Genomic DNA, 64,463 nt, shown 5'->3' with positions numbered 1-64,463 from the left:
TTTGCAAGGATCAGATGTACATTCTTGGGAAGCTATTCTTTAATTGGAAATCCTCATCATGATTCCTGGAAAAGAATATTTAAATGTTGATCTGATTTCAAGGAGGATACATTTGACATTTATTTATGCCCATAATCACATTGTAGTAATAAACATAAATTGCCACTAGTCTTCCCAATGGTCTTCACAATAATCCATGTAGGTCCTTCCATGTCTTTTCCTAAATGGATAAAGGCACCATTAATTGGATTTTTTTCCTTTTTTAGAAAAACAGGACACAACATTTATGTCACATCTTTGTTTATTATTTTTGTAAATGGTTTGAGCTGGTGTACAGGGTAAGATGATCTATACATATCTTCATGTCAGAATGATTCTGATTGAAAGGCTTGTATACATATTCATGTTTGTTTATCCTCTCTCCAGGACAATACAAAAGAAAAGAAGTGGTCATAGCTACGAAGCCTCTACATTCCCCTTAGTATGGGTGTTGGCCTAGTCTAGATAATGCTTAAAGAACATCCATAACAACTTTATGAGGGTGCATAGCATTCTAATGAAATAAATTTTGTCATATATTTATACATATATTTTCATAAAAACATCTTTTTTTTGTGCATGTGCGCAGTTGCATTCCTTAGGATAGAGTAATATGATATTGCGTTTACATCGTCATGTATCCATTCTAAAGGAGTATAGGTGAGCTCTATTCTTTGCAACAGTTAAAATTTTACAATATTCTTTTCCTTTTTTTTTTTTAATACAATGCTGTAGATTACACGTCCTCTCAAGTAACATGCCCGGTAAGAACTCTATTCTGTTTCCTCATCCAACTACAGAACAAAGTACAATCTCACACACACACACACACACACACATGCACGCACACACTTCCATATTTTCCATAAAAAAGAAAGAAAGTGGAATTAAATTTATCATCGTGCAGAGAATCACTGACTAGTTTAATTCATTCTCGTAGTCCAAATCATATTCTTAAAAATCCACCTTTGAGTAGAAACAAATGTACAGAAAATGGCGAGAACTTGATTGGGCAATGATATAAATAGCTTCTGAATTGCTGATCTAAAACAAGAATATGCTAAGTCAAAGTTATCCTTCAGATTTGGGCCTTGAGGACTTTGGTATTTTTAGACAGGGATACTGTGGACAGCTTTGAGTGTCCATCAGAGCTGTGACTATATGTTAATACTCCAAACTCCTGCAACAAGATTAAAAAACTCAGCTACATTCTTCGATTTGTGTAATAGTTTTCTCAATTAAACATTTTTTTTTTCTACATCATGGGAAATGTTCTCCATCTATTTTTACTCTCTACTTTTTGGCTACTTTGAGGGAAATAACAAAGGAGAGGAAATTATTTATCTGATTCAAACACAATCAAACAAACAACAACAAAATGTTAAAAACTGAAATGAGTCCCAAGTCTGTTGGCAAATAACAGTGAAAAATATTACTGTATGTACACTATGCAGAAGCAATTTCACTTACAACAATAAGAACCATATGTCAAAACAAATCTTAAGGATTATGATTGATTAAAGGTTAAGCAGTTTATTTTCTTTCAAATGTTTGAATGCAGCCTCTTTGCTGCTGTGATTCTTTACAGGATGTTAAATAGACACTAACTCATAGGATGAGGCGAGTGCGTCACTGTAGTGATAGAAGGAATCACCGCATCGTCTGAAAGCTATAAACTGCATCAATAATGCCAGTTAAAGGATGAGACACACTGTAAATAAGGACAGGCTGTCTGTCATCTTTCTCCCATGGTGACTGTGAATAAAAAAAAAAGACTTAGATAAAACCTCAAATGAGCTGTTTTTCAAGCAGCCCACAGAAAACTGCAAACAATTAAAAATAATTAGTTTGACACAAATTAAATTAAGTTGTCTTGTACATATAACCCTTTGTGCTTCTTTGCAAAAGAAAAAAAGAGTAATGCTTTGTTTGCGTTTAAATCGATTAAGCCAACAGCCCAAGAGCTGAGCAGTAAAGAAAAGGGTTCTCTACCCAACCTCACAACTCTCCAATCTTTTCAGTCTTATTTGAATCAAAGAACTCCTCACCAAACAAATCCATACATACGCACAAGCACACACACAAATACACTTGCTCACAAACCATCCGTCTTCATAAATCCACCAGAATCCTGCATGCATCCCTGTCTCATCCTGGACAGCCCCATCATCAAAGTCTTATTCTGAAGCACTGACTTCGTCCCGCATTCGTTTTTGAGAGGACTAAGAACTTAAAAAGAAAAACATCTTGATTCTGACTGAGCAGAACTGAAAACCTGAGTGGAGTAACAGTGGAAAACACATGATATGTCATAAACATGTGCTATATCAGATGAGGCTTTAATGTGCACAGACCGGGCATGGAAAACAAGTGCGTTAATGTAACTGTCTAACTAATGTGTTCATTCATTCGTTTGGTGTCTCTCTCACACATTCAGGCTACAGTAGCATTTACAGTACTTATGGGATAAATATCGTGTTCTGACTTTCAGGAAATGTGTGCTACTATGATATGACCCCTTCATAGTGCTGCCACTGGGCTTCTGCATAAAGTGTTTTAGCGATGAAGAGAACAGGAGGCGGTTTACAGTGATGCCAATGTAGTTTTGAAATGCATGAAACACTCAATAACCACAACTTAAATTACTCAGGAAAAGAAAAACACTTTTTTTTTTTTGTTTTTTTGTTTTTTTTAAGTTAAGTGGTTTCCACCTTAACGGCAGCAGCAGACTGCTTAATAGGTAAGGTAACAATGTTTTAAGTTATCATATCCTGGTTTATATTTTGCTACTTTAAGTGCTGAAAAACGAACAGGCCTCCACATTCCCACACTGCTACAGCTGAGTCATCTGATCTCACATCAGCGCATCCTCTCTCACCCATTCACTTCAAGGTCGATGGAACCAGTCAGGTAGAGCACAGCTGTCCAAACCCAAACTCGAATGCTCTTGGTCCAGGTGGAGTTTCTGTTTTCACGAAGTTCAGCCATTTTAACTCTTTCAGTGTCAAATACACAACTCTGGCTTCCACCTTCTGTGTTCCTGTTTGGTATTATTGCTGTGGCATACTCCATAAACTATCTGGCAATCTAACCAGGCAATAATTATTTAATTATGTAAATTCTTTTCCATTATGTGTGTATATGCCTATATTTTTGGCTGTGCTTTTCAGTATGAATGTTTTTGTGTGTCTTCACAGTTCACGAGTCTGGGGTCAGTGTTAAAGTACAATCACAGTGCTACCTGTCTGACCTTGTTGCACAGTTCCTTTCACAATCCAAGTTGTAGCACAATGCTATTTTACCCTTGCTAGAAATCTTCCAAATGCCTATGCCCTCACATGAATCAGAGCCTACTTGTTTTCATCACTTTCATTCACTTAGTTCCAAATGAATGAACCAAAATTTGTGAGTGAGGCGCTACAGCCATTGCAAGCAGATAAAAGAAGGCGCACACACAAGTTTCAAAAGTTAGATGGAGGAGCTATAGATGATGATGGAGAGGCCTGTGATTTTACTGCATATTGTCAGAGGCTACTGATAAAGATTGTGGATCAAGATGACGGGTGCTACTGGAGGACCTGACAGAAGAAAGTAGAAAAGGTCACAAGGGAGGAAAAAGTCGATCTTTGTGTTGCAGAGCTACTGCACAATGCAATCAAGCAACCAACCCTTTTCAAAAGAAAACATTCCTGTTGTCTGAAAGACACGTTTCCCCTAACAACACGATGGGGCGAAAGAGATTCACTTTTGTATCAGCTCCGAAAGTCAAACAATGCTTAAATCTGAGGTGGACAGGTGTCAAAGAAACAAATAACAAGAAGCGAGCTTCTTCCACAAAGAAAAGACATCAGCACAGACAAACAGGAACACTTACAAGCAGGGGAACACAGTGGCTTTCTCATTCCAGCACTGAGCACGCCTTGACATCACAGGGGCAAGAAGCCAATGGGGCACGGCTCAGCGCCAAGCCTGAAGCAAGAAACACATGCGGAAGAGAAGAATACACGCATACATACGCACACATACACACACCAACACATGTCCACGTAGCATAGAGTGCATATATCACATTGAGAATAATAGGGGAAGGGGTCCAGTGAAAGAAGCATTGGTAGGCTCAGTAGATGCTAGGCTGTATACAGAACCATCTATTGAGAAACAATTTTTTTTTGGCTGTATTGTTATTGTACTCAACTTGCTGACACAAACCGTTTCTGTCGGGGTAATAAGATCCTTAAAGTGGCCCTGTGAGCCACATGTGGGGCAGCCGTACCTTGTACCCCTTCAGTTTGCAGATGATGACAGTTCAAAAGGTCAGAGTGCATGCACCAGCAGTCATCATGCGATTACAGTTCACAGGAAGCACTTTTTGTCGCTTTTTTTTTTTCTTGGTTATTTTACTGACATTTATGGTTTTTGTAGAAAAGAAATGAATCATCATGCCTTAGTCTAGTTGATATTTTTCTTTACAAATATTATAAAACTACAAGTTGAACTCCACTTTTTTTCTTCCTCTTCTTTTCTTTTTTTGGTTCTCCATGGTCACACATTGAGGATGATTTTGTGTTTGTCATTTTGTCATTTGCGTGTCTTAGTCTCAGTCTTCCTCCCCGCCTTCAATTATTTTCTTCTGTGCTCTGGTTGTGTTTTTGTGGAGGATGTTTTGGCAGTGGCTTTCCGGTCCTAAAAAGGAAAGAGATGGCATCAACACAAAAAAACACAGACTAAATTATTTTGGTCGTCCAAAAAAAATATAATGACAGCATGCTGAATGCCAAATTTAGGACCCAATTTTGAATATTAATGGAACAGAACAGCATGTGAGAGACTGTGAAGCTCTAGCAGAGCTATAGCTATAGAGGCTTCTACCCAAGCACTGGGATGCACAAGAGCTTGTTGTGTGTCCCATACCTGGTGGACTGGGTAGTATGTGTATTTCAGTGTTTAACTCTCCGCAGACTGGTACGCTCCACTGACTGAGCGCCCTTTCTCACATCCACCCCCACCTGGAGCAAGGAGGGAGGGAGGAGAGAAGGACACAACACTTTGACCAATTAACTGCTGAAGCCTCCAAAATTCACCAGTGGTCACGTTTTAGCATCTCACCATTCCTCAGCATTATAATTTTTACTCCCAAAGCATGATGTATAATAGATGTAATAAGTCTGCACATGCTCAAGAGTTCTGCACCTCATTGCAAAAGCTGATTTACAGAAGCAAATAAATATTGTATGCAATTGATATGTCCATTATTTAGACCTATTAGCCATTATGAAGTCCTTTCTAAATTATACCCTGGATTTGTCTCTGAATCACAGCTGGTTTGTTTCATACATGCTGATGGAGCCAAAATATTTCCAACCAATGTTTGGCTGGTGACTGTGTTAATTTCCCACCCTTGCACCAGGCTATGTGAATGATTCACAGTGAAGTGCTATCTGCTTTTGAGTTTACAGTGACTATGACTCAGTGGAAATGATGGAAACACAACTGACTGACCCGTCTTGTGAGCATGTGTCCGTGTTCATCAACAAACTGCGCCTCAGCAGCATAGTCCTCTTTTTCTTCTCTCTGTGGAGAAATAACACAAATGAAAACTATTTTAGATTCATATTTGTACAATGATTAATTGTATGCAATCATAATGTAAAACAAAACTGAAAATTATTTCATGGCAGATATTTCTCATGTGTTGCACCACACAACACATCAATTGTGGTCCAGTTCTGTGGCTTCATCAAAATGATCCATTTTGATGACTTTTGTTTAAGTGAGGCTAAAACTGTTGATGGTTATGAGCAAGAAAAATCAAATTGAGTGATTGTCTTCCCATCTGATCATTCAAAAAAGATAAAGGGATGGACAAAAATGTTCCCTCTCCAGGTGCAGGAAGCGGCGGGTGGTCGGCGTAGCAACCTGACCTGGACCCGCCTCTGCTCCTGTTCCCAAGCATGTTGGCTCGCCTCCTGATGAGAGAAGCCTAGCCCTTTCTCAAAGGGCTGCGTGCCCTGCAGGAGGCGCCCACGCAGCACCTGAGAGTAACCCGTGTCACACACCGGAGTCAGCAGAGCCTCTTGGGCCACGCGCAAGCCTTGCACGATGCCGTCACGCCCCGATGACACTGAACCAACCCAGCCCTGCATGGAGTCCTTGTCTGGCAGATAGGGCTGAAAGGCTCCACCTCCCACCATCCTGGAAAGCAAAACACAAATAAAGCAGAAAGTAAAGAGATGAACAACACAGACATATGGTGGATGTTGGTGGCCATTTTAACTACAGACAGTGTGAAGAGATCCACAAAGGCAGTTAAAGCCGACATACCGGTTGTCTCCATTGTGCTCTGAAGCCCGACTCAGTCCTGTCATCTCATACTGCTGGGCATACATCTGCTGGCCTGCAACAACAGAAACCCCTTCCACTGAACCCAGCCCTGCACCTCCTCCTTTTGCTCCTCCTCCTGCCACAAGGGGCTCCACTCTCCTCCCATCCGACCTCTGACCTCCAAGCTGGCCGTTTAGGTTGACCTTGGGAACTGCACCACTGGCCCTCACCCTGTCTCTTTCTGCCAGCACACTTACTGGCTCCAGTGGCGCCTCCTCCTCCTCAACCTCCCCTTCCTCCTCCTCCTCCTCCTCCTCCTCCTCCAGCTCCATGATGGAGCCACTGGCCCCACTGGCTCCGCTGCTCGGGCGACCCAAGCTGCAGGGAAGGGAGAGCGTGGCACCCTCTGAGTCATCCGCCCGACTGCTGCCCTCTAGTGATGAGTCCTCCACTGTAACCAGCGAGGGGCTGACCCCTGCCGGCCACACCTGAACGTCCGACATCTCCATTAACGTGTCTTCCTCTGTGGTGGCAATTGGGGCGCATTCAAGGCTGGACACTTCTTGCCAGTACGGCTCCACACCCAGTGGAGAGGGCAAGCTGTACTGCATGGAGGCCGGGGACAGAAGCTCCTCCTGCACCAGCCCATAACCTGGAGGGAAGACAGAGGCGAGACAAGAGAAAGACTAACACCACGCAGGCACAGCCAGGGGGAGGATGGGAAGGCGGCGGGTCAGCTGTTTCTCCAAACTAAAAGGGAAACAGTGGGGTGCAGCCCTGTCCCAATTTGCCAGGATAGAATTGGCTTTTCTGTAGTTTGGACCTCTAATTTAGGATGGCAACATCCTTCAGTTCGTTTCTTTCATTGTGATGAGAAAGACAAATGAATCCTTAAGACACTGAATAAATCCGAGATGTTTTCAACTACATTCACTTTAAGGCACAATGGCATGATAAACAGCTGAATTAGATTTCTTCATCTTTCCACTGTTAGGTTGCCTCACTGATGTACAAAATATTTGGATTGATTCTCTTAGTTATTTGGGTTAAATGCAAATGAAGCACAGGTTATTGGTATTGGGACACAGCAGTAAGAGTGAGGTGAGGGGTAAAAGGGCTTTGGCGTGTCAGGTGAATGGTGCAGGACCATAGTTTGCCTCTGTGTATCAAAGGGAATATGCAGAACATACATTGTGTGTCCTTGATAAGAGACAAAAAAGAATCTAACATTGTGTTTTAATTGCAGGGTTGGCACGATAGAGATTCCACATACAAGCTGTATTACAGGTTTAGCAATCTTCCCCTCTTTCTGAAAGAAAAATTTCAGTGTCCTGATCACAAATGATAATAAAATGTCCCCGTAGGATCAGTATGCGTTCCACTTTACTCTGTGATCATCAATAATAAAACTGCAGCATTAAGAGGGTATACTGTATATTTGTAACTAATCAGTCTGGGTTGTTAAGACTAGAAATTTAGATGAGCCGTGTTTCAAATACCAAAGCTTTATGTAATTATCTGTTATCGTTCCAACCCTGTTACAGGCCCCTGGGTGGGAGTTAGCAGCATCTTGCAGCTTCTACAGCGGAAAATGCAAGTTCCGTTCTCCTGTAGCTGCATATCAGAGACATGCTTTTATGTCTGCATCCCAAACATCCAGATTGAAATCACTGCGTACATACAGTCATACACATACAGACACTACATCACACAAACTGTAATAGTGAAATATTATTTTGTCCTTGATTTAATTAAACTGCTCTCCATTTTTGCTGACATATGAATTATTTTCTATTACTCAATTATTCATCTCTTCACCAGGCTGTGGAGGGCTAGACTGTTAATGGAAAGAATTTAAAATTGACAAATTACAACAGGGTGTGCTGACAAATTATTCGACACACACTTTTTATCATTTAATTCCGTACAAATCGTATAGGATTACGTAATAACAGACAGGAATAATACTAGAAAATACAGGCGGACGCACACAACACTGTCAAATACAGACACACAAACTATCGGATATTATTTTCCTGTTCCTCATAAATATTAATTTCAGCACAAAAAATTCAAGTACTCAATACTGTTCAACGAAAATTAATTTGTTTACTGCTGGAGTATTTCAGATACAGTATGTTTTGTGTGCCTCTTAAATGTTTTGTCATAGTTGGTGTTTTTACTTTTGACTTTTATTATGCTCATCTAAAAAAAATTATATTTTGATGTCATGATGTCGTATTTTGACATTAACTTATTTTCAACTGACAGTTAAATATGCTTTTTAACTAAATATTAGCAAGTATTCAGCATTTCAACTAATTTTAGTTTATCTGAATAATAGCCCACATGTTATTTTTGGTGATATTTGTCAAGAATAGTTTTCGTGTGACAAATATGGATCAGAGATTGCCTGAATGATCTCCCATAATTAGTTAATAAGTTGTCACATCATGAATTCAAATGAATGAAATTCGGTGGAATTGAGGAGTAAAGGAGTACTTCACCCAAAATTTTAGTAAACATGCATTGTTCGCATCTGTGGTGCAGTCTTGCAGAAAATGTTTCAGGTTAGCATCATGAACAACAAAAACATGAAAACAAAGTAGATGCTGTGGGGTTTAAGGGGGCTTTAAAGAACAACCCCAGGTATAGCATGACTTTTCCCTTCAATTTTGACTTTCTAATAATATTTGCAAAAGTAATAAGAAAAAAAAGGCGAAGGGGATTTTCATGCAAGAGTCACTGACTTCTAAGGAATGGTTCACCTTCAGGCAATATAATATAAATGTCTATAATTTATGAACACATTCATTTCAAAAGGAACGCTTTCTGATTAACTTAAACTTTGATGAATGGATTTGGGTATTACTGGGATTAAAACTGTTAAGATAAATTCTCAGGAAAAAAGTTAATCTTTTAATCTTATATTACACTGAATGAAAAATGTCGTGAAGTGGAAACAAAACATAGTACAAAGTAAAAATCATATCTAAGAAGATTCTGCCCTTGGCTATTATGGTCTAGCAACAGAAATATGAGAAAGTTGACCACTCCTGTGTTTAGTTTTGTTAGATTTGAAATACTTCAAGGTCAGAATAATCTGTGAGGATAATTAACATTTTACCAGCAAACTGAGCTCCCAAAAAATAGACTCTCTCAGGATCTAAAACTGTGAAGGAAAAAAAAAAAAAACGTAATCTAATGTGATTTATAATAGTGTGCAATAATGGGTGAAATACCCCTTTACTATATAAACAACTTTTTTCCTCAAAGTTTATGCACGAATGAACCATAATGTTTGCAAGTGTGGGTGTGTGTGTGTGTGTGTGTGTGTGTGTGTGTGTGTTTCTGGGATGGTGCAGGGCCAGGATGATGAGAAATGGCATCAGAATGAGGTGAACAGGGAGGAATGAGTCAGAATTAGAATGAAGGTTAGAATGAGTTAGAGGGATCTGGGTTAGCCTTTCCCTTCACTCCTGCTATTTAAACACAGACACACACAAAGTGTCAAAGGCACAGTATGTGGTGAAGCACAAATAAACTCCACAGATATTATCATGGCACAGGAAACAAATGAAAGACAACACATTGCACAGCACACCACTTTTCCACTGCACACATACGCACTCACACACACACACACACACACACACACATACACAGACGCACAATACTGTGCTCATTGAAATACAGATGAGGACACACACTTGGCTTGCAATTAAGGCATAAATGTAGAGAAATAATCACACACCCAAACTAATACACAGACACATCAGAGCATAATTACTGCTGGGAAATAATGTTCAGACAATGTTGACAATGAGTTTTTCATTGAACTTGGGCAAAACCTGCTCTATGAAAAATCCCTCAAAACTCTAAAGGAAAGTATCCTGGTGAAAAATTTTCTTTTGCTTTTATGCAAATTTTCACTGAGAGATCAACAGTTCTAGAAAGTTTTACAAAAGTAAAACATGTTCAAAATACAAAATGTGCAAAACCATAGTTAATTTACAGATACTTCATTTACCCATGAATGAAAAACATTATACCACAGCAACATTGTGCATTGAACATTATGTGCTACGTAGCTGACTCTGTGCTACAGGGTAGTATTAAACAAAACACACTATTTATTATACAAGAAAAGAAAAAGAAAACATTTGTTTGTTAATATAGCATTTAAAACAAGACTGAAATACACCCATTGAACAGAGAAAACATTTTACACTGTGAAGAAAAATTCGTACATCGAAAGCATGCCATGCACATTAAGGTGTAATAATTAAAAACAACACACTTTATTTCTTTCAAGAAACTGCATACACACACATCCTTTTCACTAAAGACACAAACATTTTCTTTGTCTGAATGTATTTATTTATTTATTTATTTTTTTAATGTAACTTGAGAATAACACTGAGCTCCTTTTAACTTGTAGGGCCCTGAGCTGAATAGAGTGACTTGACTTTCTGCGAGTACTTAGAATAATGATCTATTACAGCACAGTACCTGAAACATGCCCACGCACAACCACAAACTCACGCACACACAGGCAGATACTACAACAGCAAAGCATGCAGCATGCACATGCACAAACTGTAGTACACACACAGAGCTGGATTTAGAGAGGAGGAGAGGGTCCCCGCTCGACTGAACGAGGGAGGAGCGTGGGAAAATAAGATGACAAGAGAAGAGGAGGCCCAGAGGTCAACATGAGGTCATATGAGGTCAGAGGTCGGACAGGAAGAGCTGTGCGGAAGAAGAGCAGGAGAAGGGAGGAAGAGGAGGAGGAGCAGGGCGGCTGGGCAGCAGATATGACATGTTATAGGTTCAGAGAAAGACTGAAAGTAGGATAGTGAAAGAGAGAAAGAACGCCCTGAGAAAGAAGACAAAATTTCAAGGCCGCTAGAACATTGCAGTTATGTAACAATGTCAGCTGGATGATCCTAATCAGACAGGGGGAAATTTTATCTTGTTCTCAGGAAGAGGAGAAAGAAGGAAGGACGAATTGAAACAAGGTATGAAGGCCCAGAGCAAACTAACATCTGTGTACTTGTGCAACTTTTGAGTAGTGTATCCATCCCAGACACGCACACGCCCGTATACACAACACACAAACACACACACACACATTCATGTACGTATTTGTGTGTGTGTGTGTGTGTGTGTGTGCGTGTGTGCACGTCTGTGTGTGGACATCCTCACACAGTGACACGTACACTCAAATGAAATCTCAACAATCCCAACCATCCATGATTAAAAATCAGGAATCATCAGGAAGAATTTTAGCCTCGTTTCTACTTTCAAATCAGAAGAATAAAAACCATCATGTTCAGGGCTCAAATATGAGGTGTGAAAAACTTTAACTGAAACAACAACAACAACAACAAAAAAAAAAAAGGAAAAAAAAAAAAGACTTGTGCCCCTGTGCCCTTCCTGCATGCTGCAAAAGGCTGGGTTCATGGTGGGAGAATGACATCATTTCTCCGACCTCAAAAACACGACTCGGGACTCATATTCATCATCGTCATTATTTACATGAGCAGCAAAACACCATGCAGCCCAAGGCCCCTTCAACTTACCCCTTCTGAAAAACGGGGGCCTAATAACTCGAGGCTTGTGGACTAGACGCAATGGCCTTGTGTCCGTGATCTCTTGTGGAGCAACAGAGATAAGGTGACATGGCTGTTACCCAAATTCAGTGAAGCTGGGAGGTTTTCAGAGGTGGAAAGTAAATGAGAACAACAGCTCACCTTATAATACTGAAGAATTTGGTCTCAGATTTCAGTAGTGTCAAATATACTAACTGTCATGACCAATACATCTGTTCGATAATGGCATTTGAGTCAATAAACGCTTTAGGAATGACTGAAAGTCAAAATCGTTTCTATACAAACATTTTTCAAACTGATGTAAAGCTGAAATGGCTGAACTTGTGATTAACTTTCCTTCAATGCCTGCCTGAGCAGGAAATTCCTATAAACTTTCCATTTCTGATCATTACAGATCATGAAGGGACAATTATCAGACAATAACATCATTCCAAATTGATTTGATCTTGCAGTCTCCCATAAAACCACATGAACAATCAGTTTGGCCTTTTCAGCTCATGCCTTGAATCAAGACTGCACTGAAGATGTTTTAGTAGAATTAAGCTGCAAAAATGTTTGATTACATTACATGGATTTGTAACATACTATGCAAAAAAGTCAAATAATTTCAACTCAGAGCAAGATTTTTTCAACTACTTTGTGGCAACAAGGCTTTAAGGCTAAATACAGAATTCAACCACTTTTTGAAGATGAAGGTACATTTCTTTTACATTTCTACGTAGCAAATATGTTGATTTGAATATTGTCTTGTGTGTAATGTTGGTGTTTGTGTGACTTACCATTAATGACACTCGGGGACAGCAGTGTGGAGTCACGGTTTCCAAGTCGACAGGCACCCTCCTCTGAATCACCTGGCACCGGCTGTGAAGTCTGACCTTCCACTGATGTCACAATGTCTGCACGGTCAATGTTTTTTAGAGCGATGTACAGGCTCTCCACTGAGAGGGGAATATACATATCAGAGCAGGGGACACGAAAACACCAGAAAAAGAGAGTGTGCATGAGGAGACAAAGGTAAACAGCAGTTTGGAAATACAGTGAACCTAACGATTAAATCATCTGAAAACGGGTATACGATGTGATGATGCAACATCTCTCTAACTTTCAGCAGTTTCTTTTGTACTGAGAAATGAATGGAGAGCATTTAGATCCAGATCTACAGCTGTGTTGGACTCACTCTTGGCCCTTTTGCCTTCCCTACTGGCCCACAGGTTGAGCAGTGTAGAGCTCTGGTCCAGTAGTGAGTTGGGATTCTCCACACGAATCCGGTTGATGTCGTCCACACCAAACTGAAGCTCTCGTGCTAACTCTGCCCAGAGTCCAGAACAAGAAGTTAAATTAGTATACATTTAAAAAAGGGAAAGAAATACAAATTACACCATTAAAAGCCACTGACCTGCCCAGCTCAAACCGAGCTGTTCAGATATGATGTTGATTTTGGTCTCAGTCCTCTCCATAGCATTCACTGTGGCTAAAGAGAGAAGAAACAGCTAGTTTAAGAGCACCTATGGGTGCACACATAACCTGTATTCCTGCTAAATGCTTGAGACCCTCAGTTGAGGAGATTGTAACTTTAAGGTCACACTTTATTTGGACAGTCCAGCTGAAATTGTTGTTTCTTGGCCATAAGCGGTAGATAATGTTGGTTCTGAACTATCCAAATGTGTGTAATTAATGCTACTCAAAAGTAATTATTGATTTTTTTCATTTTCTCTTCTGGTTTCAATTCATTTGTTTCTCAAAGCACTTAAAGCACGTTAACTTGAGTTGCTCTTAAAAATTATGAATAACAATACCTACCTTGACCAAAGCATCTGCCTGTTGAAGGAAATAAGCAGCACCCATAACATTGTTTTCGTCCATATAATCCTCAGGGTTAGCACACCATAAAGGCAGGGGAGGTTAGAATTTGGGGTTCACTCATGTGCTAGTCTCACCAGTCGAAGTAGCATTCAGTAACATTTACAGAGGGAGTCAGGTGCAGTAGTATGTAGCAGCACTGTGTATGTGATAGACAGAAAAGGCCTTTCAATTTCCCCACCACCCGCCATCAGCACCACTCAAATCAACCAGAACGGCCAACTTGACTCTTATTCATTTACCTCAGGCCAGTATAAGGGCTCTTCTGTCTAGCTCCACTGCGAGGTCCTGCCCATTCCCAGTACTAAGCTACAGTGCTAATGCTAACAGTATCTGCTGCCATGCCATTGGAAATCGCAGTGGAGACACCAGCGCCATGCAAAACCAATCACAGTAGTCATTCATCAGGTGTTATAGCCACCAGGACACTGAGGAAAGGGAGGCCAAAGGGCCATGTGCCATGGAGCCATTTCAGGTCGCATTAGGGATTGCTACTTGTCTTTCAATGAGATCTACTCGAACTGCACTGCAAAAAACTCTGGGGCATATTGTAGAGCAGTGCATTGCATCCAAGGCTCAGTCTTTGCGCCATGCGTGCACGCGAGACAGATCGGGGGGATATAGAGAGGGTAGAGTGGGAAGCAGAGGGTTGTGGGTAAGAGGCAATGCAACATTCAGTGCCCGTCTCCACTGGGTTTATATCAGGAGAGGGCTGACAGTCAGGCAGCGAAAGACTCACCCATGCCAGGCTCGTTCAGGGCACTGTAGCGCTCTCTTAGGGCGAGAGGGGTTAAAGTTCTCCTGCGCTCCTCACTTCCAGCAACCTGAGAATAAACGAAAACAGTTTGGATACGCTGCTGGCAAAATCAAAGGTGGACATCAAAATAAGTCATGAGGAATGTAATGTCCAAATCTGCGGGGTGAAAACTATTCCATTAGTTAATTAGCTAGACATTAAATTATAGACTACTTGACCCATGATGATTAAACTATTCCCTATTCTGGAAGTAAAATTATCAAAGGAGGTTCACCAGTAAGCAGAACATACTGGCCAATAAGATATACTAGCCAATGCTCCACAGTTGATGACATCGTCTTTATCACTTCCAATGTTCATATTGTTTCCCAAGGCCTCATTTACTGTCTCACACAATTGGTTACTTTTTGATATTGTTGTAAAACACAAAGCTGCCATTACTAGTGTCACAGCTCTGTAGTGCTCATCTGTTTCTCCTTGATACCAAACCTGCAGTAAATACTTATAAGATAATTCTTCTCCTGTCAGACATCTGAACTCCAGCTGATCATTATTTTTACTGGTTCAAAGGACCAAATTGACCAAATTGAGTTGTACGTTGCAGTACAACGACAAAAACTGACTTCATATTTGGAGAATTCTGTTTCCAGGTGGCTACGTGACATTCTTAGGTCTGAGGGCAAGGGCGTAATTTGCACGGGGGATAAGGGGGTCATGATCCCCGCAAAAATTAGATCCAGCCAATATAACCCTCCCAATATAATCACATGATTCTGATTCAATAAAAATATTTAACATCCCTAATGGTAGACCCAAAGTTACGCCCTTGTAAGGGAATTCAAACACAAAGGTTTGTGCTTACCTTGGTGCAAGGTGGCATGGTTATGTTAAGGTTACACAGCACATGCTGTGCGTCCTCGTACTTGGTGCACTTCCGCAGAAAGGATAAAAAGCCAGTGGCATCTTTGTTACTATCTCTGACCTGATGTGAAAAAACGACAGATAGAGAGAGGAAGAAAAAGAAAGAGAGAAAAAGAACAAAGAATATGGAAAGAGAAAATACAGGGAAAAGGAGGTCGAATAGAGGAACAAAAAAAAAAAAGAACGAGCAAAAGCAGTCAGATAAAGAGAAAAGAAAAGAAGTGAAAAGGGGAGAAAGGTTAAGTGACAGAATGTGCAAGAGGGTAAGAGAATGAAACAGAGTAAGAACGAAGAAGAGGAGGGAGAAAAACAGATCAAAACAGGTATTAGATCCCTCCACAATGTCTCGAGCATGTGGCGCAGCAACATGGGACGAGGAGCAAGGGAAACAGGGATGGAAGCAGTCCACAGGCAGGCGAGAGGGAGAGATTTACCTGTACATTTTACCTGGACGTCTGTCAGACCAGACAGTTACAGAGTGACCGTGAGAGAGAGAAAGAGAGACAGTGAGACAGACACATACAGACAGGCAAGGCCGCAAGATAGGAAGGCAGGCAAAGAAAGTGAGGGAGTCACAGGTCATGCAAACAATTACCCAAGACAGTAGACAGGTAGATAGGTAAGTGGTTTGTTTCTTGGCTACTCCGTAACGAGAAAGACATTTATATCATTCTTTAGCTGATGCCAAACAGTCGCATTGTGTGTGTGCGTGTGTGTGTGCGTGTGAGCATGTTACACTGGCAGACACACATGGACAGAAAAACACTGACAGGCAGAAAGTGCTAAACACAACCAATGAAAAATGACATGAGTATAACTACAAGACAGACATAAAGAGGCACAGATACAGCTCAAGAGAGGGGCTTTAAACAACAGAAAATATAAAAACACGACTCAGTTCCATGGAAAAACCACAGCAAAAAAATATTACAGTCTCACATGGTGAAATCAGGCACGAACTTGGACAGTTATTATTTTGGTATTTGTGTCGTGTTTTTCAGAGGTAGAGTTCACTTTTTTTCTTCCTTTGGCTTTTATGGGGTGCTGAGTGCACAGAGGACACATTACTGTGCACTTTTATCTGAACTTTTACAAGCTAATGGCAGGACACTGAAAAGCCTAGCCCACAGATATCACAGTGAAAAACAAACAGACAAACAAAACCACCATATGAACAGCTCGTCTGGGTGTTCAGCAGGTGGAGGCTAAGGGGGGGAAACTAACTAACTGGGCCTTCTAACGTTGAACCGTTGGACAAACAAAACCACAACACTGTACAAACACGTAGTGAGTGATAGAAAAGCAGGCATATGAGCAGTCAGATGGAGACAGACCTTGACAGAGACGGGCAGTCTGTTATCTCTGAAGGCCTGAAAGCTGAAACTGCGAGGCTGCTGGGTGGCCTTCCTAATGGGCACTAGGTTCCCAGAACACTCCAGGTGCAGCGGCATGCCCTCCATCAGCTGTGGAAAGTTTCATGACATATTAAGGTTGACAAGCCAAATTAGAGCTTGACAGGCGCATAATGTGTAATACTACATAGATGTTTTTAATTGCATAACAACAGGCTTGGTATCATTACTTCTTGGCCAAAGACACACAAATCCACTCCAAATAAAACACTGCACTGTGCTCCGCACTATAGAGAGGTTTTGGAAGCAATGCAAAAAACAAGACTCTTTTGTTTCTATCATTGCTTCTGTTTCCATTTGAAGCCCTCTAATGTTATGTTATGTATGTACACCTGTACATCATATTAAAAACAAGAGTCAACTGGGCAGATAAAATGTCTGAGGTTGGTGCATTGCTTTCAACAACACCTTTCCCTTTTTGTGAACTTGGAACCGTTTCCTGTACTGACCTCAATGTCTCGACTGCGGGCCACTTCACTGAAGTTTTCATGCAGCTCTAACGTTTTGTCCATCTTGTCATCTGTCATACAGTAACAACGCAAGCGTCCCTCGCGAGCTTCATTCATCTTGGCAAAAATAACAAACTTGGCCATATATGGTACAGACATAAGTTCTCGGTACAGCAAGTTGGCAAAGGTCACTGCCTCTGCTGTACGTGGACAGTCCGCCAGCCAGAATCTGGATGAAGCAGAATCAGGAAAAGTTGAAAAAAGATGGCGGATAGAAATTTGATTAAAATACAGCTGTGGGCAAGAGAGCAGGAGAGGACAGTTGACTGGTAATAAATTAGTCCTGCGATTGAGGTGCTCACCTTGCAGAAACATTTGTGGTGAAGTTGGCACAGTTATTGGCATACATCAACTTTGTGGTACCAGTGATGTCTTCCCACTGAGCCGGCGCCGTTCCACCTGAGACACAATCACAACAATCACAATGTGCTGTTAATGTCCTGACAAATAAGGTGGCAAATGCTTAATTACACAGTTTTACAGCTTTCTTTTTTTTTTTTTTTCAAAAAAACCATCATCCAAGCACAAAAAAGTCAATACAATAAAAGAAGTAGGTAAACTTCTAATTTACATAGTTATCTTCATACCAATGACACTGCAGAGGAGACGCAAGCTGGTGGTATCTCCCTCCCCAGCATCCCGAGGACTCTCTCTCCAGGATGGCGGCAATGGGATGCGCAAGCCAATGGGACGGTGGAATTTGCGTCGGCGTGGTTCGATGGTAACCACGGGGCTGAAGGTCGCTTGGTTACCAAGCTGCCGAGTCAGCAGTTCATCAGGGATTGGCTGCGCCTGAGATGGAAGAGGTGAGGCAAAAGGTTTTTATGAATGCAGATTGCAAATAGATAGAATAAAGGATAAAGAGCTGAACATGACGCTGGGATATGAACATGCAGAAGCTCCACTCAAGAACAAGGGTGATATAAATATGTAAATGATCAATAAAGTAGCACATAGACTGCAAACAGGAAAAGAATACAAAACAAGACAAAAAGGACACATGCTGGGGACTGAAACATCAAACTCGCTGCCATACTCACACATGCAACTAATTCATATTTCACACCTGACCCAACTCAGATCTGTGCACCAGCTCGGTCAGTGTGGCTCACAACTTAAATCAGGGAACTGAGGAATGATGAATGGCTAGATAAAAGGAAAACATAAACAGAGCAGCATAAGCATGAAGCAAGACTTGGGTCCATGCAGTTTCCTGAAGTAACAAAAGTGCCGAGACAGATCAGTGCTCAGACAATAATGTAAACTGAAGCGACCAAAAGGACTGAAATGTGGAAACCGTAACTGCTCATAATCTTTCTGTCATGGAAAACAGAATCAAGAGGAGGAGTTGTGCGTGTGGAGGTGATAGCATCGCTGTTTGCCAAGTACCCATATGTGTGTCTGTGGAAGTCTGGATAAATGAAAGTTGACCACACATTCGCCAAAAAGCTTCTGTTTGACCGGACGGACGCCACGTGTTCCAAACGCTAATTTAGAAACACTGCAGTTCAGTATGACAGCCTGAGACACTCCTCATAACTGTGACCACTTTGCGTGGCTGTTTATATTGCAACTTTATATCAACTTTTTATTCAGCTCCTCTTCTTACCTGCAAACCCAGTCTCACTCTTTTGGTCACGGCTGTCTCAGGGAAGATGGCTTCCACATGGGGCACCAGCTTACTGGTCAGCCGGCCACCCTCTGGACCAATCAGATCACTCTCTTGCTGAACGCGGGAGACCACGGCAAAGTAGAGGGGGAAGTCAGTGGAGATGATTCGGCGAATCCTCTTCTTCTCCAGCTCCTCTTGACTCTCCAGGTCTACAGATGACAAGGAATGAACAGACGGAAGAGGAAAAAAGGGCATTAATACAAAAACAAACACAGGGAACAGCAGAGAGAAGAAAATAGTAGACCTAATGTTAGATCCAGCAAACACTGACGGCTTAATACAGGCACAGGTGAGACATAAAACCAGGTGAGAGAAATGATTACAGATTTCTGTATTAAAAGAAAGAGCCTCTTCTCTCCGTGTCCTTGTTCTGCAACCCCACAGTCATAAATCACAACTAAGACTGAATAATCGGCATCAGTGCTAGGTCTCACTGAGAATGGCATCCATTATTGTCACACTAACCTTCATCCATGCCATTCAAAATTGTTTCCAACACTTCGTCCCCATAGCGATTGCGATGTTCCTTCCAGACTGACCCATTTTCACTGCGGAGGACCACAAGCTCTCTGTCTCCTCGGCCAAGTGACGCAAAGTGTGGGATTTCTACAATCACTGGCCTGTGGAGGACACAAAAATCTGCATAAAAATCTGGTTTGTTTCAACAAAAATTTGAAACAAATAAATTGGGGTTTGTGACAAAAATAGATTTTCTAATAATAAAGACGTCGTATGTCATAAGTCAGCTGTATGATTATTGATTAGAGTCATGATTTACTCTATGAGAGGTGCAGATGTATTCATGTCCATTAGATGGCACTGTAACCATGACATAATATGTCATTTATGCAAATTATATGACAATAGACATAAATCATCTTGTTATTCAAAGTTATCTTGTGAAATAACTTTCACAAGATAACTGTGCACCTGCATGCACAGGTTTTAAAGTACAGACAACACAAATTTGACTCACCCAAGGAACTGCATACTGGATGGCCCTAAGGAGATGATGCGGCTTGCAAGCCCCTCCCCCTCCACCAGAGGAGGAGGTGTGGTCAATTTCTGAGGTTTGACCAGTCGGCAGGTAATCCGTGTCGGTGCAGCGCAGGTTCGCGGAGGGATGATGACCCGCAGGCCGTGGTGCCTACTGCCTCGCATGGAGCCTCCTCGAGCATCCACCATAAAACTCACCAGGAAGCTGCAGGTCAAACGAAGTCATTCCATGATCAAGATACGTTTGGCAATAAATAACACCAAAAAAGAGGCAAGAGCATGTGGAGACCAAAAGAAAGAAGTTTTATATCAGAGTACATCTGAGTTTTGTAATTATCATCACATCTAACATAACAAATTTTCTTTGGTACTGTTTAAATTGATCTTTTACTTTGCAGCGTAATTCATAAAGGCAACACCAATTCACAGTGCCGTTGCCCTTTTCATCTCAGTGTCTCAGCATGGCAGGGGAGGACAAACCATCTGGAGCAGCCACTAAGTGAAGAATGACATGCATGATTAAAAAACGACCTACGCCGTCTGATCCTGTACCAGACAGAGTATTCGAGTGTGTGTGTCTCGCCTATGAGTTCCTCTTCGTCACCCATCTCCCTTCACTTCATATTCTGACTTTCAAATGCTGACTCATTGTTCTCTGCATAAATTATCAGCAGCCGACTGAACAAATAATCATCATGCTGCATTAGTCGCATGCTCTAATTAGAGTTTGATGGATTAACAACATAAACAAAGTCTAACAGAGAACAATTTGCGTTTCTCTCGATGCATCATTTATGCAAGTTACAATACAAACCCTAGATTAAATCAAATAAAAACAATCAGTAGTCACTTACTTAATATATCAACTCTGATTTCATGTCAACAATGTTGTAACGCCAATGATGATCAGTAAACAAAATGTTTTATCAGCCTACCCTGTGTGAATAGGGCTGGCCACAGGGCTGACGTTATCTGAAGTCTCTGTAGCGGGACTGCTCGGGATGAGAGAGTCTTCATCATACTCCTTTGGCAATGGGATGGGGGTATGCTGAGGACAGCGAGGGAGAAAAAAGAAAGGAGGGTGAAAAATTCAGAGACCGTAAAATAACCATGACCAAAAAGATTCAAAGACAGAAGATGGAATGACAGATAAGGGACAGAGAAAAGATGAGAAAGGAGAGGGCGATAAAAAAAAAAAAAAAAAAAAAAAAAATACACCATTACAGGAGGGTGGAAAAGGAGAAAGAACGACAGACACAAAGAAAGTGAGACAGAAATTAGATGAAAGAGAGAAATTCGCAAACCATTAGAGGAGATAAAAATAAATATCAAAATACCTTTTAATGCTGACTTGCTGTCTTCCATAGGATAAAATAACACATGCTTACAAAATGCAATGTCTGCTTTAATCTTCATGCATCAAGCCTACCTGATCGAGCAGAACTGTCTCGGGGGACACACAAGGTATCCTGGGAATTGCAGGAGAATAGGGCCTGTGGCAGAGGAAGTGACAAGAGCCAATGACTGACCACTAATCCGTGATAGAAATCCTTTTTTAGCATACTACTGTGAGTCATTAAACATTCAAATCAATCCTGTTTAAGGCATTACTACGACATTTTCAAAAAGCTGTATGTGTGTGTACATTTACATGCACGTGCATACATCCGGAGGACTTACGTGGTACCCATGCCGCCCTCAAAGTCTCTTAGAGTCTTCTTAGGAGACAGGAAGTCATCATCCTGGTCCTTGAAGTCATCAAGCTTTAAGTAACGTGCTCCATCCATCCCGAGCAACTCATCTCCTTTGGGCAAAACAAAGAGGTCAGGAATGTGGAAAAATGGGGAAAGGTGAAAAACGAACACTGGCAAAGAAAACATATAGAATTTGGAGAGAAAAGGACGAGACCAGGGGAATACAGGGCAAAATGATGCTGAGCTCAGCTCTCTGGTTCTTCCACTCAGTTGTAAAATGTTTTTAGATATAGTCTGCCAATGAAATGCATTTCTCCTTGATGCATTTCGACTAGTTTCAAAATTTGTTTTGATGAGTGACTGTATCTTGAACCGCAGCTGACCTCTCCGCTTGAATCAAAATAATGTCACTTCATTCAATTCTCCATAGGTGGAAGTTGTAATCGTGACACCACCAAAATTTCCCATCCCTTCACCTTTGTGAAAGCACATAAAAAAAAATAAATAAATAAAAAAGGCCACAAAACAATTTCAGATATAATTAGTCCAAGCAATGGAATCAAACCAACAACTAGAGCTGATGGAAACCAAAGGAGTGAAAGAAGAGGATCGGTAAGACAGTGGCACAGTTTTGGACACTGCATGGACAGAAAACTGCAAGGCACCTGGTGACAGCTTTTTTAGTGAGCATGCCCATTAAAGATGAAATCACATGTGGTGATGGTTGTTTCTGTGTAGGAGAGAATACCTCAATTATTAAGGAGGTTATGATAGTGATATATTAATCATCACACCAACAACAGTAAATTATGAACCACCTCAAACAACGGAGCTGCTTACAGATGAATAAACATTAATTAGTACAAGCCGTACAGCTAAACAGACAGACATTAAAAAAAAAAAAAAGGCAAAGAAAGAAAAAGCAATTCAATTAAACAGAGACAGAACATATTAAAAATGAAGGCTGTTTGTGAAAATGGTTTAACGTGTAGGAAAAATGATTTGATCTCACTCTAATTTTAAAGCAGATAGTAGACTGCAAAGACAGCAACTGGGTGTTGTTTAGAGGGTGATGTCACAGCTGGACCACAGCATGTGTTTAATCATCTTATTGATCTATTAGACTGGAAAAGGCAAGAATAACTTCACTGCTGAATTGGAAGAAAGCTGTTTGTATTTTTCAAATGCAGACGAATTTGAGTTCTGTCAATAATGAACGCACGAACAGATGTGCATTGAAGGCTGGTAAAAGGAAGATGTTGTGACTACATGCTGATGAAAAACTGACATTTTGAAATAAATTTGAGCAAGTGGAAGCCGAGGAGAGAATAAAGATTGAGAGGATAAAGATAGAGACAAGCAAACGCGGCTGGAGTTGAGAGCAGACTCAGAGGAACAGATTAGAAAGACAATTAGTGACGCACAGAGAAAATGAGAGAGTACAATTGCAATGAAGGCACAAGTTCACTAGCCACCGGACCGGACAAAGGCAGAGATACAGACACAATCCTACCTAACGTTAGCTGGGCAACCCCTACAAAACAAACGGAAAAGGGCATTATAAACAGTCAAGTACATATTTAAATTAACTGTGACACTTTGATAAGTCAGTGTACCTCCCAAACTGAGTGAGAGCTGAAAATGAATTATCAAAGCCATGCAGTGGTTTTGTTTAATAGCAAAATGAAAGAAGATAGCTTACCTTCATCCTCCGAGACATCCAGTATCTCATCCACTGTCTCAGGAAAACTCATCCGATGCTTCTCTGTCGTGATCTGTGAGGGCCAGATGGAAGTTGTCGAGGGAGGGGAAAAGGAAGGAGGAAGACAGAGAGAAGAAGAAGGAGAAGAGGAGAACAGGTGAGGGAGCTGAAGCTGATCAACACAACGAGCGTATTTAACTGAACATCTCAGTCATGCCGCTTCAAGGCTGCTTTTTTGTGGACTGGTGTAACCATGTGGACCACGCATGATGTGCTGCTCACCGCGGAGACGGACTCCTCGGTGACCAGCTTCAGCACGTCAATGACGGATATATAACCCAGTCGTTTTGCTATGCCCAGGGGAGATGTCCCATTCTACACAGAGACAGATAAAAAAATACAGTTTTCCCCCTGCTCTCAAATATGACAGCATTTCATTCAGTATAGCATTTGCAGTATTTGATAGTGAAGTAAACTTTCACAACACTGGATACTTTTACAGACAGTTGTGGTGTTTGTGTGAATGTATTTTTTATTGAAGAAACATTTTCAAATATATATATCTATACATCACTGGAGGCCCCAGCGATGAAAGTAAGATTGTAACAGGAGGAGATTTTCCTCAAGCGTCTCACTGATGTGATTTCGTTGGGCTGGGCTCCATGTTTCAACAACAGGGTGACAATATCAGTGTGGCCCTGCTGAGCTGCCTGGTGTAGAGGGGTGTAGCCCATCTGAGGAAACAAGGAAGGCCGATAATCAGACAAAGCAAGAAGTGACTAATCTGCTCACACTGGTGAACTAGTCGTATACAGTTAATAAGTTACCCTTGTCTTGCTGTTCACTTGAGCCTGCTGCTGCAGGAGAAACTTCACCATCTTAATGTTGCCATAGTGACAGGCCACGTGAAGCGGGGTATAGCCCATCTGAGAAAAGGAAAGGAAAGGAGAGAGAGAAACAGCTGGCTGATGTTAGGAAGCCTCAATGATGACTTCTTGTCATTCAGTAACTTCCTCCAGGTTAACACACTTGGTACTTCCTTTTCAAAATTCTGTCTTCCACTGCTGATGTATGTCTTACCCGTGACGCAGCGTAAACAGAAGCTCCCTGTTTGACCAAAGTGTCCGCGATACCCACATGACCCTCCTGAGCCACAAGATGTAGCGGCGTCAGTCCGTTCTGAAAGACGGCAAGAATCAGCAGAACAGAACAATGCATCTTTAATCAAAACGTTTTTTTTTTGTGGGCTATTATACATCTTATTTTGATAGATGGTGCCTTTTCACACATTTTAACTCTGTACCTTGTTTCCTAGATTTACGTTGGCCTGTTTCGTGATGAGCAGAGCCACCATGTCAGGCCGACCCTCCTGGGAAGCCAGGTGTAGAGGTGTGATGCCTTGGAGAGACTCGGCGTTGGGTGAAGCCCCATTCTGGAGCAGACAACTGGCTACTTCCATTTGGTTCTGCTTGGCTGCTATGTGCAGAGGAGTGTAGCCGTTCTGCAGAGAGAAACAGGGACAAACACAAAGAAGAGTGATCACCTCTTCTCTGAATATTCTTCCGGTCTAATTTTAGAACAAAACTTGGACAGTGTTGTGAGAGAGAGTATGTGAATGACTGAATGTTTAAGCAGCACAGACTCATATTTCCTGTCTTGGTGTTTGTGTCACTGACGCGTTGGCGTGCTGTGTGAGTATGTGCACACACACATGTGAGCATCTTACTCGAGCAGTGCTGTGTGCAGATCCTCCCTTGCTGACCAGAAGTTTTACAACATCCAGGTTGTTGTGATGGACGGCCACATGAAGGGGTGTCAGACCATTCTGTTAAACACACACATATGCACATATATAAACACATACAAAACACACACACACACACATGAACACACACATAGAAACATATATATATGAAAAACATACCACGATAATCTATAATTTAGCTGATATTCTAAAATTATCTGCATGAGGTCACACTTCTTGGCTGAAGTGTTCTTCACAGCCTTGTGAAGTGTGCGTCATTGTTTGTGCGTACTTCAGGGATCTGAAGTTTCAAGAGCACAGATTGTCTCACCTTCCCAGCTGCGTTAGGGTTCGCTCCTCTCTCCAGAAGTAGTTCTGCCACGTCCACCTTTCCATATTTTGAGGCCACATGGAGGGGAGTGAAGCCTTTCTGCTCAAAACAAAGAACAATTTACAGATTGATCCAGCTCCCGTACACCATACCTCTATTTCACTTTTTTTTCTTTTCTTTTCTTTTTTTTTGGGGGGGACACACACCATTTAGGGCAAAAAATGTGTTACACTAACTAATTCGGATACAGGATTTTTTTTTTAATTCTAAACTACCTTCGTCATCTTGATTTGTTGTGCTCCAGCCTCCAACAATATTCGAATGGTGTGAACGTGTCCCTCACGTGCAGCGATGTGTAAAGGTGTATGGCCTGCAGTGGTAGCTGAGTCAGGGTTTGCCTTGTGCTCAAGGAGCAGCTTGACAAGCTCCTTGTGGCCCATACGGGATGCACAATGTAGGGGTGTCTGGTCGTCCTGGGCCCATACAACAGGGAGAAAGAAGTCAGGAAACCCAACATAATTAAATGGTGGGTAAAATGAAGGTAACCATACCAACCTGCCACTGATGGATGGTAATTTTATTGCATACTTGGGACTTATTAAAAAGTGCTCAGCTCATACCTTAGCCTTGGCATCCACTTGTGCTGCGTTCTGCAGCAGGAACTGAGCTACTTCACAGTGTCCTGCTCTGGAGGCCATGTGGAGGGGGGTCTCCACTTTCTGGAGAGGGAAAACAAAGACAGTAATCCACACAAACGAGATGGTAGAATTTATGCATATAAGCAATTAAAATTCATTTTAAGAGTTTAAGGGTTATTTTAAGGGTAACTCATCTATAATCAGTTTTAGAGCCAAGTTTTTCAATCCACCTTAAAACATCCAAGTTCATATGATAGCCCAAGGTCCAGAATCGTCTATTCATTTGACTAATCCAGAAATAATTAAAGATCATTCTGCAATATCATTTTCAACAGAGCTGACTTTCTGAGGTTAGGAAAGAGAACCTGAAACAATCTATCGCTAATTGTTAAATTTATGACCCACAAAATTAATCCTCTCCTGTAATTAATAATTGAACTTGGTGTAGAATTCATTCATTATTAAAATTTATGAAAAATAGAGAGAAAGAGAATTTTCAGTCACACATCTTGGATAATTTAGAGAGCTCATTCACTCAACTGGCAAAATGGAAAATTATAGTGGGAAAAAAAAGAAGACTTTTTTTTTTAAAACGGGGATCTCACCACATTGGAAGCATTAGGTGATGCCCCTCTTTGGAGCAGGTTTTTCACTATGTTCAGGTGGCCCATGAATGCTGCTACATGTAGAGGAGTGAGACCAGACTGCAGACAGAGAGGAACAGGGCTGAATAGTTTAACGCAAATGACACTGACATCTGACTGGGAGCACAGGACCGTAAATGTCCTGCTATTGTTTGATCGAAAGTGGATAGATACAATAAATATGCAATAAGAACATAAAGCCGCAATACACTTGAAGCCAAAAGAATGCTTTAGGAATGATTTCTTAGCGTCATTTGAGGGAAACCACGTATTCACACCAGAGCAGTGGATATTTTCTCATTATGAGTCATTATGTGTCTGACGACACCGTGTCTCACCTCTGTGACAGCTTCTAAGGAAGCTGAATGCTTAAGCAGCAGGTCCATGGACCGCATGTGGTTTTTCTTGCAAGCAATATGTAGAGGGGTGAAGCCGTTCTGGAGACACAGAGGAAATAGTTGACACCTAGATGTGAGTGTAGGTCACGCTTTTTCTGAGCTACTATATTCATCTTATTTCTAAAATATACTCTTTCAACTTTAGCTTTTATTTCAAGAAACAATTCCCCATATGGACATGGTCGCTAAAAAAAGTTGTGACTTGATAATCACTTAAACTCCTTGAAAACGTGTAATTGAGTGTGCCGCGAGGACAGCGGGGATGATCACTTCTTAAGTCTTCTAAAGCAGTAGTTACTCACCAGAGCGCGTGCATTGGCTTTGGCCCCCTTGTCTAGTAGGACTTTGGCCATGCGATGATGACCACAGTGGGCTGCTACATGAAGAGGGGTTAAATGGTCCAGTGTGATATCGTCAATCTCAGCGTTGTATTGCAGTAACTGCCTGACACAGTCCATGTGATCCCCCTGAGCTGCCATGTGGATGGGGGACAGACCGTTCTGTAGGAGACAGAAGAACAGGCAGGTACAGGGTACGTAGAGTTGTCACAGTCATCAAAATAAAACACAGTGGATGCCTATGTATCACACTGACAGGGATATTTAGTTTCTTATCTTCTGAAAAGCAAGGTATGATTCCTTCTAGGGAATGAAATCAATCCATGGCCAATGAGGCCACTTAAAAAGTTAACAGAAAAACGAAGGCAAGTAGGATGCTCTTTTATTCACTTAACAAAGTAAAACTCTATGGTCAACAGGAAGTCCAGATGGGAACATCTGCTTACAGCCACTATGGCAGCAGCACTTCATTAAAGTCATCTACCTTGGTTTTAGCCTGGATGGGAGCACCGTGTTCCAGCAGGATCTCAATAATACGAACATGACCATTCCTGGCAGCACAGTGAAGAGGAGTCAGCTCATCCTACAAACAAAGAAAGAGACGGCGTAACTGGAAAAGCGTTCAACGTCATCGGAGACAAGAATCAACAGGGAAGGCTGATACACCGAGAAGGCAAAAGTGAAGAAACAGACGTAGATTACTTTCGTTTTGGCATCAATCTGTGCTCCTCTGTCCAGCAGCAGCCTGACCATCATCACGTTGCCCCTCCTGGAGGCTATATGAAGGGGCGTGATGCCATTCTAGAGGAGCAGAAGGAAAAAAAAAATGCTCAAAAATGTAACTCTTATCCTCCTTTATATTATTCTTCTCTCCTAAAAGAATATCCTTATTCCCTTATGCCATTTTTGATCGTGCAGGTGAGGTAAACTAACCTTGGGTGTGAAGTTTACATTGGCTCCTCTGTTGAGCAACAGCTGCGCTACGCTCATATTCTCATAGTGGGCTGCAATATGGAGAGGTGTGAAACCAGTCTACAGAGACACACAGTGAGAGAGTGTGACAACAACCAAATAAATATGGATAATTATAATCTACTATTACATATATTATATCTATATCTACAATCTAATTATAATCTTATATCATTACTAGAAAAAGTTAGAACGTGCATGACAGAGCTGTTGCAGCAGATTAAGACATAAAACAAGAACAGCAGCGCAATAAGGCAATTTAAAGATTATTTCTTTGATAGATTTTTTTATTTCATGATATCTGATTCCAGTTTTTTAGTCATACAGCTGTATCAGTTTATCTTTTCGACAAATTCAACAAAATTTTCCTTTTCTTCTTGGCTGCATGCATTGTCATTGGGCGAGTGCAAGTTAAAGAAATGATTGGTTCCCGTAAAAAGCGAGTGCAAACCTTGCTGAGCACATCAGGATTCGGATCGTTCTGTAGGAGTACTGCGGCGGTGCGTGTGTCGTCGTTTCGTGCGGCGATGTGCAGCGCAGGGAGACGGACCTTTCCTTTGGTCCCATAGTTGATGAGCAGCGCCACAACGTTTTCATGGCCCTGCTGGAGGGCCACAGCCAGGGGGGTGAAGCCATCCTGAGAGTGGAGAGGTGGGGAGAAGGGAGAGATGGTGAGAAAGAAATCATGCTAAATGATTTCCTTGAGGAGGCACAGTGAATGTCTGGTTGCCTGATTATTCTTTAAACTGGCATTAAAAAAAACTGCAATGCATTTTTACGGACTAAAAGAAATCTAACTGAGAAAATGGCAACCCACATTTATTTATAAAACACTTTTTCCCTTAAAAAAAAAAAAAAAAAAAACTAAACTAAAATATCTTTCATGCAAACCAAAAATGATGCATATAAAACTAGAAATTGAACAGTATTTCTTTATAATTATAGACTACACAATTGACAGCTTTGGCATTCTCTGGTAACTTACTTATTTCGGTGAAATGAGATTTTAGGACTTTTACCTTAACCAAATAGTCTTTTGTTTTTCTTTTTAACCCAACCCCATTCTTTTGTTTCATAGTAAAACACCTGTTTCACAGTGATGCTTCAGGATCTAATCATGCATCATCAGAATGGCTGATGAGGGCAAAATGAGACACACTTGCACTCAAACATGCAGGTTGGAGAGATGTACCTCTGTTGGGAGGCTCTGATTGGCACCGTTCTCGAGTAGGAACTTGACCACCTCTAAGTGATTCTCCTGTGCTGCCATGTAGAGAGGGCTGAACCCTTTCTGCTGGGGCACAAATGCATATACGTATTGACACAAAGACATATTCACTCAATCACATATTATTATTATTTCATTATTTTTTTTCATTCTCAAAATTCTGTCAGAAATACGCATTTACACTCCTGAATTTGAGTCGCTGATTCCGCTGATACACAAACACATTTGCACACATAGACACTCGCTCACATGTCGTGGTGACTCACATGTGACTGGGCATTAACGTTGGCACCGTAGTTGACAAGCTCAGCCACCACTTTCTCCTGCCCTGCCAGCGCGGCAATATGGAGAGCAGTGTTCCCTTTCTGGAGGTCACGCACACATCCACACACACACACACACACACACACAGACACACAGAGAAAGCATGGGAAGAAAATAGAGTGAATGAGAGGGAAATGACTGCAACCTGATGGCCTAGATCTCTACGCTGAGAATTGACAGCATCCAGAGTAGTGTAATCAGCAGGTGTCGTAAATGAAAACAGCGATGATAAAAGCAGCAGTCATGTTTACATTTCAGGGTTTTTAGGTCATTTAGAGGAAAGATGTTGAGACTGCTAATTCCAGTGAATACTGACAGACAGTGGCACAAGCTGGCTCTGCAGAAAAACTGCATCTTGCCCGTTAGAATTACTATGAAAACTCTTCATTCTTTTAATCCTGTTTCGCTTGTTCCTAAAAACGCTTTCTCATTAACAGACTGATGGACACAGTCCCTCAGGCAGCAGATCAAATCACAGGTGTTAGGTGTTACTTTACCTCATAGATGCCACCTGCATCTCAACCATCCCCAGAGCTTAGCTGACACTCAGAAAGGTGTCAGGAGAATGTCACCCTCGAAATCTGTCAGTCATTGCATTATATAAAGGAGTACACGGGGACAGCTATGTACCTTGGTGGTGGCTTCCAGCTCGATGCCAGCATGTAGCAGCTCCAGGACCATTTTGACGTGACCCTCTTTAGAAGCCAGGTGTAACCCGTTGAGACCGTTCTTTTGGAGAAAATGGAGTAATTTAGTCAAAAATAGAAGTAGAGGGAGCATATATAAACATACCTGTGTCTTCCGGCTTTAGTAAAGATATAGTCAACCAGTTAATTAGGATTATTCTAATCACAGTCTAGATTAACGGAAAAATTATACCACATCTCACTGGACAACTTAATGAGTTAAGTTGTGCCCTTGTGAGTTACTGTAATATGCTGTGTAACACATTCTGCCCTCCTAAATCACTTAATGGAGCAGATCTGAGCAAAGGCCTCTCTGAAATCTCTAGATCAATTCACAGGCAACTGCGGGTCCCCTCTGTCTTAGACCTCTCTCTCCTTGGCCTTGATCATCCACGTCCTGGTTACGACCATTAATATACAAGTATTTTTTTGGAATTGTCAGAGTTTTCCAGGAGTGCAGTGTTGTGGATTTCACTCGTGCAGCTGAACATCATCGAATTCCCATCTGTTTTAAATATATTAGTGAAGGGACTTACAGCTTTGTACCTCTCTGAGCAGGGAAACATTTGCCTATTTTCTCCAGCTATGCTAAGACATCACTTGTCTAGCTACTGTATCACTAAAAATAAATGACAAATCCACAGTGGCAGCAGGGAAATGCGGATTTCACACACAGAACAACATGATTAGTAGGAAGAAGTGAAGCCACAGGGAGAAGTGAGCTGGGGCAACTGTTTTATCTGTCTGATTGTCTATCTGTCTCCAGCTGGCTTCACATTATAAAGTCTGAGCTGCATGCTGCCTGCTGGAAACAATCTGGCCACCAGGAGTCTCCACGAACCACGTTGCTCTAAGTTTTCCCACTGTACTGCAGTGACACATTCAAATGGGGAACACAGCTTCTCTGGGAGCATGTGCAGGCTGATGGGAAACATACTGTGTATCAGTGGACATCTACATGTGCACGTGGGACCGAAGCAGATACACCAGAACATGCATCAGTTTTGTTTTCAACATAGAAAATAACACCATCAGTGTCCATTCCCACTGCTTCCAAAAACACCTACAGCAGTGAATCATGCACACGAAGTCCCACAGGCAACAGCACAACAATGTCAGGGCGTGAAACACTCGTGAAACACACACAGACAGATAGAGAGAAAAATGAAGAGGAATGACTGAAGTCTACAGGTTTTCAGATTTAGCAAGGAAATGTTATTGCTGCAGAATCACATAAATCACATAAAAAAAGCCACCAGTAAAAATCAATCCAAAGCAATAGTAAACTAAGATAAATTGGTGCAGGTGAGAAAGAAAATAAAATACAACTGTACTAGAAAATCAAGTTTGGGGCTTTTAGAATTACATTTGATCAATGAAATCTAATTACTGTAGATCATATTCACAGTCATTATGTCATGTATTGCATCTTAATACTGTACACGGATGTTAATGATCCTTTAAAACTGTGGAAATTTCACATTTCCCTTTATTTTAATAATCATTTATCTTATCTAAAATACACACACAGTAACACAAACACACAATGAGGAGGCTGGCCTTTCAACTTTCATTTCAATCACAGTGTTTTGTTTGAGTATATAAAAACATTCCAACAGTCATTTACCAAATATCACTCCAACCACACAACTGTCTTTAACACAAGGACAAAATGTCAAGTGAATGAGTCTAGACCAGTTTCACGGTTTCATGATCTTGCCCCATAATATTCCCATCCCTGACAGTGTTGTGTTATGATGCAACAAGGTGTAAGAGAGCAGACGCCTGGCCCGAGGATTGATGCTGCTATGATCCAATATACTTAAAAATTTATGTACAATATATTTCACAAAGACAGTAAATCGGGAAGTCTATGAGTTTTATTTTATTTTTATTATTGCTTTTTGGTCTTTTATTTTTATTTTGTAGATATAGCAGCATGAGATGGTGCACTCAAACACTCCTCTGAAGACTTGAGACAGAACTTTCCACATTTTGTTTCTTTCCCAGAGGATTAAAATGCAGTTCCTGAACACCGTTCTCCATTCAGCATGTTTCATAATCACGACCAGGAAGAAAAGCCTCATTGTTTCCCACAGTGAGTTGATAGAGAGCTCAAAACTCTCCCAGATACTTTTGAGAGAAAAACATTCTGATTTTACCATTGTCTATATTTATTTATTTAGAACCATATTTAGACCTATTATGCTCATTATATAAATATATATATATATATATATATATATTTTTTTTTTTTTTTTTACTCTCGGGCTCCGCTAGAGGAGCTCTTCATGATTCACAGCTTAAAAAAATCCCTTTTTATCCCAAACTGTCAGTTTTATAGCCCCTCAGTTGAGCCTCTGACTGAAGCGGGCAATATTATCCAAGGTGCCCTAAAAAGCCCACTTTCTTCTGATTGGGGATGGAAACTTCTGAAATCTGACTGTTTGTATTTGAATATCCACCAACTCAAAGATTACAACAAGGCTCCCAATTAATCTTTGTGTGCGCGGGAAATGCTGAGTGAAGTTTTCTTGCTGTCAGGAAATAGTACACGTGATGTTGATAGTAAAATATTCTGCTGTTAGCCTTGTAATAAACGTGTACTATCGATTCTTTGTGTAGTCCAGCACCACACGCTTTCAGGCAAGAATGCATGAACTGCAAAGCTGTTTCAAGGAAAAGAGATATTAAGTGTAATGAACTTTTATCCCCTAAAATGAAAATATTATCTAGACCAGCGCCATTTTACATTTCTCCACAATAACATTATCAACCAAAGCAATAAGCCTTTTTTGCCTTGGTGTGCTCATATATTGTCAGTGAGCTCAGCAGTACTGTTTTACAGATATTCAAAAGTGTTGTACCAACATTTGATCTCTACCGTTTACACATCTTGTAGAATGGCTTTGGATTCATCTGAAGTAGATGCATAGACTGATACTAACTAATAAAAGTAGTTTTTGATATGAGCCTACGATAGAATTGAAACACCTGGGTGGTGTTTTTTTTTTTTTTTTTTTTTTTTGTCTTCATCCTCTACTGACACACAAACACATAAAAACAGATGGCGAGCTGAATGAAATGATCTTACTTGATTAGCTGTGTTGATGTTGAGTCCATTCTTGATATGATCCAGAGCCTTGTCCAGGTTCCCTGAACGAGCTGCACGCAGAAAGCTGGTGGCTGCATCTGCCTGCAGTGACAGAAGAGGACATTTAATGGAGGGGAGGAGAAGAAGAGGAGGACATACACTTAACGTGTCTGAACGTGTCATACAGAGATCAAGTAAAAAAACATGTTAAAACCTCTCATCAAAAGTATATAAAGTATAACAGCAATGCTAGAAATATAGATTCAAGAACGTCAACTGGTCCTTCAACATCCTTTGTATCAGGAAACAGCTGCGCCAAAAGCCTCAGTCAGGTTACATACAACATCTTTATCCATTCAATTTTTTTTTATTTTTTTTTTTACAATTTCTTGAAAGAAATATGTAAGACTCAATGCAGGAAATAAAATATACAACATTGGCTTGTCTGCCCTGTATGAAGCTAAAAATGTCAGACTCTTTACAGTCGAGCTTCGCCCACGCTATGACTTTGGCAGGCATTCACAGCCGAGCGCACTTCACCACGAGCTCCACTGTCTGCCTGTCTGATCTTAGAGGAAAGCTCCTGTGGTGTGTGCCTATGTGCGTGTCAGCGTTGTTTGTACACCCACCTCTGAATTCATTCATCATCCAATAGTAATGCAGCTGACCTGCACAGTGAGACATTTCTCTAAATGCCCTAAAGAGGAAATACTGTGCAACGCGCTGAACTGTGCTCGTGACCCCTGTCACTGGTAACATTAAGAGTCTGTTTGAGCCGTTACTCTCAAATGCATTAATTATAGTGAATTGCTGAAAGACACGCCAGGCCTTTTCAAATGACTGACGTCTTTGCTGACACATTGGACCAAAAGTGATGTACTGCATTAGATTTTTATCTCACTGGTCACTTGTTTCCATTTACTCCCATTTACTCCCTAATTGATCCCTCGGCCAAGCTCCTGCAAAATGTAATATCTATTCTAAGAATCGTCATGTTTTCCAGAGCCACTGTAACACAGAAAAAAAGAGGTAGACTTTATCATTTCTACTATCTAAATTAAACCGAGGAGGTTTGAGTGTATGCTGTATAAATATTACAGATTAGATTGATATTTAAAGTTCAATCTTTTGAAATGTTTTGAAATTTTATGTAAACCAAATCATGCGATTACAAAACCCCCCCACCGTGCATGACTTAGTATGAATCACCCTGCCACACCTGACATTTCCTTTCTTCCTCATAGTCACACATTTTTATCCTTTATTTGGGATATTTTGGTGTGCCTAGGTGAAAAGGATGAGGACATGAAGAGTATCACACTTTATTTCACAGTCGGCTGCCTCAAGTGGTCCAATGATTGATTACAAAGTCAAATCATATCCAGTGAGCCGATGCTGTTTTGCATTTCTCACACAGAACAAAGGTTTTCCTCTGTTTAGACTGTGTTTTGCCTTTTAAGTCTCAAAAATAAATAACAATGTTAAGATTTTAAACGAAGAACAGTTAGGGTAGTATGCACAGCAAAAAAAAAAAAAACAAAAAAAAAACACAAATGAATGTGATTAGGAAGTCATTAGTCGGGTCACAATAATACGGACAACAACACAGCAGTTTTCCAGAGCTCAGTGACCATGAAAGAGTAATAGGCAAGAAAAGCAGCAACAGCAAAAGCAACCACTACCACGATGGAAATCGAGTTTTAAATCAGCCTTTAGTTTAAAGAACAAAGGACACATGGGCCAGTTACTTTATTTATCCCTGTTTCAAATGAAATTACTGTTTCACTAATGCTATCTGGAGGGAAATCCAGTCAACATCAGCCAACATTAGTGGAAATACTCATTGCTACTGTAGTGTTGTCAGCACTCAGAAAGATGACATTGTTTGCAATGCATTAAGAAACCCCACTGCAGCTGATGAAGACACACAGACAAAATCTTGAGGAAGTAAGCAAAGTGTACACAAGGATTTATACAAGAATGGTATTTACTCTGTTATTAAAGGGCCATATTCCTCAGGCTCTTCGCCTGACACACAAAGCAGTGCTGACCCACAACAGCCTAGAAGACAACAACACACACCAGCCAGGGCCCCAAGACAAGATGGATCAATGACCGCAACTCTTTCAAGCAGAAAAAGCCATTTAAATCAGACACACCCTAACCCTAACCCTAAACCAGAGAAATTATTTTCAGACAAATTCAGCACAAGACAGGTTCTGATTTAATCTGACTTTATTGTGTGTTATTGCATGAAAATTTGATTCAATATTTACAAGAGCCTTAATGTCATTTGGCAATTTATTGCCACAAAGAACACAAACACAATGTTTGTCAACTGAGTGAATGCAAACATTAATTGTACTGAAAGCTTTTAAGCTATTATGCTATTGGTGTTTAGAACAGACCAAATCTCACATGGATACACACACAATATTTACATAACATACAACATACAAATACACTTCATTGTTATTTCATTCTATGTGTGATAGTTGTGGATTCATATCTAGAAACCCATCATTCTAGTGTGCTAGCGTGGCTGACCTGCACAAACTGAAATCAGATTTCATATTTTCACAGTGAGACACAGACCCATGCGCTTCATGCAGGTCCAAAAATAGACTGCTTTTCAAACATGTAGACATGACAAAAGCCGGAAAAGGCAGAGATATTAATACTACAACAGAAAATAAAAGAATCAAAACTTCCTTCCCCACAAATTAAGGTTCTCTATTTAATCTTTTTCCATCTGTACACGTCTACAACTGGTACCTGCACGCACAGGCTCATTATGTTAACAAGAGAGAAAGCAATTTCTCTGTTGGACCTGGTGTCCACACATGTGGACAGCACATTTTGGGTCGTTAAAAAAATGCATGCCAAGCAAGAGTTCGGGTCTTAGGAGGTTAAAGAAATTAGGTTGACAGAAACCAATCTCACAAAATGAGTAACACCTCATGTCCCAAAAGATGAGAACTCACACAGACTCAGAGTGAGGCGTTATATAAGACGCTGTTGGTGGAAATTCTACATGTATGTGATTCAATAATCTGTGAAAGCGACTCAAGTGTTCAGAGATTTATATAAGAATATTTCAAGACCTGATCTCATTGTCTTCACTGAGGGATTCTTGGTGTTGTTGATGGGGTGGGGGGGGGGGGGGTGTAGGGACAGAAATTTCATCTCTGAATACCACAAATGCTTTTTGCTGGAAGCCATTGATGGTTTTCTGTGCTGTGGGTCTTCTATGACAGAAGTCATTGGCAGAATGTTGCATACGCGTTTTTATTGTAGTGACAGCGCCTGTCACTTCAGATTTTCAGATGGGTCCTTCAGGTTGAGACTTTTCCTCAAAGTTCAACATGCAATGCAAATCCTTCACACTGTAACTTAAAAATATGCTGCACTCCTATGGAGTATAATTAATGCCAGCTTGGAAGGAGGACCTGTTTAAGCCTTTGTTTACAGAAGCAGTAAATCAAGAATCTGGAGGAAAAAGACGACCAACATTATTCATTGGCGTGTCTGTGAGTAAAGACTCACAGGAGGATCCTGCGCCTTTTGCTTAAATTGTGTGGCAAAATTTGTGTTTAGTTCTTTGCAAATGTTTGTAAAATATAGTGATTTGGTCAAGGGTTAGGGTACAAAGGTCTCGGCCAATGATATTATTATTATTGTTATTGTTAGCTGTTCACTATTATTCATTATTTGTGAAATGCCTTTAAATTACGTAAGTTAACCTTATTTTGTGTGATTTATTATTCTAAATTAGTTAGTAATTGGGAAATGACACTTCATCAAGATTTGTCCATTTTGAGAACTTTTGGCTTTCTTAATTTTAGTGGAAAAATATGCATACATAATATAAATAAGTATCAACCCTGCGAAACTTAAAACTTTTTACTGTCACAGAAATATCTCAATATGTCGAAAAACACCTTCACAAAGGAACTAATCCAACTACAGAGAGATGCAGCAACCAGACCAAGCAGTGATGTTTTACCAACAATGTTTTAGGAAGCGCAGAAACTCAAGCAGTATAAGACTGGACAGTCACAGATGCTGATGGGAAGATAGTGGCTATTTTTCATCGAGAGCACAAACAAGAAACTCATTCACCTGAGGATAGAAACAAATGCATATGGAGACAAAATACCTACCAACACGTGTGCAAATCGAAACTAAAAATAGCTGCAGTGCTTAGGCGCCACAGTATGTTAGTGCTGGCACCACAGTGAGGGGAGACAGATCAGAGTAATGAAACCACATGGGTTTAAACAAAGACCCACTTCTCAAAAAAAAAAAAAAAAAACCTGATTCCCAAGCAAACAAATACACACATGAAATAGGAGCAGGCATGAAATTTAAGGATGCAGAGCTTCATGAAAGGGTACACAAAGATTTGCAGGCTCTGACAGCAAGTAGAAGCCTTGCAGGCCTCTCCAGCAAAGTCCATCTCACAATCATTAATCCAAGTGTGAAAAAAGATGCGTAAAACAGATTTGTGTCCACAAAACTTCCACCCATCAGTTTTGTGTGTCAATAAGCATAGGCACATTTGTTCAAAGCACCTTTTAGTGCCCGAAGTGCTCATTATTTCTTTATCAACGACCAAACCTGGTTAATGACTCCACCTCCATCCAACACACAACAACACACGCGCTTCACTGTGCAACACAGCGGCACATTCAAACAAAGGCACCTAATTTATCACTGCTAATATTACTGGCAATATTTCTTCTTTCCAACTTGCTTCCACATTTTTTAAGCCATCCCCTCGACTTGGATGAGAGTAGATATTTCCTCAGCAGGAAGACCTAAAGATAAGGAAACCCACTGATCGGTAACATCACTTCAAAACATCTACTCGCCCCCCCAATAAACTCTTTGAACTGTTACCGTCAGGCAAAAGATCTGATTTGATTTGATTTAAAATTTTATAAGCAAAGAGCAAAGTAAGTATCACAATCATTTCATGATCATTTCATAATGTTGAAAGAAGTTTTCAACGGTTATCGGTGGTGTCTACAGTGATAAATAAGGGAAAACAACAGTGAATCAAATCTGATGAATTTAGCTAATAACTTATGCTGACATGTCTTGGTGTATTTCATAATATTGTTGTTTCTTATTATGTTCCAGGGACTTTTTTTTTTTAATCAAATTTGAAGGCTTTCCTAACATTTTACAGATAGGTAACGAAACCACTTGTGTACAAATACTTAAAGAGATGCAACATGGACCTGAAAGCCTCAGTTTAAAGAAATGATAATAATAATCATAATATTACACTGCTGAGGAGAGTGGAGATGAAGTGAAGAGCGTGTCTGTGCCTGGTGAGATGAAGTTATAACCCTGAAAATGAAAAATCAATGGAGTCCAGTAGTCTACAGCACTGGAGTTGATTCAATGCTGATGGAAGGATGGATGGATGGAGCGCATGTGCATATGCCTGGATATTAGAAACATGAATTGAGGTGATGTGTAAATGCAAGTAGAAGGGTGAGGTAGTGTTTACTTCCTCATACTCCTTTTTTGAAAATATGGACCTTTTTTTTAATCTTTCTTGTTTTTGTTTTCATTTGTTTATTGTTCTGTTGCTTTATAGTCATCTCTTTCATTTCTATGTATAAATGGTGACATTTTCTTGTATATGTTCGAAATAAATTCATTCAAATTCAAATTCAAGCACACGTATAAGGACAGCGCATCAGGGACCTAATGAAAGAGCTTCACGAGGATTGTGATAAGCTAAACTAGTCTAGCTTGTTCCACTTCACATTACTACCTCAAAACAGTATACGTACAACTGAGACCGCACAACTCTACAGTTATGTCAATTCAAACCCAATCACAGTGTGTAATAGAGCAGGTTTCAACTTTACCACAGGTGAGGTATCTGTATGGAAGATACGGCTCACGGCTCGTGTCTGACTCATTTTTCTGACACCACTTTATCCTCGCCCTCCCCTGATTTCATTTCAAATACCTTCTGGGTTCAGAGCAGGCCAAGAGTAAAACTAACACTGGTTTCAGTCAGTAGACCTGCCTGAAACTGTGCTTGTATAACCAGCTCCATGTCTGTAAAAAGGCAGCTCATCTGAAGCTCACAGCTGCCCTTTATCTTAAAAATAAAAAAACAACAGTTGAAAACTGAATAAAAGATTAAATGATTTGCGGAGATGAATATGTTTTGCAGTGCGCCAAATTCCTCCTTCTTCGTGAAACATTGATGCGGCACATCAAAATGAGGATCTTCCTGTTGTCTTCTCTATGCCTGTGCTAAAACCGAGTATTTGAAATATTTATAGCCTCTTTCAGGCCACTGCTTCTGCACCCCGTTACAATCAAAGCATGCTTTTCCTTCATTCCTGTCCATATACCTTCACGTTCACCTCCCACACCCATACTGTAAGGTGCCATTGTTACTGTATCACGTGAAGATTTAGATTCTGTTGAATTTGAGACATGCAAGAACAATGTTAGCAACATACACACACACGGAAGCATACAAGACACAGGAACCCACACAAAAAACATAAAGAGACAAAAGAGGCCCACACACACCCTTTGCGCTCATATACAGTACATACACACATTGTGCGCATGTATATCATTAAAATTATATATTTCTTTTTCTTTCATGATAATGTTAACTGACGGCAACAAGCTTGTGTTTGTATTGTGTGTATTATTCACAATTTCTATTGATCCATAATGACTTCTCATATTACATTCTGAAAGAATAGAACCTGCAGCTATTGAAATCCTCCTCAGCAGGGTTTGTTGGGTTTTGGTGTGAAGAAGCCAAGTGAAGAGTCAAAATGCATCCTCCCCTAAACTACATAATTCATCGCTGTTACATTTAAGTTTCTAAGGCTGAATCCTCACGCAACAATAATGTCTTCTGAAAATATCACAAATATGGTGAACACACATTCACTCTGTCTTTTTATAGCACATCCGGATTGCCTTTGAAAGATTGCTCAGGTAACGGAGGTCAACCTCAGCGATTTTTTATTTCTTTGTTTTCTTTGCCTCAGTTTGCATTTTAGCCTATAGCACCGAAAAAAAGGTAGACACAAAAGAGAGAGAGCATTGCACAATGAAGTGACAGTAAAGAGTGAAGCAGCCCTGAACTCAACATTGCACTCTCTCACTAATGCAGGTTTGTACAACCTCTCTCTCCCATGGTGTGTCTCTCTTTTCATAAGCTTTCAATATTTATGAGCACTGCAGAAATGCTACTTGCAAAGCATGCTGGGTAGAGCTGTCCCTCAGAGTCTGCGTCTGACGTCATCACTCTGAGCTGACATTCTGGGCTCCCTGCCCCGTCTCAGTATCTCAACAACAGTCAAGTTCCCTGCCAGCAAAACCGATATCTGAGCATACATTTTCATAACACACAGGAAGTAGTGTCTCATTAGGGAATTTAGTCAGCAAGTACAGTAAAGAGAGGCTTTTAACTGGACAAAATGTCTCATCTGAAATCTAATCCTAACCCTAAATCGAATTAATAGTTTGGTAGATGAATACCAGGTGTCGTTTTCTATCTCAAGATTGAGCAGAGAAGCTGTTTTTAACATATAATAATTCAGTGGTCAATCACAGTCCATCAGAATAAGAGAAAAGCACGCCATGAACTGGATTTTCTGGAGAGCAACCATTGTTTAGACACATACATTGAGAGGCATAGTGAGAGATAGTGAGTTACAAAAGAATCAGACAAGTATCAAAAATAAATCAGACAACAGATCCTGTTGTTTGCAGCAGTGTTGTTCCCAACAGTTCAATGTTGATATCAACTGTATCTGATCACTCAGGACTTAATGGGACACATACAGTACCAGTCAAAAGTTTGGACACACTTTCCCATTTCCCAGTGCAAACTGGAAATAAACAAGTTCAATTTCCTGAAGCAAACCTATATGATATAACTCATGTTTACTTTTTTATTCTGATCAGTTTCCAGAAAACAAGCTCCAGACTTTCATTAAGGTTTCATTAAGGTGCTGACATTTGTAATACAACTGTAATATCAAATAAATCATATTAATATAATGATACAAATCATGTCGAAAGACAAACCAAAAATTAAAAGAATTAACAGTATATTTAAAAAGTCTTTAATTAAACCCCAGTAACTCATAAATGTTTCAAAACATGTGAAAGCTGCAGAAAGACAGGAAGAAGTAAAAGAAAGATCAAATTATAAAGAGAGAAGGGGAGACACGGAGAAGTTGGGAGTCACCGTGTCTGAAAGTCATATGTGCATAAGTAATGCAGAGCACTCAACTGTACACGGTCAGTGACTGCACTATCTCCCATAAGGCCAATATACCATCACTATGAGAGGGGGGAGTCATCAGCTGAGGGAGAAGCCAGGGTGATGGATAGGAGGAAAGAAGAAGACAGGAAGGACATAAAGAAGAGAGCGAGAGAGGCCGCGTGACAGGGTGAAACCAAATAAAGGGAGGTATAAAGGACATAAAAGGGTAATGAGAGTGAGAGTGATTGAGAGGAAAAGAGATAGCGATAGAGAGGAGTGAGGAGGAGGAGGAGGAGCTGCGAAGAGGGATGAGGGGCCGAATCAGGAAAAACAAACAGCAGGTAAGACAGCTAGGAAGGACTGTGGAGGTCAGGAGAAACATGGCCACCACGCCAATAAAGCTGATCAAACTTGAAAATGTTCTATGGGTGCTGAAAAGTTTCTGTCCAAACGTTAGGCACGTTTATGCTGCATGAAGGAAATATCTTCATGTGTTCAATCCTTCACATGGTTGCGGAAAACTTTTCGAAAGGTCTGATTCGGTCTGTGTGTTAGTATTAGTGTGTTTTAAAAGGCTGGGCCAGAACTGAATTCATTAGAACGGACAAGACTTTTACGGTGATATAGAGAAGTAAAGGTCAGGTGTGAGGGAGGGAGGGAGACGGAGAGAGGAGGGGTGAAAGACATCTTTAAAAGAAGTCACGTATTAACACAATCTATCTGTGAGTGTGATAGGAAAGATATACGTCTTAGAGAAGTAAATGCCTGAAGAGAAATTTGCTTTTTGCTCGTACTCCCCCCACAGAGAGAGTTCTGGGGTGATGGTGAAGTGCAGCATTTTTGGGGCTGGTGGGGAAGTGCTATCTCGCTCAAAGATTCCTAATAAGTGGGTTCTCTGTCTGTTCAATAACACATCTATCAGATGATGTGTGTTCCTGGATTGAGGACAATAAGCACACACGCTGGAATTCACATTCACGGATGGGAAAGAAAAGCTTCAGATCGGGCGGTGCTGTGCCACTAGATGACACAGGGTTGTAACACTTCTTTCAGCGCTGTCAGTTTATCACTCCATCCTTACTCATCCATCCCTCATCCGTTCATTTTAAGCTGATATCTGGCCAAGACTGAGGTCGCTGCCACTGCCTTTGGGCTTTGGTACATTCAGTCAGAGGATATTTCACTCTAGCTTGGCAAAGTTGTATGGACACATTTTCACAGGCATGAATTTTCTGAAACTTAAATGTCTTGATCTTTATTTTATTTGATAGTTTTGATCTTCCAAAAACTGTTAAGCTCAACTTGATGGGTGTATGGCGCACTGACAGCAATATTTAAAGAACATTTTAGCATTAAATCCATAAAGCTCACTGAATAAAGACTTCAATGTTTAATTTTTGATTCATTACTCACTATTTGCCCTGTGATGGACTGGCGACCTGTCCAGGACCCAGTGTGAGCTGGGACTGGCTCCGGCACCACCCGCGACTCGGAAAAACAATTGAATGAATGTTCATTGTTCATGTTCCTGTGTTACCAAATGAATTGGTTGATGTTTAAAGTTATGCATGTCATAAAATACAACTACAGTAATGCTTGCAGAACAAGGATGTTCAAACATAGTAAATCTTACGACGGGAAACACTTGAGATACCACAATCCTCCCTGTCTCCTTCCCATATTGCTGGAACACAAACCTCAAACTGATTAATAAAACTATATCAACCTTGCAGCTGTAAAAAAAAAAAAGAAAGAAAACAAACCCATGTGTGAAACCGACCATCAGCTGGGGGGAAATGTATCAGTATGCATCTATTGCTGAATTAAATGTGAATACATTAAGTCTGGTAAATAAAATGATTGAAATAATATTGGAACAACATGGAATAGCCCATCAAGAATAAAGTAATCTTGCATTTTGTAAAGATACAGTGTCCTAACCTATGTGATCATCAGTCATGAGTCATAATGAAGGTTATCACAGAAAATGCCCAGCACTAACTGCAGCATTTAGTGTTGGACAGAAAAGAAAAAGACAAAGCTTAACTGTGCAGGCTGAGTTTGAATTTTAAAAATATATTTAACCTCGATTTCTTTCTTAAAAACAAGCACGGCATTGATATAAGAAACAAACAACAACAAAAAAGGACAACCGAGTTCAATACAGTGCAAGTAAGTGAAGCAAATAACTCAATGGTGACTGGACTATAAGGTCAATGCAGCATGTCTCAGGAGTGGAAGGCAGAGTTGGATGTCAGATGCCAGAGTATCTGTGATTGTGGCCTGGGAGGAGAGGCGCGGGGGGTTTGGCATGGAGGGCAGAAGCTGCTGCCCCATCGGGACATTGACTGACTGACTACCAAATGAGCCCTGTCGTGAATCAGGAGTGTAGAGCGCTCTGGAGCTGACACATACTAGCTCACACCAGCACAGGACAAATACACATTAATGAAGAGGCTGCTAACATATACGTGGATCCCTGTTCACTTAATAAATACCTAAATAATATAAATAATACCATAAATAAATGTGCACTCCCTTATTTTAAGGTACACACACACAGACACGCACATACATTTGAACCCAGTTCATGCGCACACATGTAAACATGAGCCCAGGCAGTGACATGCTACATATTCTGCAGACCTGCTGTCAACAGGCGATCACAGAAGCTGACATATGCTCCTCACCGCAGGATGTAAAGACTCAAAAATACACAACAGTGCCCTCGTCACCGCTCACAATACACACAAATCCCAGCTCTGGGCAAACATGAAAAGTGATGAAATGGCGTCTGGTCACAGACCATGATGCTCCTCCTACGCACAAAAAAATCTAATTCTTGGATACTGTGTTTTACTAAAATATCGACAAACACCAGCATGAACTGATACAAACTCTTGTTCTTCCAATTTATTTACAAACAGTATGGTTGATTCTGTTCATTTAAGTTCTAACAAGAAAGAGAAGGACCTTGTCTCTCAGGCCTCACAAGACTGGGTAACATATGGCAGTGGTAACATCCTAAGGAGAAAAAAAAAACAGAGTGAGTGTGATTTCTACCCTCCAAATATGATCCACGACAATTAAGGATTTTAGTTCAATATAAAAGACAACATTAATATCAACGAGTGGGACATACTTGTGTTTATACTCACGAGTGTGCATACATGTGGAAGCCGAGCACAGCAAGTCGTCCCCACTGTGCATGTCTGTGTTACTGACACTAATCACCCAGTGGGTGAAGTATCATAACACAAGGCACACGCTGACAGAGGGGCGGGGCCACTGAGAGGCTGATGAGAGATGAAGGAGAAAAAGTCACAGAGGACATGCGTAAGATAAAGCAGAAGACAAAGATCGAAGGAGGAAACTGCTACATCTACCTGCTACTGTGAGTTTACAGCCACCACTATTACTCTTTGGACCAATGATGGCAGCAATGATAATATCAGAATGTGTCCATCCAATCTTTATTAGTCTGACCATGAACCTTCATCACGCTCCTTTTGCTGAGGGGAAACAACAAGTAGCCTCCCACACCTAAGTCTTTTTCTATTTTCTCATTATTTTCAGAATCAAATTTAACTGAAAACACAACTATTTTAATTGGAAAGATAATCGTCACTTATAAAACCAGAAACATAAAAATAGCAAATCATTGTAACATGCCACCGTGAGAGAGTCACAGTATTATCCTCTGCCACAAATTGCCTTTCCTGGTATGATGGATTTCACAGGACAGTGAGCACTCCCTGAGGCCGGTTGCTAGCGCCAACGCCTTATGATTCAGCATTCTGCCCAGGTTCACAAGAGTCATTCTAACCCGCGAAGAGCAATTCATCAATGGGACGCACACTTGCTGCTAGGGTCAAGCCTGAAGCACAAGGTCCAGCACACTGTTAACACAAAGCCTGTCAATTTATAGAAGCTGCAAGTGGTCTGTCCCCAGAGGCCAGCCAAATACAATTTTCCATAAAGTCTAAATTAGAGAAGTGAGTCACAAAGATAGGAGAAAATGAAAGAAAGTGGAATATTAAATGAATCCCGATCTAATTGTATGAATATATCGACAAGTGGCTGGGGGCCAAAAGAGACATTAAGATGACCAGAGTGACAAATGCACACGTGATGTGAGACACCTGAATCCAAACAGGATTAGTCAGTCTCTCAAGACAGCACAACGGCAAAATGGCTCCAATGCTGAAAACATAAAGGACACAGATGCTTACCCAGTAAAACTTTGCACTACCAAAACATCAGCTTTTCATTTCCACCGATGTAAGTAATGCATCGGTTTAACAAAAAAAAGAGAGAGCAAAGTTCATAGTGTACTGTCATAAAATCACTTACAGCCATCAATATTACACCTTTTCAACACAAAGACATCAGAAAGTAGGCACAGCTGTACTGCATGTCACATGTCACACGAGTCAGCCTTAGAAGTCAGTGGGTTCTTTCCAAGGCTCCTGCTATAATAAACCTTATACACCAGGGAGAGATAAAAATATGGGCTAGACAAACGGACACACTGCACTTATAGGAAGCTGCACTTCGTTCGGTTTCATCAATCACACTCATCATTTACTTGCTGTGGAGGCTTGTTGGCTGTTGTTTGCTGTGTGTCAAACACATGCACACTAGAATGCTCAAAACATTTACACATAAACCTTGCATGTCAGGCTTGCACATTTCAACGCACTCACTCCATTTTTGGAAAAAAACATTGGCACCTGGTTAAATTAAAAGTATAAAAATGCTCTCAGAGATATATTGCCTATAGGTCTGAACACCTTGAACAGATTTAGGCCTTTGCAATATTCATTAAACACTCTTTTTTCAACTATTAATTCATATCAAAGAGAGAAAAAGGCCCATCATCATGAGAGGCGGGACATCAAGGAAAGGCTGGGGCTGTGTTAACAGAACACAGAACACTGTACTAGTTTGTTGTAGTGTAAGCTAGAGAAAAGATTGAGATTTTTCACTTTTTCCATATGTGACTTCGGCACAGACACAGTTTTTAAACTAAGAAAATGATTATTCAGCAAGAGTTGATGCCACCACTGACGGGGGAGGTCTATCTTTCACCTTTAAAGCCTGTGCTGCATTTGCATCTGTGTGTGTGTGTTTGTATCATCCTGATAAAATGAGGCCCTGGAGAGTCCAGGAGGTTTCCGAACTACACAGTGAAACAATTGACGCCTTCACTGAAATAACTTCAATGAAACTACATGTTTTTAATGGATGTGTAACTGAAGGCTTTTGAAAAGGGGTATTGCCCAACCCATGAGTGTTGATCAGATAGTGCTAGCCATAGAGGATTATGCGATGATCAATCACTGTGGACTTTTTGCGTGCTTCATTTGCACCATGGCGGTTTGAATTCTGATGGAAGACAAGAAGCCCTGGTCTTGTCAAAGCTGCTTTTTCTTGGGTGGTGGTGAATTAGTGAATTGGGGGGGCATTGTTTAACATGTATGCTATAGGCATATTCGAGACACAGTATTTTTCCTTTCACCTTGGCCTTCCCCGGGGGAGCACTGGTGCCGAGCCAGCACCACAAACCCTGTCACCCTCTCAGTCAGTCATACTGCCTGAAACAGCTGAGACAGGATCTGTGCTTCATTACAATCTGGCCATGATCCTCAAAATTTCACTTTCAAACGCTTGTATGAGTCATAGATGTGATTCAGAGAACAACGATGTAAAAACTTGAGTGTGAGTGTTTGAGGGAGGAGGAGAATGTAAGAACTGAAGACCCATGCAGTCAATCAATCAGTCAGTAGATTGATCATTCAAACAATCAATCAAGTCACATGTTGTATTTATCCACATCTGTCCTGTCCTGTCCTGTCCGACAACCTAGCACCCACATCATCCTGCTCTTGTCTCATTACTGGTTTGAAGGAGTATTTTTCCTAAATAGAGGTTCTGCTGTAAATGAATTATAAACCATATCATAGATGATACATTGTAGGAAGAGAGAGTAACTGATGGGAGGCGGTAGTTAATAAGTGGCTCTGTTTCATTTGCTCGTGACTTTGGAGACAGACACTATCAGGCACTAAAGCAAAGCCAAAGACGATTCTCAAGAGAGTACACAAAACTCTGCATCACACTGTATCATCTGTCTGCGCCTTCGGATCAGCGTCATGACTCACCGGCTCCCCTGGCAACACATATTAACATTTCGTTCTTTTACTCAATCCCTGACTCTGCAAATGGATGGCTGTCCTTCAGATGCTTTTCACAACCGATTCTTTATAATAGATGAGATTTTTTTGGCCGATTCACAACAAGTCACTGGATAATAGGGGAAACAAAGAAAGTGAGCTGGAGAGAAACAAACAGAGGTAGTGTGAGCTCTTTTTCTGAGCGTAACAGTGGAATGTTTCAGTGCGTTCAACCTTATTCCAGACTACAGGTGTGGAAAACGGTGGACATCGATGCTGGATCAGTGGACTGTGGTCAATATGACCATGGTATTAGTGAAGATCTGCAGGGACGGAGAGAGAGAGATGGACGGAGGTAGGGAGATGGAAAAGGGCAAACATTGTGCACTGGGGTTTCCTGTGATCAGGTAATGAGCTTGAATCTGCACACCAAGCTGTAATTCAACATTTGGTATGGCATGGTGCATGAGCCACACGGTGCATGAGCCAGAATTTAATCCAAATATTAATGGCTATCATCAATGAGGTTTTAGGATGAGCTATTTGCTTTAGAGCAGAAAAGGCAGAGACACTGTGCTATAAGGCGATAGCACACACTCAGGAAGATCAGGCTGAAGATCTAAACAAGCAGTCATCTGTTAGCTTACAATCTATTATCATTTATCTGGTGACCTCTGCACTCAAAATAGTCAGGTCTGACCTCACGTGTTCTACATTTTCCGATTCAGCATTGGAGATGTAATTATTCTACTTTTCACATGCACACTGACGAATCAAGCATATATGTCTACATTAACAAATTAAAAGCACCAAGCGGGGATGAAATAAAGCGGTAAAACCATGAAAACAAAGTTTATAAGGCAGGAGTTAAGAGAAAGAAAAAAAGACAATGATGATGACATAGCATGGTTTGGGGACAAACCGTGCTATAAGACACAGAAAGATAGCTGATGGAGAGAAGCACTGAGAGCATAGAGGAAAAACAAACAGTTGCTACATTTTAGCTCCTTCCATGTAGAGTTTAAAATTGAATTAGCAATGAAGTATTTATACAAGTGCAGCATGGCTTTTCCAACCCAATGCTTCAGTACAGTAGAGAGCAAGAGAGGATTGCAACCAGTTAGGAGACATGCAGTATAGTTGATCTGTATCTGTTTTGTTTTGGGTTTTTTTCCCCCTACATAAACATATATGTACATGTTGTGGACGTGGTGACACATTCAAATCCAGAAATGCAAGCTCATACCAAGTGGGTGAGGAGGAATATAGAATTATAGTGGGAGGGCGGGGGGGTAAAGTTCCCAGGAGATGATGAGGATTTAGAGCTGACAGAGCAGAAACACTCAGTCTGAGTTCTGGCTGTCTCCCTTTACCGTCACGTCCCCACTCCTGCTGCCACCAGCGAATGCTGATGCAAGCTCTCTCAGATCAGATAGTGTGAAGTGATACCAGTCAATGAATGGCAGAGATGTTCGGCAACATCTGACGTTACATTTTGTCATTTTCCGTCGTCTAACAGCTTGGATATCAATACTATTTACATTCAACATTTCTCTCTAATGCCAGAATTTGGATTTTATCTAATATGATAGGGATGAGCGTGAGAAGACAGAAGCTATTTCATCAGGCCGCAATCCCAATGACAGAGCAATCCTTCACATCATGCAAGTGGACACATTTGAAAAGAACACATACAGCTCATCAGGTAATTTTCAAACTTTTCAAACAGGTAATTCTTTTCAAATCAGACAAAGGTAACATGAGAAATCAGTGAATTTAACAGCCACCAGTCAGCGAATATGCTTGTACTGAGCATTAGATAGACATCAGTGCGGTTAAGACTGAGCTCATGGCTGGCGCTTTAATATGCAAGTGAGCACAGGCTGTTTAGTACATGTCAGTCAGGGAACAAATACGGTGCAGGAATTTACTCATCACCTTTCTGAAACTGTCTCCAACCAAACTGAACAACATAATCTTCAACACTGGGGAGTTTATTGCAGTGCAATTTGATTTACTTTAATTGGATCATATTGCACAAATTTCTCCGTAATAGTTATTACCGTGAAAATCCCAATTTATCCAATTCAACTATGTTAAAGGCCCAAGATAAATATGAAGTAATAAGTACATATTTGGGCTGCGTTATTAAGCCCTTCGAACTGTGTTTGAATGTGCAATGAATATCTGATCACACCACAGCTCTGTGAAATCCTGGATGTTTCATCATGCTCCGTGTCCATTAGGCAGCATACATATAGCAAAGTATGTTTAGGCCGGCAGAGGAAAGCGATTGAGTCAGGGTGTGCCTGAGAGCAGCTCCTGCTTCAGTGCATTAGTGGGCTCCTGCAGGCCGCATGATCCATGTGGACCTTGTGGAGCACTAATTCCATTACATAATGCCCAGCTCCAGCTCGAAGGGTGTGTGCAGATGTGTGTGCTCTTTGCCTGCATATCAGTGTGAGTGGCATCATGCCAGTCTGTATCACATTCACTCTTCCTGTTTTAATTCTTTGGCGTTAACAGTGCTCACGTACCAATTTTCCTAATGACCTGCAACTGCATCATTAGTACCATGCACAAACTCCAAGTAGGTCAATCATGTAAATCAGACATGTTTTGTAACTGTTGATTATTTTAGATTTCCCCCTTGATGTGAAATAGAGTTAAACACATCACAAAAAATCTACTGTCTGACTTATGTTTCCATACTGATGTGGGCTTGTCATTGTCTCATAAATTCAGACTATGCAGAATAGTCTGAGAGTGTTGCGAAATTCAACAAGATTTCCCCCTCCCAGTATTTATTATCTGGCTGGTTATCTGCGCAGAGAGTGTTACCCCCGACCGGGGCACGCCCTCATCCATCTCATCGTCCCTTCATCATCCCGCCATTTGCTGTGTCACCCTGTAATCACCACGGTAACATCCGTCACTTCAGAACACTTGCTGACTGCTGACTGACCCCAGGGTCACAATAAACTTCCCCAAAAAGATTTACAGCTTTTGCTCCTCCCACTGCATGCCAAGGCTTCGTGCTGGTTGGCCTTGCTAGCAATGGTGACGGATGCTCTGATTACCTGGTTCAGGCTGGTAGATGAGCTGTGACTCTTCAGGAACTCAATGACTGCACATTGATCTTATGGGCCATCAGCGCAGTGACTCTCTGACCACAGGAATGTTCAACATCTGTTGCTGGTGGTGTCCATGCAACAATTTATACACATTTCATGCAAACCTGGAGAACATAAAAAAAAAAAACAAACACTAAAAAAACATAATGTTTTTTAACTCTGTAACTGTGGCTTGACTTTCTTGTACAGATGTATTTACTTTTAACAATGTCTTAAATGTGTTATATTACCATTGAAGGTACACAGTCATAAGGCAAACAAACGTTTAGAACTAAGCAGACAAAATGATTTTCCTCGTACTTTCCGTTTACTATCAATGGTGTCAGATAAGGCCTGCTTGTCAAAAATCACTCTGATCTCCAGATAAAAACATGTGACAGAGTGGAGTCCCGGATAAGCCCGGAGAAAGGCCTGATAAAAATTGCTTCAATTCTGGAACCTTCTTATGTTTGAGCAGGACCAGCTCGTGGCCAATATCAGATGCAGGACCAAGGCAGGTGCTCAGCTAACACATGGTTGTGGTGTGTAGATAGATGAGGAGCTCTGGTCTCCGATGCAATGTAATCCAAAGATGGCAGGTAAATATAGCCTGTGGCTGCTTGGGGCTTGTCTGAGTGCGGCTTTTCCTCTGCTCGACCTTGGCTCATCCTTCCCTTCCTTTCCTCCAAGGGGATGAGAAGGCACCAGCCCATACTACCACGCTACTTATTACTGTTGCCTTACAGGAACACATATATAAAGCCTCTAAATATGTTTTCATGTAATTTCAAATTGTTCATGTCGAGCCTGAAACTGAGCACATAAAAGTATTAGACCGCAGAATAAGATCGATTCATGTAGCTTGGAATATGCTATCTGAAGTCAGTGACCAAAACAGAGCTGTGAATGATTTGTGAGTGAAATTTTGATATATTCCCTTGGCAAGGGCTCTAAATAAAAACTGATGTTGCTGGTAAATGCATATATACTATATGCCAACACATTAGTCAGAAAAATGTATGTGTGATTTCACACAAGAAATATAAATACATATGTAAACGTCCTTATGCACTAGAATTAGTCCCCTCGATTTTAGGATATGTGCTATTGTATGAGAGCTTAATCTTTATGGTCAAAAAGAAACATACTTTCCTTATTTTCTCCCCCTCTCCACACAAATGCATAGTAAATTGAAGTATTGTTTTCAACCACCTCTTATGTCCAATCTTTGCCAACACACAGCTCTGTATAATTGCATTTCTGTGTGAGTCCACAATGATTTGAAACCAAGTTTGTAAAGATTAGAAACTGCCAAAGGAAGCAGCTGAGTCTTTAGTCTTTAATCAGTGCTGCCCTATTACACTTAAAAGTTGTCAAAAACAACAACAACAACAACAATAAAACAAAAAACAAAAAAACAGAGATGACCAAAAGCACAATCTTCTATGATTTCATATTCTAACCTCTGGGATTCTTGTATTTTAAATGATCTGACTTGAATAAATACATCCAAATTAAATTGTTCATGTGGTCCACATCACTGTGTGATGCCAAGTAAGATGAGGATGTTTTTCTCCCGATTGGATGGGAGTCTTTCCACAGCACACTGCAACAACAGGAATTACCTAAACGATCCATTTATTTGCACCCAAAGCTCTGGAATATAAATTCCAACATGGATAAATTTCCCACTGCTCCACATATTTTTGGCATGCTTCATTTATGCAGAGGATGCAGGTTTCAATTACTGAGGTTAGGCATCACTATGAAGTTCTTCTGATGTAATTTTTTGTGCTTGCTGTTTAATGTGAGGACACAAATGGGCAGGGAGGCAAAGAAATACGGAGGGACACAGAGGACAGTTTTGGCTAATTAGGGTTGGGTATCCATAAGGTTACATAAAAGTGGAATGAGATACCCTGAGGCACTGCTATTTGACACACACACACATATTCACATGCAGCCTCTCTGAAGAGGCAAGGCAGCACGCACACATGCGCACACAAAGTGCACACAAAGTGCACACAAAGTGCACACACTATCCATTAGCAGATCTTTGGACCCACTGCATTAAGAGCAGGCCTGAAGGAAATAAGGAAATGTACGGGGCCAAAAGCCCCCCGCTGAGCTCCTGCAATAAAAGGTTTCATGTCCCAGACTGGTCTGAACATGAACCCCAACAATCTTGAGAGCAATTTGAAGTTGATCTGACATTTTCTTATATTTCTGCTTTGATATGATCCCATTCTTATTGTTTATTCTCAGCAAAGTCATGTCATTCTTCACCCCAAAATAAAACATCAATTAATCATTGACATGAATCATATCCCAGCTGACTGCAAGCAAATGTTGGTTTCAAACTTATTTAATGGTGTGCTCAGGTTGAACTCTAATTTGCATCCTTTTGGTAATTCCCAAGACCAAATCTGCAGAGACCAGATTTGATAATTTAGCAATTGATGTTGTACTCATACAAGTTGTGTTGTGATGCTAAGGATCAGTGCTGATACGGTATTTTAATGGATCAGTCTCAGCTGAAAAGAAGCAGATGAAAATCCACTACTCGCTTTACTACAGTGCACTTTGTTGTTTGTTCTGTCTGCTTGTAGAACTGCTCTTCTTCACCACAGACCTTCGGGATTAGGATCAAGTGGCCTGTGAAAAACAGGGTGCGCCAAATTTACTAGTTCAGCACTTCAGTGTGTCACATACACCTCTCGGTCAAATTTTAGGAGAATTTAGGGAATCACTTTGTTGTGGACTTTGACTAGGACACTTGATGGGGACAGCCCCAAGTCATAGTTTCACACATCAAATACAGTTATAGGACTCTTGTGACTGATGAGGGGTAAACATACAACAGGAATCAATGATGCTAGACATAGGAGCTGCGTCGTCATCTAGTGATCCATAGTGGTTGAGTTACAGCAAGCAGAGCAAGAACACTTTACTGTCAATGCTTTTCAGCAATTAACCCCACAGGTTATTGACATAAAGCATTGGACTTAGCTGTGTTACAAACAACCTGCTGATTTCCTCCCTCTGGGATAAGCAACAAATACACATACTCTGCGGTCTGAGAAGAAAAATATGAATGTTGATTTACAATGAATCTGCAGGAATCTATGTTTACTGTCACCTTGTAAGAACAGGACATATCAGACTATCAGGACAGATAACAGTGCTTCCCCTAACAAGGCACTCAAATTTACACCTCTGCACAAAAAATACCATTTAGCTTTATTATGTATTTCATTATGTGATTTCTCACTTTTGATGCTGTTGTTGTTTTTCTTCTTTTCTTAAGATTATCAGATTATTTCCCCTTATAGCTGAGGTCAAGGATCTATTTCCAGCCCGCTGCAGGATTCTGTAGCTGTATGACATGCACCTTCACCAGCAGAGCTACGGGCCCCTGAACTTGCTTTTCTAGCTGCATTACTGTCCAGTCTATCCAGAGATGTCAGAGGATCTCTGCTGGCACTATAGCGGATGACCTTTGTGCAATGGGAGGAGCAGGGAAGCGAGATGCCATACTGCCAAGTTTGATTTACATCGAATGGAGCTAATTAACATCCCCAGAACATTAGGACCTTCCTGCGCCTCTTCGTTCCCTCTCTGTCTCTTTGGCTGGTCTCCTCACCCCTTTTTCAGAGTAGATGACACACAGGAGCACTTAAGTACATATTTTTTGATGAACTAACAAATTGTGCTTGTAGTTATTTCTTACATTTCACTGATTCCAGAGGAATTTACAAAGCATCCCAGACCTTTAACGAAGTAGCTAGGTAAAATTGAGTTCTTCGTCATATGACCATGAGAGAGAGCTTAAATAAAAGGACTTGATTGATTCCTCAAGGGGAGAAAATGCACGTAGTGAATGCTAGCAGCACAAAGGCCAGTGGCTGGATAGCTGAAGTGCAGCAACATAAGTGAGCACCCACGCTGCATCCTTTCTATTTCATACTACAGTAAAAGTAAGGTAAAATAGCTATATGTCAACCTTAGTTTGTCAGTTTGTCCCATCTGAGTGTCATTATGGTGCTGTTACAGATCAAAGGTCCCTTTTGTCAAAACGAAGGACCAAAAAGTTCAGTGTAAACCTAACTTCTTGGCACTAGTTTGTACATCACTTGTCTGTATTAGGATGCTCCATTAATGTTAATGTTTACACTTTAGGTTTTCAGTGTGAATAGAATTGGTAATGCTCAGTATTTATGTTAACATGGGGAGATGAACGCTGGTCAGTTCTAAGTTTGGTTGATATAATTTCAATATGAAACACCAAGAAAAAAAAAAAAAAAAAAGCATGATTAACCTAAAATTTTTGATTTGAAAGAAGTGCAATGAATAGGACAGCACATGGAGGATATTACAAGTGGCCTATTTTTCTAAAAATATACCGTTAATATGAGTGACACTACCGACTCACGACATCGCCACATTTTTATCACTACAGGTTTCCAGTTTCATGAATGAAAAGCAAAGCAGCAAAACAAGCTGAACGTTTTGCTACAAGAAACCTTTAGCAAGCAGCCAAGGGTCGGCTCAGGGTCTGCTGGGGGTTCAAGCGGCTCTGCAGCCAAGACAAGCAACCTGGTTCAAGTTGAAAGAGCACAGAATTAAGAGAAGCGAGCTCACACTTCACAGTCACCCCAGCTCTTTCTGCAGATTCCATTTCCATTTGTACTGGCTCTTTTCCTTTGTGGCTCAGTCTTTCTGACAAACCCTTATACTCCTTTTACTCACAAGTGCATACACACACTCACATATGCACACACATTTAACAGGGTGAATATAAAAAGACCTGTCCTCTTGCCACTAACTCCATATAGACGTGTGCAGAGGGGAACAGAAAACACTCGGCAGCAGAATGTGTGTACGCATTATTATCACACAAACCAATAGTACTTTTTTTCGGTTCAACAAGTGGCCTACCTTTTACAATACAATGTATATTTTCATAAAGCTTTGCAGTGCCGCCAGGCATGACTGCATGGCAGCACAACCCAATAAAGTCTGCACCTCAAGGCACAGCCAGAGCAGGAGAAGACAGGGAAGGAGTGCAACGGAGGGCCGAACGGGAGCTCTCATGCTTACAGGAAGATCTTTTGCATTGCTGGCTTGAGGAATGGCATTTAAATGTTCATTTTTAGTTATATATAATCATTACCACAGATTTCACCGGCATCTGGCACCAGAAAATGGACAGATGGGTTAAAAAGGCATCTCTTAGTGGTGTGTACCTCCATCTTCCCCCTCCATTTTACATCTCTCCCAATGAAATAAAACCCGTAATATGGGGGAAGACACGAGATCCAAAGCCAACACAGTTTCATAGGAAGAGTACAGCATGAAGAGCTTATTAATGGTGATGTGATCAAATGCTCAAATTAACATGCATATGCAGTACACTGAACTCCATCAATATGAATGAGCTGCACCCCTGTAAGGCTGAAATTCCTCCACATGCATCTGATGTGAAAGGAACAATAATGATCTGCGCTTTTATTTCACAGCCTATACTGGTCACACCTCCAAGCGGCATACCGATCACCCCCAGTCCCCTTCTCCTTCCCCCATAGCTGCACACACAACCCGCGCCACAGCGTATGTGCTTGGCTGGTTGGCACCAGCTGAGGCAACAACCAACAAGACCAACTGTGTAATTGTACATGTGGAATCGCATCCTCTCCAGTCATGCACGATGGATGCAGCGAGGCAAGCCGAGGGTGGGGGGGGGGGGATGGATGTGAGAAACGCATCACCCCCCCCCCCCCCCCCGTCTCATGAGACTGTGAGCCGTACCTTGCGCCTGCGGTCCCTTGATCGGTTCCTCTTCTTTATCTTTTCCTCCTCCTTCTCCCTCTGCTCCTGGGCGGCGGCCTCCGCCAGGTCCTTGGTCTTGCGGAGCTGCTTGGCGGCTTGCGCCATGGTGCCGCTGCTTCCGCTTCTGCCGCTGCTGCTGCCGCTGCTTCAGTCGCCGTAGCTCCAGCCCTCCTCCCGTTTCCTCCACCAGGTTCCTTCTCCCGTGTCCCTCTTGTCCCCCGAGCCCCGTCACTTACTACTTCTTTTCTGGTGGCCACCACGACATATGTGTGTGTGTGTGTGTGTGTGTGTGTGTGTGTGTGTGTGTGTCGATGCTACAGCAGCCACAGAAAGATGCTACGGCTAGTGGTGCTGATGCTGCTGCCTGTGCCGCGGCTGCTACTCATCCAGTCCGCTTGCGCTGCGCTGAATTCCCCCCCTCCTCTCCTCTCCTCTCCTCTCCTCTCCTCTCTCCTCTCCTCTCCTCTCCTCTCCTCTCTCCTCTCCTCTCTCCTCTCCTCTCTCCTCTCTCTTTCCCCGTGCTCGCACAGACCAGTCACGCAGTCCTGTGTTGAGCACAGTGGGGATGCTACTGCAGAGCTTCTCAAATGTCCTCCTCTTCCTGCTGCCCTGCTTCCTTCTCCACAGTTTTGTGCTCTGCTAATGGCTTTCCTTTCACATTAGCCTTTGTTGCATCTTGCATGAGGTAAAGAAGAAGAAGAAGAGGAATTAGATGAGGGCGGTAGAGCTGCAGAATGCCTTCAAATGTGCTTTTTTCTTACGTCTTCCCCCGCTCTCTGACCGTGGCTTTTCCATGGCACCTCCCTCCTGGAAACAGATGGAGGGAAAGGAGTGGTGAGAGGGGTGACAGCATGTGAAACAGGAATGGATATCATCTTTTACTGAATATGCACAGCACTATCTGAGCACTTGCTTTTGTATGAAACGCTCATACTAAGGTGGCACAGAAACATGCTGCCATGCTTTACCACCCAGTTACATGGCTCATGTTTTAGTGTCAGAGGCAGACAGGGAGAAATAGCCATGAACAACATGATGGCTTCATAAAAACTGCATGTTCCCGTTCCCCTTTCATTCCACTGTTTTCCCTCTTTCCATTACGTCGGGGGGTCGTGCTTCATGCAGCAATTTCAAAGCGGATGAGTAAACAACGCTATGAACAGAAGACAGTGAAATTCAGATGGGAAAATTAGAGCGAAAGACGGTAAGTGGTCCATATTTCAGGCAACAAATTATATGATTTTAACTGCCTGGCTGTCCAAGCACAGAAGACTAAATGCATCTTGTAACCAAACCCAAATGTTCATGTAGTTTTACTAATTATACCTTAATTCAAAGACTTTTCCATATTTCCTAGACAGTTTTAGTTCAAAAGATACAACTTACAAACAAATTTTTAATATTTCAGTGCGAAATATCTTGAAAGTACTGCATGTGTCATCGCACTGTATTTTTTTTTCCAGACACATATTTTTCTTTCTGTGGGGATCCTACTCTATCATGCTTACAGACAAAGAGGACCCACAATGCTGACTCAGGCAGAGGAAGTAGATTTAGAAACCTTTAATATGGTTCAGGTCGGCACACAGGCAGGCAGAACCCTCACAGGAAACTGTTTCAGAAAATCACCAGTCAAACAAACAGGCAGGGTCATTTTCACTCGAATCACTGATGAGAACTAAATGCTGGAACTCTGTCAGAAGAAACAAGACGATCTGGCACAGAGCGAAGGGAGCACATACGAACACGCAGGAGGGGAAGGAGACAAATGGGACACAGGTGTGTCTCCCATGAGGGCAGGAGATGGTAACCACAAAGGAGGACATGGGGAGTGACAGGACAAACAGACTTACAGAATAAAACAGGAAGCAGTAAAACACGGACTGACAATTATAACTATCTCACCCTGACCTATTCAACATCAGGGCATCAAACTCTCTCCATTTCTATAGGCCCCTCTCTTTTCTGCAACCTCTTCTTTCTGTAAAATAATGTAATGTGCAGCGCATCCTTCTGCAAAGAGACCATGAGGAAAGACAGTAAGTACTGCACTTTCATAGATTCCACCTGCCACGAGATTAACACCAGATAAAAATTATTACCGTCTTTAAATGTGCATATTCAAAAGTGGACAGTAAACTTTAACTTAATTTAATTATAAGGTGCTGTACATTAAACATAAAACATAAACTACAACAGATGATACTGTGTAAAAACATAAACATATAAAGCACAGCTCGCAGCAAGTCCACTGCATGGAAGCCAAGTCAGGTTTTAAAAGAGGAGACCTGTCTTATGTACAAAGGCAATTTGTTCCAGAGGTTGGAAGCAGCAACTGCAAACGCTCAATCCCCTCTCAGCTGCAGTCATGTTTTAGAGACTCTCAGCAGCACAATCTTAAGGATAGTGGTGGAATGGAATGGTGGAAGAGGCTATTTAGACATTTAAAAGCTAATAAGAATATTTTAAAATTAACTCTGTACTACATAGGGACCCAGTGAAGAGAAACCAGGATGGGTAAGATGTGCTGGCACCTACGAGTCTGCGTCAAAAGCTATTCGGTCCAAACAACATGACTTCAGTCTTGTTCTCATTGAGACTCAGAAAGTTTAATGAGAGCCAAGCTTTGATGTCATGAAGACAATAAGTGACTGAATAAAAGTATTTCTGATCTGCACACTGCCTGTGTGCGTCTGCTGACCCGTCAACTGAATGCTTTAATGCATGAATCACAATGAGGACATCAATCAATTAGTTTATACCTGGGTGGGACAAGGATATCTTAAATCTCTGAAAATGACAAGGAACCCAGGTTTTACTGGTGATGAATGTGGGCCAAGGTTGTTGAGCTCAGACGTGTCAGCTGGACAGTAGGAATGTACTGGCAGTAGGGAAGAGGAACCTTTCAGTGCTGATGCCACTTTAATTAAATGATGAAAGAAATAAGAATCTGGCACAAATGAAGGTCTATCATTACTGCACTGGTCCAGATGCGATTCCACAGGCTCCTCGGTCAAAACAGTGGTGTGCTAAAAATGGAAAATAATAAATCTGTAAGAACTGACATTTGTGGCAAAATTATTTTGAAGTGAATTGGTAATCCATGCAGATCCATGCCGAGCAAAAGGAATAATGACACAGAAGGCCATAGGTTAAACAAGTTAAATAAGTTATTATAGGGTTTGACGCAGACATGGGAAACGCATTTTAACTAAACTTAATCCAAACAATTGAAACAATTAAATAAATAACATCACATTTCATTCAAAGTGGCCCTGTGATGGACTGGCGACCTGTCCAGGGTGAGCTGGGACTGGCTCCAGCACCCTCAGTGACCGGGAAACAGATAAGCGGTTGAAGACGAATGTGATGGATGGATTCATTCAAAGTACTTTTAGCAATGCTAAAACACATTTTACAGGAATTAAGTCAATTTAAAACAATAAAACCAAAAAGAATAAATGAAAACACATCAAGAAAACATGCAGTAAGTATGGAACCTCAAACGCTGAGGCAGCAACTACTGAGCAATGAATCAGTTGCTTGACAATATTTCCTGTATCATTTAATGGCAGGAAATAACTGTCGGCCATTCTGGTTTATTATTGCCCTATTTAGGTCTTGAATAGGTCCATTGTATGAGTACACTTACTTTGAGATTTATATAATCACAGCAGTACTATATGCCTGAATAATCACCGAACAATTATGAAATGAAGTACAATACAGTCACTTTTGAGAAGTAGACAATTTAGCATCGGGCTAAATGCTTTTTGCCGTTGAAAATGTTTGCTGTGTCAGCATGTCTGATATCTTTGGGTATGGTGTTAAACATTTTATATGCAATAAAGGCTTTGGCAGTGCCCCATATTTCCTCCAGAGTAACTTGTAAAGATTCTAAAGGACGTTGCTTGACCATGACTCAACGCTTTATCAGAGACAAGTGCAAAAATGAAATCAAAGAGAAACAGGGCAGCAGTGCAGTGGTTAAAGGAATACTGGATACTGGATTATCTTCATATTTTGTTGCAGCAGTGAAATCACACTTCATTACTCCATATATGCTACGGCATGCAAGTGTGATTTTTATTGCCAGAATGTCATGCTCCACATTCCTCAGTAGATTAAATTGTTTTCCTGTGGATGGTGATTCATGAATCAACAGTACTGAGATTTAAAAGCACATTGTTGCTATTTATGACCTCCGAGTGGCACTGCAACACAAAAAGCTGGTGCTTTTCTTGTGTTCTGTATTACATCGCCACCAGGTGGAAACTGGTGGTTACTGCAAGTATAAGCTTCATTAAGTTGAATACATGAGACTGCTGCGTATGTCAGGTGTTCCTTAAATGTATTATTTTGTCCTGCTTGTTAGGGCGTTAAAGCCAGGGCTCTTTTTTTTTTTTTTTTTTCAAAGCTTAATGATAATGATGATAATTATCATACACACACTAACTTCTGAATTACATATTTCTGCATTAAGACTAAATGTTAAAATTGTGTCAAAACTAAGCGGTGTTTTGATTCCTTTCACTGTCATTTCACTGTGCTGTTTATTAAATTGTTATTTCCATTTTTTGGTTGGATTCTAGTCTTTTTCAATTTTTTTTTTCAATTATTATTTCTGCCATATAATTTTTGTTGTTATAGAAATGCTTCTTTGACACCCCTGTTGTTTTCCACTGTAATTCTCAGCTATGTCACATGCCATCTGGCCCAACTCCAAAGCCTAACTCTGCACCCACTGGTCTTTGCCCTTGACGATGACTTGCACTTCCCTCAGCAAAAATAAATAAATAAATAAATAAATAAAAAAAAACAAAATCACACTCTGGGACACAGCCAGTACTGCTGTGTCCAATCTATGGCCATATCTGAAATAGGAGAGGTTGTCTTTCTTTCACCTTGATGCAAAGGGCCTGATGTTCTTGTAATGGACACATTCAACTGTTTCATTTCATTGTTTTTATTCACTAAGAGCTGCATGATAGGAAAAGAAAAGTAATGTTGAGAACCCCATAAGCCTCAAATGTACAATTTGGGAAAAGTATTATGAGCAGAAGTGGAGGGATCTCTTATGACATTTCTGTGAATGCGAATGTGTCTGTTGTTTGTTCTACTTCACATGGTGCTGACACAGAATTTAACACACTTGCAAGTTTGAAACTATAGATGTCAGCAAAGCGTCAACATTGGAATCAGACATGAACAGCTTTGTGGAGAAAGTGTTTGCTGGACATAGGAGCACACAGAGACCACCTACAGAATCACTTTTGTTTTATAGTTAACTGTAAAAATATAATAAATATAAATAAACGTGTCTCTGAAAGCTTTCCTCATTAAAGATTGCTCCGCAATAAACCTTGTGGGGGGTTGCCTGGCAAGCCCCAGTTACAGCCCCATAGCACAAGGGCAAGTAGTCCACACACATCATGGCCACGGAACTAACAAAAAGTTGCAAAGTGGCATTGTCAAATAAAATCCACTGCAGCCACAAGAGGGCAGTAAATCACTGGCGGAAAAACAGGCAATCTTAGCTCCTTCATGTGAGCGTCGCCTCAAATGCATATAGAAAGAAAAGAGCACTGATCTAAGATCTACGGAGAGGTTGTTTTAACCTCGACATAATTCGAATTGTTGTCTATTTTTAGACCCTGCCCTCCCTGACAGCACATCTGGCCCACCCAGTTGCCATTTCAAACTCCAGGCAACAGAAAGTCTTTTAAACCTTTAACACTTGCTAAGATTAAAGACCCTTACAAGACATTCTTGGTGATGTTCCTGCTCATTTGAAAGGATCATAGAAATTAGATTAGGGCAATCAATTCATGATCACATTAATGAAAGTAGCTTGAAGTAAAAAAACCGAACCCAAATCTCCATGTTCTTTTTAAACCTTACGCTGTGCGTGACTGCCCCTCCATTAGGGCCAATTGATTATAAGAACTGGGCATGCTAGACCCACTCTGTGAGATTCAAAGTGCTTTGGGGTGAAGAGCACTTGGCAGGAACCCAAAAATGATCTCAGAGTCACCCCTGTGGAAGCCAAGGCGCCACGATACTGCAGACCAGCTTCCTGTCAAGAAGAAGAGTAATGCAAACTTTCTCTCTTTCCGTCTGAAATGCTGATGAGACTAGCGCACTAGCGGCGATTCTGCAATGCTCATAATAGTCTCCTTTTTCATTGTCAAAGCCCTTTCTGTGAGCAGCTGATGATGGTGCAACCTGAATATTTATCAGCTTTTAAACAGTTTTCTCCTTCTCCTTGTACCTTAAACTGGCACCTCAAGTCATCATCCAACATTGAAACGTTGTTACTTTGGAGGGGGGGGGATCACACAAGTTCATTGGAAGGTGCTTATTAATTCTTGCTGATCACCTCTGAATCCAGCACCTGATTAGTTTGTTTCCTTTACTCCGGATCTGCAGCTTCGCACTCCTCACCGGGCTGCCGGGAAACTCACTGACCTCTGAGGCTTGGATTACCTGGCAGATCCTGAGAGAGGAGCTCAAGTGAACTCGAGGACAAGACTCATGCTGCTTTCAATCGATGCTCATCGACTGTGCCTTCTTTTCCTAATTTATTATTTTCTCTTACAAGTGTTACATTACAGGTAATGTGTTTGCTTTCCAGTGGTTCTATAAACTGCAACAGTGAATACCTTGTTCCATAAATTAGGAGCTACAGTTGAGATGTTGAGGCCCGCTCAGCGTCAAAATGGAAGCTCAAAGGTGGAAAAACTGCTTTTCTTTAAATGCAGCTATAATGTTCGGTTTATGCCATTCAGTCATGTTGCTGCATGATGCAGCATGACATAACATAGATAATGAATATAACAGGATGAGGTCGGCCATGATCCTGACATGGCCCAAAAATCCTGAAAGATGCTGTAATGCTGCAAAGAGCTCATGGAAATAGTTGTACATTTGGCAAAATACTTTTGACATTATATTTAACTATCAGACCGATTTTAAGCACACGATTATTTATCAGAGCAGCTTTAAAGGAGCTATTGGTAAGTTTTGCTATTACTACATGCCCAGTGTTAGCATTAAAAGTCAAATGCTATCTATATGATACGTAAATTAGGGCATTTGGTATTGTATAGAAATATCTGGTTCATTTCTATCATTAACATTTGATTTCATAATAGCAAACTAACCTCACTCCCTGTAAT

At 41.0% G+C, this 64,463-nt stretch overlaps 1 protein-coding gene across 1 annotated transcript; it reads right to left on the bottom strand.

The window, feature by feature from the left end:
* Positions 1 to 5,505: 5,505 nt before the first annotated feature.
* Positions 5,506 to 57,390, bottom strand: ank1b (ankyrin 1, erythrocytic b). Its single transcript, XM_029516414.1, has 42 exons — positions 57,265 to 57,390; positions 33,896 to 33,997; positions 30,746 to 30,844; positions 30,058 to 30,156; positions 29,756 to 29,854; positions 29,015 to 29,200; positions 28,525 to 28,623; positions 28,294 to 28,392; positions 28,076 to 28,174; positions 27,556 to 27,753; positions 27,194 to 27,292; positions 26,817 to 26,915; positions 26,194 to 26,292; positions 25,849 to 26,046; positions 25,574 to 25,672; positions 25,225 to 25,323; positions 24,802 to 24,999; positions 24,579 to 24,677; positions 24,326 to 24,424; positions 24,134 to 24,232; positions 23,781 to 23,873; positions 23,499 to 23,571; positions 23,310 to 23,330; positions 21,783 to 21,906; positions 21,532 to 21,595; positions 21,038 to 21,150; positions 20,083 to 20,307; positions 19,572 to 19,726; positions 19,044 to 19,255; positions 18,022 to 18,226; positions 17,737 to 17,833; positions 17,375 to 17,603; positions 16,848 to 16,976; positions 15,455 to 15,574; positions 14,575 to 14,659; positions 13,372 to 13,446; positions 13,153 to 13,284; positions 12,755 to 12,913; positions 6,713 to 7,012; positions 6,361 to 6,433; positions 5,961 to 6,231; positions 5,506 to 5,610 (listed from the first exon to the last, which is right to left on the bottom strand). The coding sequence occupies exons 1-42, from the start codon at positions 57,388 to 57,390 to the stop codon at positions 5,506 to 5,508; spliced, it is 5,454 nt and encodes a 1,817-aa protein (XP_029372274.1).
* Between the last annotated feature and the right edge of the window lie 7,073 nt (positions 57,391 to 64,463).

The sequence above is a fragment of the Echeneis naucrates genome, chromosome 12, assembly GCF_900963305.1.
Source record: "Echeneis naucrates chromosome 12, fEcheNa1.1, whole genome shotgun sequence".
NCBI classification, from domain to species: Eukaryota; Metazoa; Chordata; class Actinopteri; order Carangiformes; family Echeneidae; genus Echeneis; species Echeneis naucrates.
This window is presented reverse-complemented; position numbering and strand designations above follow the sequence as displayed.

Excerpts from the sequence above, each read along its gene's own strand:
- ank1b (XM_029516414.1), bottom strand. The coding sequence starts at position 57,390 with ATGGCGCAAGCCGCCAAGCAGCTCCGCAAGACCAAGGACCTGGCGGAG. Across the intron at positions 27,754-28,075 it reads CCATCCAGGCTAAAACCAAG|AACGGTCTGTCCCCCATCCA; the intron begins GTAGATGACTTT and ends TGTCTCCTACAG. Across the intron at positions 27,293-27,555 it reads AAGCCAATGCACGCGCTCTG|AACGGCTTCACCCCTCTACA; the intron begins GTGAGTAACTAC and ends CTGTGTCTCCAG.